We start from the raw sequence: 61,034 nt of genomic DNA on the forward strand, positions 1-61,034 counted from the left end.
TTCCTTTAAAGTAAAAACTACTTAGACCAAAATTGGAACCACCCCAATATTCCTTATGAAGGAATGCAACTTACTATTCAATTTTCTATCGCAACAAAGAAAATTTTTAGCATGGCCAAATCGGTATCGTGAAATGATAAGAAAATCCCAAAGCCCTCCATACATATGGAAATTATAAACATAAAAGATACTATTTATAAAACAACACAACCCTATAAAATTCTAAAGCTACCCACTAAAAGGACTAGCAAACCCAAGTTGGCGTTCAAGAAAATTATAAATTCTCTCCTTTAATTCTACATATATGAAAACTAACTTTGTTATTTTTGATAGAAAAATATCTAAGAGAGAAAAGCTCTCCAAAGATATCATCGCTCAGGAAAACCACTCGCTTGGGCCACCACAATCCTGGAATACATATATAAATGTATGTATGTATGTATGTATGTATGTGTGTGTGTGTGTGTGTGTGTGTGTGTATATATATATATAACAATGCATATATATAGAGAGATATATTGATGGATATGTGAACATATAAATAGATATATATCTATATATATGTACATATATAAAGATATATACTCTACCATACTATACTAGTATATACTATACTATATTAGTATATACTATACTTTAATAGTATGTACAATACTTTACTAAGATATACTATACTATACTATACTAGTATATACTATTGTGGTTCAAATTTGGCCTGAGGGTGACTATGCCAGAAGAGTCGGGGGAGCTGTTGGTTGAGTCGGTGAAGGGACTCCGTCTACTAGATGCCAACGAACCTGCACAAAATTTTACTGGCAATTTCGGTGAGAGCTCTCCGATGCTTAAATTAGCATTGAGTTTTTGTTGGCCAAAAGGGTCCTCAGGCATTATCTGATGAAGCTATTTATAGTCCCCACAGAGGTACCTAAGTGGCGGAGGTATGGCCCATCCTCATCATGAGAGGAGATGGCGCTGACCAGGTGGTGAGCAGCCACGATTTGCTTGAGGCATACAGTTTGAGCTGTCCCTGTGCGCGGTATGGCACTGGTATGTGCTGCAGGGTATGATCCTTGTCAACAGGCATGGCTAGGGCAACAAGGCGCAGTCCTTTGTTGACGTGTCTTGGTGTGGCCATCAATCGAAGCATGGTGTGGTGAGGTTGCCGTAGGGCGAGATTTGCTCGACCTTTGGCAAGGATCGAGGTCAGCTCGGCCTTCGACGGAGGCCGAGGTCGGCCTTGCCCGCTTGGCAGGGCACTGAGGTCGGGCCAACATGGGGCCACGACAAATATTCGGTGAGGTCGGCTTGGCAGATTCTAAGATCGGCCTAGCCTCCTTGACTTTGAGGTCTGCTCAGCAAGGCGCTCTGAGCTCGGGCTGAGGCACATCATCGCATAAGGCGCCCCGAACTTGGCCGGGGCGCGTCATCATATAGAGCGCCCCGAGCTCAGGCCAGGGCGTGTTGTCGTATATCTCTGCAATCGAGGGAGCTCTTTGGTTTGTAGTCGACGCGGCAGGGCACCCCGAGCTTGAGCTCGGGACGTCATTATGAGCACCAAAAGAGGTTGCTGCAGGTCGTAACAGCGAAGAGATCTGGACGAGGTTGGCCGGACCTTTGGCGAGGCTCGAGGTAGGATTGGCTATCAGCGGGACCGAGGTCTGGCCTGGTCGGCGTTGAGGTCTGCTTAGCCGAAGCAGGGTAGTCCCCTGTCCTGAGCAGGACGATCCATTTTGCCTCCTATTATTTGCCCCCCAACTTTCGAGATCGGGTCGCTCTTTGGCTCGGACGAAGAAAGTAGCTGGACTGTTGGTCATCCTGCATCATACCCAAGTGCTTATGAAGACATACGTACCGAGCTAGGTACACCATTATTGGAGGTTGGTGGCTTCAGGCCGAGTTTCGTAAGTCGAGCTTGAGTGGATCAGGCTGCCATGTCATTTCAAGCGGGAACGGCTGCGGGAGCTCTTTAAAGTGTTGCGTAGGTGCTCCATTTCGAGGCGTTGCTGGATGGAACGCGAGGGGCCAATCATTAATACCCCGTTCTCCGAATCGGCTCTCATGACCGCTTTGGTATTTAATGTTATGATCCAAGAAGATCCACTGGGGGAGCTTTTGGACCTGCCACGCGACTGCCCAGGTTAGCCAATCAAAGCTGTTGGGTTAGGCTATATTAAGGTCTTGGAGAGACCCTAGGGCCCTCATTTGATTTCTCTTGCTTCCATCCTTCTTTTTTCTGGCTACCATCTCCGTTATGAGAAGTTGCAGGGATGATTTTCAGCAATAAGACCTTGATGACCCGACACAACAAGGGGGTGGTTGCCTCGGATGGAACTCGGTTTGAGGAGAGGCCGAAGAATATGATCACTGGTGTCACCAAGGGGTTCCACTACAAGATACGCTTCGTCTTGGCCCACCAACGTCGGGGTAAGTGATGTCTAGAGCAAGCGAGCTCGTCGCCGAGGTGACAGTTTGGGATGCTGCAGAGGCTGCCATTGAGATCGGGTCAGAAGCTGCTCAAGCTAACAGTTCTTTTCTACTCGTTTTTCTTTTTTCTTTTGCTCTTGCTAGGTTGGCCACTTAGGCCTTTTTGTATTCAGCCTGACCTCAAGGTCGGTTCCTTTTGTACTTGGCTAATGGCCTTTCAATATTAATGAAGTGCAATTTGTCCAACACTTTGCATTTTGAACTCGTCTTGCTTGGTGCTTTGTGTTGGACCTTTGTATTCGGCTAACAAGGTCTGAACTGCATAGCTTGGGTACTGGCTTAGCCTTCATGTTGCCGGATAACTTTGGCCAAGTCGCTGTGCTCGGCCCTTGCTCCCAACTTATAACTTTGCAACGTTGGCGAAGATCTCGCTGCTCCCAAACTCGTCCGCTGGGGCACTTTAGGCACCCAGGTTGAGTATTAGGTCTGCTTCGGACCTTTTTGCGAGAATTGAGCTCGAGGTACTCTTTTTGCACTGTGGTGTGCTGGGGGACCTTTTAGGTAGGAAGTCGTCATGAACTTTGGTGCCTTCTTGCCTTGTAGATCTCTGGAGTCTTTAACTGGGGCGCTCGATTTAAGCTCGGGTCGCCCTCAGACTTTTTTCTGAGGTCGAGGGAGTCTTATTGACTCACGGTCGTCGCAGCAGGGTGCTCGAGTTTGGGCTTGGAACGTCCTTTTCTACGGTTGATGGGGCCTTTCAGCTCTTACTTGAGACTGCAGGGCGCCCCCACTCAGATCGGGGCGCATGCGGTCGATGGGCCTCTTCGGCTCTTAGTTGACTTTGTCGGGTGCCTCTACTCAGATTAGGGCACCTGCGGTCGATGGGCCTCACTACAAAAAATTAGACTTTTCCCGACTCTTTCCCGCCGACGCTATCAAAAAGCGTCGGCGAATTTCAAGCGGGGTCGAAACTCGACGACGCTTTCTGTTAGCGTCGGATGAAATTTAGAGACGACGCCGCTTTAAAGCGTCGTCAAAGGCCAAAAGATACGACGACGCTTTAAAGCGTCGTCGGAGGCCAAAAGGGGCCCAACTCTTGGCCTTTCCTCCTTCACCCAGCCGCACCCCCGATCTTAGAGACGACGACGCTTTAAAGCGTCGTCGGAGGTCCCTCCTTCTTCACCCAGCCGCTCCCCCGATCCCTCCTTTTTCTGCCGCTCCATCCGCCCACCCCACCATCGTTCTTCTTTTAATCCCACACCGGAGACCCCACCCGTTCTCCCCTAATTTCTTTTAATCCGCCGCCGCCTGGGCTTCGAAGCAGGGGCACTCGAGGGCTCCTCCGGATCGCCGTCTGAACCAGCCCAGCCACCACACGGCTCCATCGAGGTGTCCGTCGGCGTCGACTTGGTGCACAACCCGGCCGTGCTCCTGCTCGACGAGCCGACGTCGGGGCTGGACTCTGCCTCGGCTCTCCACATCGTCGCCTTGCTCAAGTCGATGGCCGTGCTCCAGGGAAAGAAGAGGTCCTCGACCAGGTCGTGCTCATCTCCGACGGAACCGTCCGGCACCAGAGAACGGTCGCCCTTCTGGAGAGCCAGCTAAAGGAGGCCGGCCATTGCATTCCACATTTCCACCCCACGTCATGGATGCCATGGCTACTCTGGTTGTAGAATCCACATTTCCACCCCTCCTGGGGCAAGAACAGGTTCCCCTCTTTCTTTTTTAATTTTTTTTTAAAAAACAGGTTGCTAACGCCGACGCTTATAAGCGTCGGCGTTGAGTATTTTCCCGACGCTTTCATTAGCGTCGGAAAAGTCCTGTTTTTGCCGACGCTTTCCCTTAGCGTCGGCAAAAACCGTACCCACGCCCACCTGCCCGACGTTTGACCCACGCTTTGTGAAGCGTGGGCTGGAAATTCGCCGACGCTTATAAGCGTCGGTAGAGACATAAAAAAGCGTCGCGAGTTCTCCCTTCTTTTGTAGTGCCTCTTCGGCTCTTAGTTGACTCTGCAGGGCGCCTCCACTTAGATCGGGGCGCCTGTAGTCGATGAGCCTCTTCGGCACTTAATTAACTCTGCAAGGCACCTCAACTCAAATCGGAGGCGCCTGCGGTCGATGGGTCTCTTCGGCTCTTAGTTGACTCTGCAAGGCGCCCCCACTCAGATCGGGACACCTGCGATCGACGGGCCTCTTCGGCTCTTAGCGCATGCAGTCGCGGGAGCTCTTTGGCTCGCGATCGACACAACACAGGGCACCCCGAGCTCGGGTCGGGGTGCGTCGTCGAAGAATACTTGGCGCCTCAAGCTCGGGTTGGAGAGCGTCATCGAGAATATTTGGAGCCTCGAGCTCAAGTCGGGGTGCATCGTCGAGAATACTTGGCACCCCGAGCTCGGATCGGGGCGCGTCGTCAAGAATACTTAGCACCTCGAGCTCGGGTCGGGGCGCGTCGTCGTAGAGGGCGCCCCGATATGTAACTCGTGTTGTGGAGAACCGGAGCACGTCAAATTCATTAAGGCATTTCAGAGATGCTTCAAAGAAGTTCCGGAGGGCAATTTTTATTGATAATATATTTTGAGATCCCCGGAGCTTCAGCTTCGAGGGACTGAAGTCCCGTCCAGGAGTGCAGCTTGTGATTCCCGGGCCACTAGACTCAGGTTGGTGGGGATGAGACCTTCGACACTGCCCTCTGAGGTCAAGGAGCCGCCAACATGTAAGATACATGGCTACGATGTTGATGGTGCCCGTGATGGGGCGGTTGTCGTTTTGCCCCTCATACGATTCTAGGCTCTGTTCTTCGGGCTCCCTTCGGTCGACTTGACCACGGACAAATCGATCCAACAGATCTCGGCGGATAAGTGCCTCGATCTCATCATGGAGCTAGTAGCAATCCTCTGTATCATGGTCGTGATCTCTATAAAAGCGGTAGTATTTGCTCGAGCGCTTCCGCGACTCTAACGGTCGCATCCTCGGTGGTGGTCGGAGGTAAGCCTGATCCTCAATCTCTACGAGGATCTTAGCTCGGGTGGAGGTGAGGGGAGTGTATTTTTCAAACTTCTGGAGGGGAGACTTCGGGCGAGTCGGGCTCTTGGGCCGAGGACGATTTCTCTCAAGCCAAAAAGATCTACTCCTTGGTCGATCGTACTTCCTTTCATCAGCCATTGTGTGCCACATGGCAGGGAGTGACATCACGAGCACCGTCCTGAGGACACGCGCCCATGAAGAGGGAGTGTAGGTCGGGCTACTGCCTGCTGGAGGCCTTGAACGGCCGCAGTGAGTATCTGGACTTGCTGAACAAGCAGATTAAACTGTTTTAGCTGGACTTGAGGAATTTGGTCCGCCGGTGCAGGTGCTGTAGGAGGTGGACTTTAAAGCGAGCTGCTGGAAGTTAGTACTCGGTGCCTCGATGCATTCGAAGCTCCATGACCTTTTGACCTCATGATCACGACTCAGTCTCTTCCTCTAGCGTCAGATGTTATAGTTCAAATTTGGCCCGAGGGTGACCATGCTGGAGGAGTCGGAGGAGATACTGGTTGAGTCAGTGAAGGGACTCCGCCTGTTGGACACCGACGAACCTGCACAAAGTCTTACCGATGATTTCGGTGAGGGCCTTCCGATGTTTAAGTTAGCGTCGAATTTTTGTTGGCGAAAAGGATCCTCAGGCGTTACCTGATGGGGCTGTTTATAGTCCCCGCAGAGGTGCCCACGTGGCAGAGGTATGGCCTGTCCTCATCATGGAAGGAGATGGAACTGACCAGGTGGCGCGCAGCCACGGCTTGCTTGAGGCACACGGTTTGAGCTGTCCCTGCGCGCGGTATGGTGCTGGTGTGTGCTGCAGAGTATGGCCCTTATAAGCAAGCATGGCTGGGGCAGCAAGGTGCAGTCCTTTGTTGACGTGTCTTAGCATGGCCATCAAGCAAAACATGGTGCGATGAAGTTGCCGCAGAGCACGGCCGCGGCGTGTACTGGGCGAGATTAGCTCGACCTTTGGCGGAGATCAAGGTCAGCTCAGCCTTCGATGGGTCCGAGGTTGGCCTTACCCGCTTGACAGGGCACTGAGATCGGGCCGACATGGGGGCCACGATAAATATTCGGTGAGGTTGGTTTGGTGGGTTCTGAGATTGGCCTAGCCTCCTTAACTTTGTGGACTGCTCAGCAGGGCACCCCGAGCTTGAGCCAAGGTGCGTCGTCGCATAAGGCGGCCCGAACTTAGCCAGGGCGCGTCTCGTATATTCTTGTGGTCGAGGAAGCTCTTTGGCTTGCAGTCGATGCAGTAGGATGCCTCGAGCTCGAGCTCAGAATGTCATTATGCGCACCAGAAGAAGTTACTGTAGGTCGTAGCAGCGGAGAGATCCGGACGAGGTCGGCCAAACCTTTGGTGAGGTTCGAGGTTGGACTGGCTTTCAGCGGGACCGAGGTCTGGCTTGGTCGGCGCTGAGGTCTGCTTAGCCGGAATAGGGTGGTCTCCTATCCTGAGCAGGATGAGACATGCATGACCATCCTATCCAACCATTTGCTATCGACCATTTGCATGACTATATATTGTTCACTAACTGTTGAGTGGACAGGGCTGAGACATGCATGACCATCCTATCCAACCATTTGCTATCGACCAATACACAAAAGCTGGATGATGGAGAGGATTGAAACTGTGAGAACTGGCCCAAATTGGGCCTGGTTTGGATCAAAGTCGGCAGGGCCAGCCGGCTCTATCCAAAGAATTAAAAAAAAGAGAACAGATTGAAGAAGAGGATGTAATCGCAATCCTCTATTCCCTCCCTCCCCTTCCATTGAGCCTATAAGCCATAGTAATCATGGTTGTTGTGGACTCCATAGGGCTGTTGAACAGCCGCGATAGTTGGGGTCTTGCGCAACCCCTGTCAGGATCCGCAGATGGGAGCAATGATCGTCGAGCTTATCCCTCCCAAAACTGTCTATAAATCCCTCCTCTTCCCTCTACTTGATCCACCAATGGGCTTCCTCTCTTCTTTTTTCTCGTCTTTGGTGGCCAACGTGCCCCTCCGGTCGACCGCCACCGCCCTCCAGTTGCTTGCCTCCCCTATTTCGAGAGCCATCTCTTCTTTTCTCGTTGGGATCCACTAAAAATTGCGACAGCCGACCGAAGTCCTTCGCCTCCATCCTTGCCAATGAGCCTCCTGTCCCTCGTTGATGCTTCCTTGGGCCGATATGGCTGCCACCAAGGTAGCTAGGGGCACTGTCCCTCTTCTTTTTCTCTATTCTCGTAGAGCACGACCATTCCCACAAGCCATTGCCGACCACTCACCATTGTCCACCCCTGCCTCCGATTGTCACCTCACCGGACAACTATGGTTAGCCACCAGTCCAGTCCCTCCCTCCTCTATTTTGCTAAGAAAGAAGAAGAAGAAAGAAGAAGAGGAGGAGGACAGAGAGATCCCATCCCTCTCTTTCTCTCTCTTATTTCTCTCTCATTCACTCTTTCTCTCTTTAAAAGACCTATGGGCCCTAGTGAAGGGTCCCACCTTCCTATCCTATGGACCTAGATTGACGTTACCAAAGAGGCTGTAAACTTTTCTAGTGTTCAGAGAGCCTGTCAAACCGACCACCCCGACTCTGTAGAGTGTTCCTAAAATTTATTGATGATGATCCCTATTGAACGATCTTGACCCTAATCGAGTTCATGCCCCATGATTTATTATTTGGTTCGCCTGGGCCAGACCTACCTGGAATCATCTAGCCGATTGTCTCTGTTTCTTATTATTTTAATTCCATTCAAGTCATTAAATAAAAAATAATTTTGTTTTTAATATTTTAAATAAGTTTAGCATATTTGTCGAGCAAGGTTTGACGATCTAAGATGGTAGAGGTGCGTAGATCTTGTACTTCTTATTATTTCAACTTATCATATTTTTATTCATATATATCTAATAAAGAAGTCATATTTTTCTTAAAATTATGGATCAGCATGTGTGTTATAAAAATCATGCTTGACTATTAAAAATAGCTCCATGAATATTTTTAATAGAAACAGCTTTGTTATAAAATATGAATCTGATCACGCCATGTAGTATTTTTCGACTATTTATGTATGTTTTTCTTAAAAAATATAAGTATTTGAAAGGCTCTTAGATAGCTATAGATAACTTCTAGAATTGAAAAGATTGACACCCAGAGCATCCATACGAACACAGGCTATGCCAGCGGGTATAAATTTGGCATATGAAACATAAATCTATATCGATTATGAACACAGGCCTTATAATGAGTATAGAGTAACCGTAGCATAAATATCAGTGAGCAATATTTTGAACTATGATATGGCTAAATGATAGACAAATAATTTATGAATTTATTTGTAATATAAATTTAGAACCATGTTTATGAAATATTGATGATTTATGCATGCATGCTTGGCTTTATGACTAGATTTAATTGTACCATGAAATGCTTTATTTTTACAATAACTATTATTTTCTTTAAATGATGAACTGATATGAAAAAACTTATGCTTGATGATAGTGTAAGTTTTACTTACTGAGTTGCGTCACTCACATATCTTTATTTTTCTTTGTCTCTCTCTAGACGAATAGATTCAGTAGGGACGAAGGATGGTCCAGGCAGGCTTGGAGACCATGCTAGCAAGCTTCGTGATCTATGTAACATAATTTTAATTCTTTAGTTGGTCATGGATTTGTAGCTTAGTAATTTTCTAAATAATGAGAATTATAGGTTTGGTATTTGTGTATAGATTTAGATGCTATGAATCGATGTTTATTTTGATATTTCATAGATGATGAATTTTGGATTTCTATCTATTATATTTGAGAGGGATTTGGAAGCTAAATGTAATGGTTGACTTCGTGTTATCGTTGGTTGTACCCCTCGGTAGTATGGTCGTATTATGTCTCGGATTTGGAGCGTGACGGGAACTTATTAGAAGAGAACAATATAGAAAATTGGTTTCCAAAAATGTGAGAAATTCCTATGGTAATACATTTTGATTGAGATCTTAAGAATATGTCAGCCCTTTCACGTAATGATCCATGCTATGGTAATACAGAAATCTCATATAAAGGAGTTACATAGCTGATATGTGATTTATCATGGGACTCATCATTGACAGCTAGCATCTAACACACTGTAGGTTATCGGTGAGAGGAGGGATGACAAGTGTGTTGTTTTATGTGGGAGATTTTGGGGTATTTTTGGTGCACAATCATCCTCACCTTCGATTTCCGAGAGCGCAGGTTGGGTTATAGATGCCATGCACACACTTGCGACAGATGGCATGCAATGCCGACCATCTTCCATTGTTGGATCAGGCCCCCAGTTCATATGAAATCAACTCAGAGAGAGAGAGAGAGAGAGAGAAGCGGCCAAAACTATAGCTGAGAGCGAGAGGTCCAGCCTCGGCCTGCCCATGCACCCTTGCCTGCCTCCAGGAGTACTGCGTTGGATCGCCATAAGAAACAGTGCTGATAAGCAGCAATGGAGATACAAATACCAAGGTTTCGTTCCCGGTCAATATAATGTCATCAAAGCCTTTTAGTAGCTTTGCAGGGCTCCAAGAATCCAAAAGTAGCGGCTACCATATCGCTGTTACTCTATAGAACTTCATACTTGGCGAACAGTGATCCAAGAAAAAAATTCGTCGTCTATTATTTTCCGCCACGAAATAAATAACAACCATTCTTTTGAATAATTTTCAGAATGGGACATGCAAACAATAGCTGTTACTTTACTTCTGTCGTAACAGTAAAATAATTGTTTCCGTGCGTTCCTTGGGAAGACCGACGGGTGTTCAACACCTTGTGATACGGAAAGCCAATAACAAACAATGGGGTGGAGACTGAGGACGCATGAGGGGACGTTTCAGATCCCGTGGACTGAGATAAATTTTAAAAAGAAGAGCGCCAGACCTTGCCCATCTCCATTCTCTCCCTGTGTCAGCAGCTGATAAGCTAAAGTTTTTGATGATCTGAAAGCCAGATACCAACAAAAAAAAAACCGACAAATTAAAGCATGACATGATGCTTCGGAGTTCGATCAAGGCAGCTTTCAATGACATGACACAACCGCAGACGTTTTGCCGTGGTACTCGGGCCGCAGTGATTCGTACTGATAATTGAATTCCGCGTATGAACAAATAATTAGCATCAAAATATGATGCTCGTTTGTACGTGGAATGGCCATTTATTTAGGTTTGCTCACGTTGGCTCTGGTTGGGAGATAGTCTGGCCCGTATTAATTAATGTTCTGCTGCCGCCTCTGCACTACCTGCATGATAGTATACTGATACCATCCGCCCCGGTTAGGAGCGAGATGCATGTATGAGCACCGTGCGTTTGTATCTTGTCATTGCCGACTGGTCTGGCTCACTGGAAATTAGCAAGAGCAGTGCATGCATGGAGCACGTGGCAGATGCAGTGGAACCATGTGAGTGGGTGGAAGAAGTGCATATGGTGGGCCAAAGCTGTCCAACCCCACCCCTCACAAACTAGCTAGGTGGAGAGGGTGTCATCATCGAAAAATAAATAGTCATCCAACAGCATGCACCATATGCATGCTTATAGATTGTCGTATTTGATAGTTGTCTATTTTTTTTTTTTTTTTTTTTGTATGATAGCTATTTGTGGCTGCACAACACTCTACCGTGCTGCTCGCGCATTGTAGAGAATCTGTGATAGATTTATTTTTATATTCTGAGTTGAGATTGTCATGAATGATGATGAGGGCGTCAAAATCTCACCGGGTCAAATTACTGTATGATCAAGAGCCTGGAAGAAAACTTAGACCCCATTTTCTCTCGAGTGTTGATAACATAGGTCATGCCCCTCCGTTTCTCTCATTATTGTCAAGAGGAGTCGAGCATCTACCAAAAACAAGAAACATCCCTCCTTTTCTCTCATTGTTGTGAAAGGAGTCGAGCATCCACCAAAAAGAAACTTGATTTACTTTTGTTGTGCTTCTATCTCAAGTGTGAGACTATAATTAGACTCTAGACCCGTTTCAGATCAATACATCGAGGAACGTATGAAGTACCAATATGATCTTTCTTTTGATCTCAACAACTTTTGAAGGAAAGAATTGAGCCTGACCGGAATATGCTCAGAAAATGAACCATGAAAGAGAAAAAAAATCCGATTAATCTTCTATCCCTAGACTCACTCGGAGTATAACGCCAACCCTCTTCCAATCACTCCAATCATGGAACCATCGTCCAAACCAAAACTTATGAGTGGCCTAGAAAAATAAAAATATATCAAAGCAAATATTTTTCTCCATTTGTATTTTACTTTTTTATTTTGGAAGAATGGGAGAGAGAGAGAGAGAGAGAGGGTAAATGAGTGTAGGGTCCGGGGGGAACCAGAGTGAAGGGCGGGTGATTGCGTGCCGCATTCCTCGCAAATTGAAAACCCTTTTGGCATTTCGTTGAAGGGAGGGAAAGAAGCAAGCAAAAGAAAATAGCCTTCTGTTTCGGCCTCTGCGTCGACCTGCCTGCCCGTCCTCACCCTTTTCTGAATCACTGTCCATGGTAATATGCAGCTTAGTACGTAGTCTGTATATATGGTATCCACCTCCCCATTACTGCTCTGCTACGCCCCAAAACATACCTAAATTATTCTCTCTCTCTCTCAGTCTCTCTCTCTCTGGTGGGTCGGTGGGGGTGGGGGTGCGCGCGCGCTCCCTCTCCTCCCACACACACCAAAAGAGGAAAAAAAAGAAGCATATCCTTCCCCAGTATTTATCAAGGCATCTCAGCACATGCCCAAGGAGTAGATGGCCAGATGCTGCTGCCCAGAGCTCTTACTATGTCTGCGCTCGGAGCTCATACAAACACTATTAAAACTGAGCAAGCTGCTGTGTACCAAAAAGAAAAAAAACTGAGCAAGCTCCGTCCCATCGATTTCAGGTCAGCCTTTTCGATCGGTCTGACTTGGTGAAAATTTATTGGTTCCTGGTGACACCACTTCCAATCAATTCTAACTAATCCGGACGCTCCGATCGATTCTTCTCTTCCTCTTTTACACCATATTGGAGCCATCTCTCGCTTCCATTTCCCAGAGCAAACCTCGCTTCCAATCATCTTAAATATTCTCAAACAACTGTTTCCTGGGATGCTGGAGCAGCTCACAGAAATGACTTCAAGTGCATCTTGCTATACCAAGGATTTACTCCTTCTAGCTGGCTTTAATTTCCTTGCGCCATGCCCGTAACCTCTTATTTTCTTCTCCCATATCACCTTGTTTTTTCTGAAAAATGCTCATGATCTCATGAATTCTGTTGCTATTTTCTAACAGTTCAAATGGAGAAATGCAGACTGTGATCTTGACCCCAAAGAGATGCAACAAAGTGGCAACTGCTATCAACATTATAAAATTTGGAGTGGAGTGCGCTCACAACAGGTGAAGACTAGTCCTGAAACTGTAACCAGAATAATATATAGTAAATCAAGACCGCATCCTCCGGAAGGATGATGCGTACGTACCTAGACAGAATTCTTTACGCTTGAGTCTGGAAGTGCCCTATTTGAGCTGTTTATCTGGATGAGCTTTATCGAGCAAGACAGTTGAACAATAGTTCAAATTAGGTCACAAACTGTTCAAGAACAATTGACGGTGCTACACATACAAACACAAAGTCTTGAAAGATTGACGACAAGTCACATAACCCACGATAATAGCTCCTAGATATGGTCATTGCTCATTGTAGGACAAGGACTTCTTACTCTGACGCATACGAAAATAAGATCGATAAGTAACTTAATAGTACATGCATCTGCTCGCCATGTGCTCCGATCTTGACGGGCAATTAATGGCCTCGCCAAGCTATTGTTGTTTATTCCCATCGACGGACAGCCCGAATTGGATATGAGGAAAGTGCGCCCACTGCAAATTAAACAACAAACATGGAGCAGTGTTCACTCAAACAAATGAATAGCAATTCAGTATTCAAAAATATATATATTATCACAATTACTCTTTCAGTCACGACGATAACGATTGCGAGAGAACGATCATGGCAAGACAATCCAATACCATTTTTTGGTCCTTAGTTTCCTCACCTACCACCTTGTGTCTCTGTACTGGATGCGAGCTCTCACCATCCAGTGTGTGCATACAAAAAGATACTGCACTCTCCACTCACCCAGTGTCGCAACCTTATAACCGCATGCAGGGGTTAGGCTTTGTAACAATGACAAGGGTGTCAATGGGTCCTGCGGGGTAGTGGGTGTCTAAAGAATTGCTCTTGTTCATGTACGTGATGATGATCCTGTGCTTGTTTTAAGGTAGTCCAACTGGTAATGTTTCATCTTTCAAAAGCCAAAACCATGCATCAAACTATGTTAAAGTCGAAATTGAAATTTTCCAAACAACCAGCTTAGTTCTAAGGTTTGCAATACCGGAACATATATCAAAGTCAGATAGTGCATTGCAACAGTGCTCTCGTACAATGAAATGAAGCTGCTACATATATATATATATATATATATATATGAGTTTGTTGAAACGGCAGAGTCAATAAAAAGAAGATGGCAGCTCACTATAAATCCCTTTTAAGGGTCTAACTTGTTTGCAAGGAACGGTGCAATAACAAATTTAGGTGGGACCTTTGAGGTAGATAGTGCAGGATATTTAATATAAAGAAACAAAAAGACTTTTTTTTTGATGTAGAAACGGGAAGACTTGCAGTTGTACAGGGAGAGGAAGGAGAAAAGGAAGAAGGAAAACTGTTGGTCCTTGGAAATGTTAGTTTGCAGAGGTAAGGTGAATATATTAAACTAATTATATCTCCTCAATATCAAACTTGCATGCAACTGATAAGTGGTTGCAGCCTGGTAAAAATGCTTGGAACTTATATAGGTCTTCAATCTGGGTGACTTAACATCATCTGCTTTTGACTATTCTCGTTTCTCCTCTGATAGTGAAGTTTATTTGGATGTGAACTCTTCTCAGAAGAATAGCATACTGAAAAATATAGATTTTACTAGAGGATTCTTCATCTCTATAAGAAAGATTGTATGTGAAGTCCTAGCAATGCACATTACTACCCGTTCACACCTTTGAGTAAGGTACGCATTCTTGCATTACTCTTTATTAACTCTTGATCTTATTGTACCATTTCTGTTCTTATTTGCTATTCTGTGCTTCATTTGGGACTCAGCTGCCATGCTAAATTAGGACACTTTCCCTGTAATTATGTGCAAACATGCTTCTTCAATGAATGTACATAACGGGAGAATGTGGTGCAAGTTCCTTATAAACCACAATCTGCTATCTAAGCCTATACAACATAGCTTTAAGTAACCATTCTATTTGTTGCATGATACCTCACTCAACAGATCAAGCAGAGCTATATAAACAAGATAAATTTTCCACTACTGAGCAATTGTTTTCTAATTATAACTTGATTTCAGAAAATGAATTAAGAAAATCTTATATTTATTGTAGGCATTGGCGGTATCTTCATCTCAGCCCCATATCAAGCCACACATGAAGGATCCATGATTCTAGAAATTTCGAATTTCGGATTTTGAATTTTAAATTCTGAATTTTCAATAGCATAAATTTAGGATTGATCCTAGGGATCTATTTGTTATTTTCTTTTATCTTTGTATCATCCTAGTTGTAATTTCTTGTACATTCTCAACTATAAATATACATGATGACTATCTCATGAGATAAGTAGAAAAGGTTCTCCATAATATTCTCTTTCTCGCATATTCTTCTTTTCTATATGGTATCAGAGCCTTCAACCTTTGCTATCTCCATGGCATTCTCCTTCAACTCCATGCGTACACCTACCACTCTACCTTCAGTTGTAGTTCAACTTAACAAGGATAATTTTATTACCTGGAAGGCGGGTATCCAACCCCTCTTAACAGCCAACCGACTATAGAATCTTGGAGATGGCATGACCTTGCCTCTACCTCCAACAATCATCACAACTTCAGATGATAGAAGAATAGGGAAGCCAATCTCTAATCCGGCCTACGAGTCATGGCTTCTTCATGATGAAATCGCTTTGGCATGGCTCCTCAACAACATATCCAATGCGATGATGGTTCATGTCGTCGGATTGTCACATGCACGAGATGTTTGGTTTGTTCTTAAATGGCTTTATGCCATCCAAAGTGAAGCACATTACAGTACTCTTATGATGGATTTTTCTGCTCTTAATAGGGGCTCGCTCTCTATGAAGGATTATTTACAAGAGGCAAAGAGAATATCTGATAACTTGGCTGCCATTAATAGATCGGTATCACCTATCGATTTACGCCATCAAATCTTGCTCGGCCTTGGTCCAAAGTACGAATACCTTGTCTCCACACTCCTTGCCACAGGATTGCTGCTACTTTTGAAAAACTACATAGCATTCTTCTCCAACATGATACCCAACTAAGACTCCAAACTTTTAAAATTTATTTGGCTATGGGTGGGATTCCACCCATTGCAAATTATGTGCAAAAAGGCGGCCAACAAAGTCTGCCACAATGACTCCAACAGCCAACGTATAATTTGTCTAATGATGGAGCATCTATTTTTTTTCTCTATAGGGATCTTACCACCAGAAGGGTCATGGCCAAACTTAAAATAAGGTACGTTGTTAACTCTGCTGCAAATATGGGCACACGATCTTGAAGTGTTACCATCTCTTCAATCAATTTTATCAAGCAGAAGCTGCTTCTCTACAAACAAATGTTACTGCGGTAAATGATTCAATATGGTACACAAACACATGTGCCTCTCATCACATGACATTACATTTATCTAATCTTCACCTTAGCTTCGATTATAGTGCTCCTTACCAGGTTACCATAGGAGATGGTTCAGGTTTGGCTATAAAAACCATTGGTCACTCTTTTTTACACACTTCTACTCGTCCTTTCCAACTTAAGAATATTTTACATGTTCCTTAAATCACCAAAAAATTTTATCTATATCTCAATTTATATGTGATAATTTCTGTTATTTTGAGTTTCACCATGACTATTTTTGTGTGAAGGACCTTATCTCTACTCAAACCATCCTTAAGGGCATGCATAAGAATGGAGTTTAATCTTACCTGGAATTGTCAAGGCTTCTGCTGCATATGTTGCTTCAACTAGTGTTTCTCAATTTTTTTGGCATCAACGTCTTAGCCATGCTTCTATGCCTCTTATTTCTAAATTTTTTAAAAAATTATATTTGAATTTTCATAACAATAATAAAGTTTTAATTTGCTCTACATATCAATAAAGTAAGAGTCACTCTTTACCCTTTTCACACTCTCATTCTAGATCTTTTTCTCCTCTTAAACTTGTGTATACTGATATTTGGGGGGCCTTCTCTTATTATGTCACATTTTGGGTATCAGTACTATATATATATATATATTAGATGCTTATAGTTGCTTCTCCTAGTATTATCTATTAAAAAATAGTTATGATATTTATCATGTCTTCCATAGTTTTTGGTTGCATGTTAAAAATATTATATAATGTAAAATTAAAATTTTTCAAACTGATTGTGCTTGTGAGTTTCAGTCGCAACCGTTTCATCAAAAATTAAATGATCTGAAAATTGGTCATCGCTTCTCATACCCGCACACCTTCCAACAAAATGAGGTTGCATAGCACAAATATTGCCATATTGTAAAAGTAGGCCTTGCTCTTCTTGCCTAATCTAATCTTCTTTCTAAATTTTGGGATACAACTTTTGAAACTGCTAATTTTTTCATTAATCGTTGACCCACACGTGCACTCCATTTTACTTCACCTTGGGAAAATTATTTAATAAAAAGCTAGATTGTAATTTTCTTCATATTTTTGGCTTCTTAATTATGTTTTTCCTATCTTGATTCCTGTAATAAAAATAAATTAAATATCGTTCTCTTTCATGTGTCTTTCTTGGTTATCCTACAAGTTTTTATGGGTTTCGATGTTATCGTCCTTCTTTTGGGCGTATTTTCATATCTCGTGATGTTATCTTTGATGAGATAGTGTTTTATTTATGCATTGTACTCTTTTAGTGACACTCTCAAGTTAACTAGTAGCCCTCCTAATGCCTTTTCTTTACAATGACTGACACTCGAGCCCAATGACCTCTTAAAATCAACCCATATTGATCCACTCGTATCTTCAACCCCAAGTCCTCAAACTCGGCCCAAGTTCTTTAAAAACACATGACAATGATCCAACCACGATATGTGACCAACATTCTATAGCCACTGCTGAAGTTGTTGCTCCTGAATTGGTGACTTCTTCTTCTCATATTGGTGATCATCATATGGTCATGCTCTCCAAGGATGGCATGCTTAAACCATGTTGCTTTAGCACAAAATATTTCTTGGCATTTGTGGCTTCCGCTATCCCTGTCAAGCCCACCTACTTCACTCAAGCTTAATGTGATCTTCAATGGTGTGAAGCGATAGCAGATGAGTATAATACCTTACTCTCTAGTAGTATCTAGCTTTTAGTTCCACCTTCTCTGTCACAACATGTTATTGGCTGCAAATGAGTATTCTAAATCAAAAGACAATCTAGTGGCTCCATCAAGCGCTATAAAATCCACCTGATTGTTAAAGGCTTCAATCAATAAGAAGGTGTTGATTATGATGAGACGTTCAGCCTAATTATCAAGCTTGTCATAATTTGCACTATTCTTTCTCTTGTAATTTTTGAAAGTTGGCCCATTCGACAATTGAATGTCAAAAATGCATTCCTTCATGGACATCTCACCAAGGATGTTTATATGAAACAACCTCTTGATTTCACTGACCCAGACACCATTCCACTTATGTTTGCAAGCTACAACATTCTTTTTATGGTCTTAAATAAGTACCACAATCTTGTTTTCAATGGTTGAGCTCTCACTTACATACTCTTGAATTTTATGGGATCTAAGGCTGATGTCTCACTTTTTATCAATCGCACAAAAAAATATATGGCACTTTTGGTTTATGTTGAGGATATTATTCTTATTGGCACTCTTATTGCTCCATTATTGCTTCTCTACAAATTCAATTCACCGTGAAGTATCTAGGCCCTCTTCACTACGTTTTAGGCATTGAGGCTAAAACTACTACTTCTAGACTTTATCTGACCCAATCAAAATATATTTCTGATTTTTTTGTCAAAACCAGTGGCTCTAAGCCTGTCTCGACATCTATATCTATTGGATTCCAACTTTTTCATTTGATGGTTTGCCACTTTCTGATCTGACTCAATATTGAAGTCTAGTGGGTGTGTTTCAGTACCTGACTTTTACACGTCCTAACATTGCTTTTGCAGTCAACTAAGTATGTCAGTTCATGAATAGACCCACTTCCACACATTGGCTAACAGTCCAGCGTATTCTTCGTTACTTGAAGCATACAATTGACTATGGTATTTACTTAATCAAAGGCCAATCCTCTTCTCTTCATGTCTATTCTAACGCCAATTGGGTTGGTGATCTTGATGACCGATGTTTTGTTAGTGTCTTCAATATATTTTTTGGTTGTAATCTAATATCATGGAGTGTAGAAAAGCAACACACTATGGCATGTTTAAGTACTAAATCTGAATACAAAGAAATTACTAATGCTACTGTTGAATTAATTTGGATTCAATCTTTATTATAGGAATTGAGTATCTTACTTTCTCAAGCCCCTATACTTTGGTGTGATAATTTATCTGCCTTGTATCTTACTGCCAATCTCGTATTTCATACTCAGGCCAAGCATATTGAAATTGATTTTTATTTTGTTCGAAAGCAAGTGACTCGTCATCAGCTTCATGTCTGATTCATCTCTTCTAATGACCAATTCGCTGATATATTCACAAAAAGACTTGCTTCTCAACACTTTCAACAGTTGCGTTCCAAGTTCTCAGTGGTACCCACCTTAGCTTGCATGGAGGGTGGGGTGGGTGGGGGCGGGCATTGGCACTATCTTCATCTCAGCCATATATTGAGCCACATATTAAGGATCCATATTTTTAGAAATTTTGAATTTTGAATTTCAACTAGCATAAATTTAGGATTGATCCTAGGGATCTAATTGTTATTTCTTTCTCTCTTTGCATCATCCTAGTTATAATTTCTTGTACATTCTCAACTATAAATAAATATGATGACTACCTCATGAGGTCGGTAGAAAAAGTTCTCTACAATATTCTCTTTCCCACATTTTCTTCTTTCCTAAACTAGGTATATGAAGTCAGGAAAATTCTGGGTGTTCATGCTTGCATTTCTTGTATAAGTGTTTGTCCTAAATGTACATATTATTATGTGAACAAGATAACATTTACACCGACAAGTGTTAATCTAATTGAAGTTATGAAGTAAATATTATTGATAAGGAACTAATAGTCTCTCAAACTATTGCCTGAATAAAGTTCATATAGTTCAACTTTAGTCTGAAACTTAAGCAACACGAGTGGTGAGAGAGACTCCACAAGTACTTATTGTACAGAATGAAGGCGTCTTGATAGAATGGGATTTCTCAACAATCAAAGGGTCCTTTAGCCATGCAATGTTTGAAAATGCTGAGATGGGTCATTGCATGATTTAGATGAAGGGCCATATTTTTTCTCAAGAAAAGCACCATAAGATGCATAAAAATGGACACTATAATTGGTACTTCTCATGGAGAAGGTGAACAGACGAAAAGTTTTGAAGGGTATGGATAAGCTTGCGTTGACAAATGATGGAGTCCTTTATAGGAAGAAACAATATATAAGGATCCATATATCATTCCCAAAAAGATGATCACAAGCATGTTGATTATGTTGGATCTTTGGGCATTGGTTCTGAATTTCATGGCAGATACCAATATTAAGACATCTTTACAGTTTCTCTTTGATGCAAAGTATTATAGTCTCTTTTAGATCTCTATTTTATTATGAATTCTAGTTTTTTTCAATCCAAAGAAAAAAAGAAGGATGAATTATAATGTTCATGTTATGTTCTCTCCACTCTTTCTCAACAAAATTTTTCTCTCTCTATTCTTTTATCTCTTGGGAAGCAATTCTCCCTCTGTTTATCAGTCAACTTCTAATACCACTACCCACAAAGGGGGGACTACCTATGGATTTTACTACAGTTGATACCACTTTATTACTGCCTTTCCCTGAAGCATATGCTTAATATGATACGCACACATTACTTGCTACATACACACACATATATACATACATACATATATACATGCATGCATGCATACATACGTATAGAGACACCCACACATACATACATATTTGCCGATATGTATACATAGATAACACCACAAGAAAGATGCAAAGCAAAAAAATGCTATGTTATGAAAAGAGGTGATTTTTTCAACATTTGGGCATTAGAATTTAAAATTTTGAAATGTTAGTTCCTTTTTTCTCAACCAAATTCGAAATAGTTCCTTTATCTATAAGTAGATATGTAGCACCTGATTTTGATTGCTGGGATAAATTCAATTGATTACCATCTGTTTAATGATGATTACACCCTCTGTTCTCCATTTTTGAAGTACAATCTCTTCAAAAGAAAAGAAGGAAGAGAGGAGAGTATGTTATTTGTCTATGTAGTTGTCATAATAATAGAAAAATCGAACAATAGATATCATTCAACAAGATGGTAATCCACAATTAAATTAGTTTTTGGTTGACAAATGGAGACTATTTTGTCCCAGTTACAGAAATCAGGTGTCACTTTGTCTTTCTATAAGAAAAGGGACCATTTTGGAATTTGGTTCAAATAAAGGACTAACATGTCAAAATCCCTTTATAGGACCCATCGTGACAATTTATGGTAAAATGTTGTGCTATATACACATCACACTGGGAAACAAGCCTATCAAAGTAGCTACAATCTGTTGGCATTTAATTTTTTTTTATAAAAAAAATCAGAAGTTAGTAAGTTTAGGTCATGGGAAAGTTTAAGGTTCAAATAACTGTCAATGTTTGTTAGTCCTAGTGCCAGTATGTTAGTATCTAAGAGTCATTGCATATAATTGACCTTTTGGAAAGTTGTGATGTACTCACATAAGGGAATGTAAGAGTTATATATGGTTTATACATAAGGATGTCAAGGATTTTAAGCTTGTGAAGAAAGTGTGGAGAAAAAGAGAAAAGTACTCACACACATCCAATTGATCATGGAGTACGCATAGAATAACACACATATATGTATGTCTTTCATGTTCCCTTTTAAGTTCAGTTAGGTTTGCAATTTACAACTAAATCTTCTTTGGCAAAATTTTGCTCTTTCGCTTCCTCTTCCCCAATCAACTCTAGTCATTTTAGTAGTAATAGTCAAAATTGGTCAATCAATGGAAAACTGATCCAGGTCATTTAGTATTGCCTTGGAAGGATGGTTATATCTGATGTTTGTATTGAGGAAGGCTTGTGAAGTCAAGAGAAAGACGAAAAAACCTATGAAAGCCTTCAAAAGAAACATAAAGGCAGGGTATGTGTTATTAGTAATGGTAGACTAGATGTTTAATTAAATAGTTCTCTTAAATCAAACCATTCGAAGAGGATCTCTTGATTGGAATCCAGAATTTTCTACCTACGGTGCCATACCTGTTATGTCATCTCACTCCCACTCTCATTCTGACATGATCAGTTTAAGCTTTTAAAATGAGGAAGATTTGTAGCTTGCTAGCGCCATTTTTATATACAAATTCGAGCCGTGACTTGATAATAGATAAATTAGTCATTGTTGTATCATTTTTCTCATTAGTGTGTTTCTTTAGAATGTAATAAAACGAATATGTAGATCTCAACTTTATATATTGTAAATATCAAATACTATTTATACGTATGCTTCAATATAAATACTCAAGAGTCAAAAGCATCTCCTTCCCAATCTTGCACCTTCTCTTGGTTTCGGAAGAAAAATGTTAGAACTATTCTAAAGTAGTTAGTGAGAATTGATGTTTGAGCATAAAGTTTGTTGACCATTCTATTTCACTCCTTTTATCACTTTGATAACCTAGTTATCGTTCGTAAAAACTTACATTCTTGGCTGCAGCACTGAAAGCTTCTCTGTGGCTAATGTCAGGATTTGTAGCCTTTAGTCTTCGTATTTCCTCTCTGTAGAAGAAAAAAAGAATAGATGGCCAGTTCATAGAAAAGACATGTCATTAGATGCACATAATGTGGACATAGAATTAGTATGGGGTTCTTCAGACCATCTAAAATTATATAATAAAACAATGGTAGGTGGAATGTTTAAAACTCACTTAATAAATCTATTGTAAGCAGAAGGAACACGCTGTCTCTTCTCAGGCACTGCTTCAAAAAAGTAGAAACTGGAAGTCATGATATCTTAGACAAAGTGCTTATCTGCCCCTACTAGCAGAAAACTTTGCAAAATGTGATAATTAAGTCTGGAAACCTTTTTCCCCTTTGCTCTACCGACCACAAATTTGAAACAAAAAGATCGATCATAGAGAAAGGGAAATGCAATTGGTTAAATTAGGTTGCTTCCTGTTAGAGCAAAATCACTACATGCATAGACATGATAATGTAATATTTATTCTTCTCAAACAAAAAGAGTTTGTGCATTAGAAAGTATCTGCCATATTATCTACCTTTGAGCTTTGGAGTTTTCAAAATCCTTTACATGTGTATATACTTGCTTGCTTGCATCCATATAAATGCATGTATATGATTGTAGAACATATCTTGTTTGTGCAACCATAAACTATATATATTTATGAGATTAATGTTGTGATACTTACAGCGAATAGGTAATGTTTGCTGCTGAACATCTTCCATTGAGTTCATCAAGGATACCCTGTCACATTTAGAAGATGACCCACAATCCATATTGAGATCTTGAGACCCTAGGTTATGATTCTGCAATTTCTTTCCCAACAATAAAATAAAAAAACTTTGTCATTAAAGATCTTATAATCTTAGTTTTCCAATGTGCAAGCTTGCGTGTGAAGAGTCACCTCAATTAATAAATGAAGAAAAAAATGTTATCTTTCATTTATCGAAATTCTAATATAAGGACTTGTGTTGGCATGTATTTAGTCTTATATTGGTTGTATGATAGAAATATCTTGGGTACTTATATAAGGCCAATAAATTCAAATAATATCTTTTGGCTACCCTTTTTAAAGCTGGGGTCTTGAGCTGTTATAAATGATATTAGAGTGAATACATCCTATAGCCTATATATGCGGAGTAGGGGATGCAGCGCGTGAGTCCTTCTAAGACTAAGTACGGGTCGATTGTGGCGGTTGTAGTTCAATTTGATTTGATTTGGATCCTTAACTAGAGGAGGGTGTATATGAGATCCATGTGAGTGTTTGTTTAGTCCTATGTTGGTTATATGCTAGAGATAACATGGATACATATACAAGGCTAGAAAATTCAAATAATAACTTGTGGCTTGTCTTGTTGAGTAAAGTTCTGACTATTAGATCTACTCGGCTATTATTTATGAGGAACAAAGCCATGTTATTTTTTGAAGGGGGTTACTTCAAATAGGTACATGTAAAGGATACCTGAGCCTCAAAACGAGTGTCAATAAATTCAATACGTACATCACATAGAGCTCTTTCTCTATTTCCTTTTGAGGAAGTTGTTTTTTTCCTTATGAAAGAAAATAAAGCTTTGTTTTTGCCCTGGAACTAGAAGTGCCTTGAATAAAATATGGTCATATGAAATCTCCACCATCTGCAATAATTGAACATATGTAAAATATATGAAATAATACATATAATATATTAAGTAATACATATAATATACTTAATTGAAAATTTCATTTTCTTGTGCGCTCACTCTAATACATGTGCATGCACACACACTACATATAAGAATTACGAAGACGAGAACATGCAGCACTTTTCCCTGGGAAAGTTGATAACAAGATCCATGACTCTCTATGTGCTAGTATTCTATGTGCATAGATGAACTTGGATGTACAATGATATGGCTTTAAGTAGTGGTGCCCAAGTACGTGCGTTTGTCATAGGTACATAGCATCCACAATACTTCAGGAATTCAGCAATATAAGAATGAAGGCAAAACTAATGGACCCATGTTTGAACCTGAACATCTTGAGGGAGTGTTTGAAGAAGAGCCCCCAAATTCACAGACAGCAAATTAGCACAGTGCCCGCATCTTACCGTCACAACGTTGAGGGAGTTGCTGCCTGGGACGCTAACCTGAAGTAACAAGAGGGCAAAGAAATGGCAGGAGATGTATTTATAAAAGAAAAATCAAGGGATAAATCCTAGCAGTTGAAGAAAACTTGTTGCAGCATAACCTCATATTACACTAGAAATGAATTACATTAAGATTTCTTATCTATTTCGCTGCCTCACCATTGGTGTTTAGCTTCAAGACAGGCAAATTTTACTTTCTGGTTCATAAGATACTGAAGAAACTAATGACTATTTCTTTCTGCTGCCTTGATAGCTAGGGCCTTTTCACCTTGATAACCTTGACAAGTGCTGAGGATTGACACCCCCTTCCTTTCAAAGATACTGAGCAAACTAGCTACACTTGGAAGAATTGACAACAGAAGTAGCATCATCTAGCAAGCAGTCATGGTATACATATTAATTTAGTAGCTGGCAGGAAAGAGAAGAAATGGCTCATGAAGAAACAAGGATAAGAAGAGACAATTGGAAAGAAAGAAGAAGTAGAGGTAAGATGGTTGAAGAAGAGGCAGAGGAGGCATAGTGTTATTTGGAGAGGACAGATGCTCAAGGACTTTTTTAAAAGGAAGGGGATCTCCTCCTCCTCTTCTTCCTTTTCCTCCCTTACTATATCACTTTTTTGTGCTTGCTTTTATGAGTTCCGCAACCTCTCTCTCTCTCTCTCTCTCTCTCTCTCTCACACACACACACACACACACACACACACACTCTCACTCTCCCCAGAGGGTTCTAACTTAAACGAAATAGAAAAAGAAAAAAGCTAGTTCCTTGTGCAGCATTCTTTCGAGTTAAGAGCCCCATGCCATTTTCCCTGAACTTTCTGCACCCTCCAGTACCACTGGCCTCTCTCAGCTTGAAAACAAATTAAAGCAAGAGAAGGTAGAACGAGAATCAAGAAGGGCAGTGGAAAATGATGTGACAACAGAACCATCATCCCACCTCTCACCTAGAGAGGGAGAGAGATTAGGTTTTCGCAAGCCAATGTATGTGCTTGATGATATGACAATTATGATCGCCAAAGAACGAAACTAGACGGTGTGCAATCACAATACTAGTTGGCGAGGTGGGCTACCCAACGTTGCTCAAAAATAATGGAGTTAGGAAGGGAGTGGGGGAAAAGCACGCAAGTGCAGCAGCATTCCCATTGTATTTGAAGAAGAGTTGCTAAGAAACCATGTGTACATATACTATAATTAATGTTACACTAAAAGGAAGTTCAAAAATGTTAGTGGAGATGTGAAACAACAAAAGAATAAGCACTAGCGAGTCCCATGATATTCTCTTCCCTCCAAATAAGCATAATCTGTGATCTTCAGATAAGCAATATTTAGTGTATCTCTCAAATATGAGAAAGAGAGAGAAAGAGAGATTGGACCGACAGATTTACTTGAGTTTTGGTCATTGATATTGGATTGCCTAATTATTCTTTAATTTGTTCATTAGAAAAACTTTAGAAGATGAATTTTGTTTAAAAGTTATATATTAATAATAATGTTTCTTCAAGAAACTAAAAATTATTTATGAAATTTGGAATATGCTGATAATGCATCACATTGTGGGATATCCAACTATTTTTGTTTTCTCGTTCGTAGTTACAAGACGACCAGTTATTCTATCATTTCTTAGTTCAAACTTTGAGTTTAGCAATAATAATATTTCTTCAGGACTGTGTGATGCTTTGGTAGTATGCAGCATGTAAAAGAAATTTTGTTTGTCCAATTACTAGCCTTAAATTGACCTCAACAATTCCTAAAATGTATGAGCTATCGGTCTCCATACATCAACATAACACGGAGTCATCTCATGCTCATCAATGCATATAACACCACATAAGTCAATTACCGCAAATTGCTCGAATCAATGATTTAAATCGTTTATTTTCCTTGACCTCTCAGTTTTTTTAAAAAAAATAAAAAAGCTTTTAGTCTAGTTTCTAAGAAGCAGGTGTTAGAAATCAATTAGCTACAAGAATAGCCAAGGTATAAAAATAAGGAGATCGATATCCTGACCTCTTCTTTGGAAATGATCTTATAGCTGAGTGCAACCTTATCATCTCCGTGAACTCACTCGATTGAAATTTTAATGGCCTTTCTTTTTTCAGTTCTCTCAATCAATTTGCATCTCTACTTAATTACTATGGGAGACAATAAAACAGCTATGACCGAAAGGGAGGAGAGAGAGAGAGAGAGGTGCGATTTATACCACGAGGATGGTGTTGCAGAAGTTGCAGTGGACATAGCATACTTGCTCAGGTGCGACAGGGGCCGACATTTCGAATCGCCGAGTCCGAGGCCTGGGAGAGAGACTTCGTGCATATGCTAAGCAAGAACCTGGAGCAGAAGAGGATTTAAGGGAGTGAGGAGCCTAGATTTGGATGAGATATGGAATGGAAGAGGAAAGGAGTTGCATTTTTTTTTGTTCTTTTTTCCCGGTTGCTTCTAATCTCCTACCAAAAGGAAGGTGCAGGTTAGCAAATTGGGAGCGGTACGGAGTGGTTGAGACTCGAGAGAACGGAAAGATGGATGAGATGGCTTTTTGGGAGTGCGGGGAAGAAGGTAGAAGGCTTATGATTGACTGAATGAGTGGATTGGGGTGTACTGTTGCCCCTCTCTCTCACTCCGCTTTCCCCTCTGTAGCTCAAGAACATGTGGGGTAGGAAGAGACATTAATATGAGAGAGAGAAAGAGACGGATGTAAGCGTGGCCCGTGGTAACGGGTAACGTACGCATGGAAATTATGATAAGCCGTGGTAAAGAAATAATTAATCTACCGTTGCATGCTTTGCTCCAAGTCGTAGCAAAATTAACGGTGCACGGTCCGCCAAGGGCGTAGTCAAAAGCTGCTGATATAGCTCTTCCCCCATTCGAAGGGACGTACCGAGATTTCGATTTCCTTGAGAGTAACATTAATTAAGAGTGCTACCAACAGCAAGAGATGTTAAATCCCCAGCTGAAAAGAATTTTATGTATCAAGATGCTTCTACTGCCATTGCCCATAACTCATGCCACTGAAGGCAGCTAAATCATATTAATTCATGTTTTTATTTTGTTCTCTTATATTTCCTCCAAAAGGCTGGTTTTTTGCTTGTGTCACTTTGTATTATAAAATAGTTGCGCTACTCGACTGCATGCATAGATTGAATCCTCATTAAATTTATGTTTTCTTTGATTTCTATGGAATCAAATTGTGAGTAGATTGTGCGTCTTCTCCCCTAAAAGCATTTACATATTTCTATCATTTAAGCATTAAAGTTTTCGGTCTATTTTTCAGCATATACTTGTTTAATATGGGTGTTCATTACCTTAACTATTGATGATGATCATGAAAAGGATGCACACATGTATATTATAATATTTGTGGGGGAGGAGAGAATGGGCGCATGCTTGTTAAATCAAGGGAATATCTCCGATTGCTAGCTAAAGTGAACATTTTCACCACCCATGCATGTCCTTTATTTACTCTAACTATGTTTGCTTCTAACACCTTATATTTTATTTCTTTACCTATATGTGCAAACAAGTGCAAGCACAACACTTGCATTGTTGAAGTTAGCAAACTTCAACCCATGTGGTCACACTTCGATTGGATAGTTCGGAACTTTGGACAGTAAAAAGGTGCAATAATTGAGAGAATAGATGTTGCTTGTTTTCATTCGTAAACAGAAAAATACACATCTTGTCGGCTGGTATAAAGAGCAAAAGAGTAATAAATATTAACACTTACAGAGGTGGCAATCGGATCGGATCAGATCAGATATATAGGTCAGCTCGGATAGAGGTTTAAGTTAAAAATCTGCAATCCAAACTCGACTTGCTATTAAACGTATTAAAACTTCATATCCATATCTGATCATTTTATTAAACAGATAGCCTAACCCAACCCATAATGGGTTGAATTAAGCTAAACAAGTTAAGAATTGTGATCCCTAAATACCTTATAAATTAACTCAAACTACGAATTGCAATTCTATACAACTGGATGTCCAACAAGTCTGCATCCTCTCCAATTCAATTGGAGAGGCTCTTGATTGCATGAGACCCCCACAAGATACACTGCCTCATGTATTACTTGGGCCCATATTATCATAGTTGTCTTGCTATGCACTAATAGTCATGATTGAACACTTCATCTGCACCAGTTGAATACCGCACTAGTGAGGACCTGTACTCATGTTCAAAAACTGTTGTTACAGTTCCATCTGACTGCTCAAGAGTGCACACTTGGATGGACGAAAATGTTCTTATGCTAATTGTGTCAGGTTATGTATAAAATAGCAGTCAAACAAAAGATTAGGTGTTAAGCTTCCTCTTCTATTCAAATTAAAATTCCCATGAAAACCTATTCCCATGAGGCGATCTTGGTTCATGATGATCAGAGGCTAGAGCTTATTTTCAAATTATTTTATGTATTATAATATCGTATGCATGATTCCAACCAGCCACTAGTTAGAACACTTACATTGTTTCAGTGAATTTGGAATAAAGCAACACATCATTCTATATGTATATGACTTACAGCTGCTTCCATATTCTTGACTAATAACACAAAATAGATACCATAATGCAAAGTGGGTCATAAAATTCATGATTATCCTTTGATGACGTATGAGCTACATAAGTCACCGGTAGACTAATATTTTGTTTGTTCCAAGACTTGTAAATGCTAGTTTGACTATAATAACATAAGACCAGTATAAGTATCTAAGATCTTTCTAGTGCATAATCAATGTAAAACTAAGTACGCATCGGTATGGGTCCTCACACAAAAAAAGTATCTTATTTCATTCTTAAAATAGTAATTAAAATGATTGATGCTTTAATCTTTTAGCAGGCCTTACATATTTCATAGGATTGTGCTCTGTGGAATGTGCACCATGTCACATGCCTAGTTTGGATTTTGAGTTAGGGGCATGGCATTGACCAACCATTTGTTGCATCAAAGAGGGATGAGAAAAAGCTCGTTCATCTTGTATATTATGGATGTACAAATAACGTTCTCTTCAACATATGAATGTGAAAATAATTGGTTTTGGTATCCAAAAAACATAATATTCATTGTCAGACATAGTTGAATATCTTTAGATATTATAAATCCAACTCCTGAATTAATGGATGCTTAGTTGACTATGACGTTCAATTGTCCAACCATTTTGAGGACATTTTTTAAGAGATATTGTTGTTTCCTAAGGAAATTAGAGTGATTAAACTTTCTCTCCCTGCGCGCGCGTAGTGCATATGGCCGGTTAGGAGAGATTGTTATGATATATATATCAACAGATAGAACAGTAAGAAAAGATATTTTTTTTTTAATTCAAATGCATGGCGAGATCACAGGTACTCATGCTTCTTGTGGTGGACATGGCACGTGCCAGAACTACTCATAGGTAATATGTTGCACTGTAGTCATCTATCTCTCATAGGTAATATGTTGCGTTACAGTCATCTCCATCTCATGATACGATCAAGCATTGGGAAAGAATCCAGTATGTCATGATTGTAGCTTCCTCGCGACTTCATCTTCATGCAGCATAATAATTTTTCGTAAAAGACATGTGATATACTTGTAGATTTACTCACGATCACAGTCTGTACGTACCACTGTCTCCGTACTTCTAGCTTGGCAGGGGTGGGTATAACGAAGCAGGACTCCCCGGCCTGAGATACCTACATACATATAGCTGCATGGATCGATGGATGGATGCTTCCAACTTTGAAATCGTGTTGCGTTGTGCACGCTGGATTACTCGACGGCGACGTGAGCTCAAAGATGGCGGACGAGGAGGACTGGGGAGCGAAGCCTTGTCCCTTTCCTCGAGATAAAAGCCATCCATATATCCATCATGGTTAAAAGACCACGGAAGACCACATCCATCTCCTCCTCTCCATTTTCTTGATTGTCCTGTGCTCCCGATCGGCCCCAGCCTCACGTTCGCTCATTTCCTTGCTTGGGGTGGGTCCCCCACGAACTTTTTTTTTCTTTTTTCTTTTTTCTGTTGCACAGGACAGGACAATGCGTCGGTTCAACTTTTTTTTTTCTGAAAAAAAAAGAGTTGAAGGCGTGGATCAGATGTTTGATGCGTTATTTTGGACGTGGCGCATTGTGATGTGCTCTCCTTGATGTTTTTCTTGAACGTGACGGATAACCAAAGCCTGTGGGTGGGCTTTCAAAACTTAAACCAGGCGTAATCCCCTGCCTAAATAGACGTCGTAACATCAACGATAATGGAGAACCTCTAAAGATAATTTCTCATGCAACCACCTAGATATTTATGTCTAGTTTGCAATTTTCTTATATGTATTAATATTGTTTTTCTTTCATTATAAATCATGACCATGCAGAGTAATAATTTCTTTCTTTCTTTTTATGCGATGTCATATTTTGAATGCAGTTCCATGCTGTTTTCATTCTGCGTTATTTTGCAGTAAAAATATATAGAGAATGGCGGTCGGATTTGGCTTTCTTCATCTTGATTGATCACACATATAATATATGTATTTTGTTCATGGAATATCTTTTGCCACTGTGCCTTTTGGAGTTGTGGTTGGGTCGTCGACTCGTGACCGACTGATAAATAATCTATCTAACCATCGCATCTGAGCCTAACAATCTTTCATAAAGAGGTAAGAGCTGAAAAAAAGAAAAAGTGAGCCACCGAATCCTAATTTAGCTAGTTGTACCTACATTAGAGTGATATGAAATGTCATTTTTATCAAAAAAAAATTCTAGATTAATAATGAGGGAGCATAAATTAGGCCAAACAGGAACAATAGTTGAAGATGGTAAAACCTATTAAGATTCAGTCCTGCATACATGAATCTCAATAATTAGCACTCTAGCATTTTGTTATGAGGCTTGAAATGGATGTCCTGGGCCTCCCATCCATTGCAAGATCGAAGCATGACATGATACATGTTGCTCATGATGGGAAAATGGATGGCAACTTGCATGCAGGATGTTTCGGGTTGAATGCTGCCTGTCCATGAATAACTCCAATCCGTCCTCGCATCAGTCTCAGTGCTCGACATCATGAGATGTGTCCCGCATAACTCAGGAGAGAGATTAACAACTACATTTATTTTTTTGGGAAATGCACATCGACGGTGAGCATCGATCGAAACAAAATCATTATATATAATGGTGAGAAAAAAAAAAAAAAAAAAAAAGGAGAAGATGGTGGCGGTGGTGGACCACATTAAAAATTGGAACAAGCCATTGTCGTACTCTAAATATTAGCAGGCGAACGAATGGAGCCGGGCACGCTGTCGCACGCGTAAATCGAAGTGCGAGGTGAATCCCAACAAGAGTACTCGCCTGACGGCTAGTCCTTGTTGTCGGAAGAAAAGATTGTCCGCTTTATCTGGTTCCACCTTGGATCACCGCACAAACCATAGTTAATGGTTGTGATACGTATACCTTACAGGGGACTTGATCGCTACATCGGTGTAGTCGGGTGCGGTCGGTGGACGGAAGGCACAGGGAAGGACACACTTATGTATCCCTGCCGGGGAGGGGAGGGTAACAGGTCGTCCTCCATGAACGAATGGTCGCGATCGCCGCTGCTGTCGCTGTGGTCGTACTCGGGTCGTGGACCACCGGGGTAGATGGGGGTTCCGGGTTCATGATGGAGGTGTTTCAGGCAACTGTGACGGCTTTAGATCGGGAGCAGTTGCATGTGGCTGCCGATGATCTCGTGCAGTTCCATTGCTTCTTCAGAATGATTAAGCCTTAAAAGCTCCAATACGAACATCTTCAAATGCTTGGTCTCAGCCTCGTCGCTGCACGCTATGTAATGAATCCATTCTCCCATAAGTACATCACAGCAAGATATGGTTTCACACCTGTTCTCCTTTCTTTATTATTATTATTTTTTAACTATGTGCGCCCAGTGCCCATTAATTAGTTCACTTATGTCCGGTCACGTCCGTGGGCTGGACGGGCCTGCGAATCCAACTGTGATAGAGAAAGGAACAAAAAAAAGAGAAAAGGACACTGGAAGAATTGCCGCTCTTCAATCGCTGCACTGAGGTTCCAGTTGAATCATTTCTTTTTCCGTGACAGATCAAGATCAAAGTGAGGGCCTGATGAGGTCTTTCAACAGTAAAACGATAGCCTAGCATTCAAATGATCAACTTCCCACCGGGGCAAAGTTGATCATACCACAACTCAAACTAAGCTAATATCTGCACCCCTCCATCAACTTTCCCACGACTGACAAATTCCGCCAGACAGCATTCACTGTTGATGTAAACAGAATAACAATCCAGAACAGAAGCAAACAAAAAAAAAATCTCATGAAGAGAGATCAAATACCATGTGCGATTGGCTTTTGTTAAACCAGCCGGACAAATGACATCTAATATGTAATCCAAAAAAGAAAAAAGAAAAACAATGAAGCTTCCCAATCATATGGAGGGAAGAAAGAATTAGGAGGTAGCCCTCTAGCCTCTGAAAACTCTGTTGGACACACCAATTTTGTGTAAATGGGCGTACGAATAAAATAATATTGGTTTTACGAGCTGCTTCAAGAGGATTACTTCTAAGTGTGCTATGTTCCATACCTACCGAACTTAATTCCAGCCCATTCCTCAATGCTGATGTGCTTCACTTCTGTTAATCTGCTCATCCCCCGTGAAAACCAAGGTTGCCTTGTGAAGATACACGTGAGCAGGTATTCCTACGAAAATCTTGTAGGACTAAATGCATCTGTTCTGGCATCAGAATATACAAGCAACTCTACCTTGATGCTCTATCATGGTTAGAACTACACTAATGGTGGAACCTAGGGATCTGAGTTGTTGGATTGAATTCTCCTGTAAAAAAGAACATATGCAGCCGATGACTTTACATTGTCCTCAGATACAGGAAGGACATGGCGGTCATCAAAATCATACCACATCTCCTCTCCTTCATGCTGCAAGGAAAACTTAGGTGTCAGCATAATCAGAGGAAGAAAAAAAATTCTGCATTTTCACATTCACATCAAATGGAGAATCTAATAAATTCATTGAGGATGAAAAGAACGAACGTTAAATACAATTCGGATGACACAAGTATTATAGAAATAAACATCTTGCCAAAGGCATTTAACCAATTGTGACTTGCAAAAATGAAATCTCAAGCAAGTTAAAATGCTACTTACATAAACATATGCAGTGTAGTGACCACCTCCCATGTTCCCGTAGTGGTTGCTGACAGCATACAATGCATAATGATCGGATGGCCGTGTGGACTTGTTAGCAATATACCGCGACAAGTCCAAGTCATGGACAGGGAAGTCTACGAAAGTTTCCAGCTTATTTTTTGTGAACTGTGTATAAGAAAATCTTTTTAGATGAATAACAAGAATTTCTGGTAGCCTCCAAAGGTCTAGCTTCTTACTAGCTTGCTGATGCTTCTCGCAGCTTGGGCAGTACCTGCAACAGAAAGGTTAACAGCTTTCATTGCTGAAAGAATGAAAACGAATCTGATCAACCATCATAAAATCTAAGGACATTTTAAGTATTTTGCGTGTCTCTTAACATTAGAATTACATTTCGTATGCCAGTAATCGATCAGAAATTGCTTTTCTGAGTCAGGAAATGCCAAAAGGTAACAGTTGAATTGACAAGATATTACAATGATCATTTTACTAATCTGTCCTGGATGAGTTGAGGAAGCCATACTTCCAAATAACTCACGGAAAAACATATTAGAGGCTTCCATGAGAACAATGTAGCTATATAATGGAAAGGATAAAACAACCATGGTTGTTCGACTTCAAGTTTAGCAATCATCACCATCTGGCCTAGAAAATTATGACCACTAAAAGTAACAGGTGGTCAGCAGATAGAGACAGGTATATGCTATATAATAGGATATTAATGCATGCCAGTTTCGCTAGACAGCTTATACAAACATGCTGGCCCCAAGATTAACACTTTCTAGAGTTTCATTTCATAATGATGAGAATTTACTTATGAGCATAGAAAAGGAACCAACCTTAGTTTTTATATTAGCTCATCCTTCTATGTGATAGAAGTAGTGCTGTCAGGCTTATCAATACCAATACTTGTGTGATTCTTCTAGACTCTGTGTGATTCTTCTAGATTCTGTGTGATTCTTCTAGATTCTTCGAGATGAAAAATTATACTATTATTGGAAAAGATTAAATCTGCAAATCTTAAACTTGCGCAATCATGAACCTGCTACATTATCAGAACATAGATAAGAGGCATACGATGTTCAAAGAACACTAAGACGCAATTAAAGAGTTAGATAACCTTGACATAGTGGCCATACAGAGGCATACGATGTTCAAAGAACACTAAGACGCAATTAAAGAGTTAGATAACCTTGACATAGTGGCCATACAGTTTATATACCGAGACATGCTGGTTGCATGGAAGATGTTAGACTTATTTATGAATGCATATTTTTCTTGAATATTATTGTTATCTAGCAACATAACATCAGCGCTGAACTTAATTTTTGATGTGCATATAAACTCAAAAAAAATGCTTATTTGTGCAGACAACACTTCTGAGGATCCAAGACACTCTCCCAGTATCTATAACAGATGCAAACAACACACGATATCTCATCTATCTTCAAGAATCCTTTACTCATAAACCCTAACAATAGAATTAAATTATCATGATCGCCTCCCTTAATTATCATTCTCCTTAAAGGTCTACTTTTGCTGTATAGGTTTCTTTCTGAAATTAAAATTCTAAAGTAAAAGATATTCGAAGTATACAAACCACATGTCTTCTGGTCCTAGTGGTTCCTCCTTCAAAAATGCTTCAAGGCATGCATATAGAGAAACTGATTCTTGAGGCCTTTCTGCGAAGAGTTCAGACTTGTATATCTCAGGTAAGAAATTGAGAAGGGATATATTATACCGTCCCATTGCTTTGTCTTTCCAAGAGACAAGCACATGCAATTGCTTCTGCAACCCTGTTAGTGAAATTGGTTCACTCATTGTCTTGGAATGCATCATTTGGCACTTTTCATCATTGAGGTAAAACTGAAATTCATACATGAAATCTTTTTCCTCTGCAGCATCAGCTGTGGCTTCAAGATATGCCACGTGGGAGCCCATGTCCATCTCAGTAACTTCACTAGATGAACTATTTTTGCCATTATCTTGATCGACATCTAAGGCAGCAACTTTTGATTCAAGAAAAGGTTTGAGCAACTTGAAGTACAGGTCGCGAACTGTTGATCCACTAATAACGCTTGATGTGCTTGCTATAAGAGGGACGCCAAATGCTTTCCAACGTGGACTTGTTATACTATGAAGGTACTGCCTGGACATACATAGTCTGATCAGAAAACATCAATTAACAAATATATATGATGCACTAGCAAAGGAATCAAATTCAGACAAAAGAAGTCAGAAAAAATGATACCTAATGTTTATATAGCAGAGAATTAAACTAAGACAAAAAAATGATATCACAAGGCTACTTTGCAAAGCATAATCTGCATATATTCAGCAAAATATGTACTATTTTATATTAGCGATGTAAATGGCACCTAATTACATGATAATCTGACATGATCGCTTGAAAAAAAATTTTGGGTTTGATCCCAATATTAGACTAGATAAGTTTAGTGAATCAGATGGGAATACGACCAAGTCCAGACCAATAACCCAATAGCCAATCCAATAATGATTTACCTAGATCTGTATATAAAAATTCATTTTGACAAAAATTTGATTTGTTAACATGCTCTTTAGATTCACATACTAAATTGGGACGTGCTAAAAGCTATATCTAAAATTTACATGAGAACCATCACATTCAATAAATTACCTATCCATATCTATCCAGAAGATCATGATTATTAGTCTACCTAATTGAGGAAAAGAATAATAATATGTACCTCAGAAGTTCAAGACTAAGCTGGACATTGACCCCGCCCAGAGGCCAGATCACCAGTTTGCTAGTCCAACCACTAGGTCAACCAGTCAGACAAAAAGATAAATAAAAATTTAAAATATTTATAGATATACTATAATAAGTAATTAAGTATTTTTTTTATCAGGTTAGTACTACAAGTTCAGTGATGGATCTCATTGATTAAAAGAACTAGCCTGCCTATCACAGGTCAGCAATTCAATCCACCATTTCATCCTGTTTTACCCACTTAATTTGGTAGGAATTCTTTAACGGAAATGGATCACAAGGGTTTCACCTGGTTCATTGAAAGTCACCAGGTTGAGCATAACCAGATAGGTTTCAGCAGGTTGAATCCAGGATGATTGAACCAAACCAGAGCTATGCCCAGGTCACCAGGTTTCCAGTCCAGCTAGCTGGTCCGGTCCACCTCTGATAACTACAAAATGAACATTCCAGTAATGGAACTGATAGGTCCACTGCAGTAATGATGCTCTATGATGATAGCAACATTCAACTTAAAAATTGAAGATGTTGGTGGAGACTATTAGAACACAAAATAATCTTAAGAAAATATACTGTGAAGCTATTTAAGATCAGATAACTCTACAACTATGATAAGAAACAAAAACAAAAGAATTCCACGTAAAAATATGATTAACTTGAAAATTTGGATTTGGCTTATCATAGATCCTATCATCCAACTATTTTGCAACCCTGTAATGCCTAGCTATATAAATATGACCTATCAGTTAAGTGATATTGTTATATTATGAATAGACCCGTCAGTCCTATCCAACAATAAAGTGAGACTTATGTTGGGGGGTGGGGGGTTGTTAATTTTGTGCTGATACCTACTCTTGTAGTTGCATAACATAAAACAATGTTTTCTCCTGACCATAATCTTCAAAAACTTCTTGTATGTCCAAGAAAAACTGCAATGAAAGAATCATGAGATTTTCTCACTTCTCGGTACTCTTCTTTCATATTGCAGTGTGCCTAAAACTCATTCAAGTCACCAGTCTCTGTCAACAAAAATGTCTCAAATAAAGATCTTACCAAGATGATAATCCAGGAGAACACATACATCTTTATCAACAATGTTTGGAAGAGGGAAACCTAGCTAAGCAGAATGAAACAAAGGCTTCAAGCCTAAGCTCCTAAGATTTACCCTATGTAAAATTTAGCACGATATTCTTAAAAATACATGAAAAATTTTTGTGCCTAGACTAGGATACTGTACCATGCTTCCTGTAGATAGGTTCTAGCATGGCATACTTTACTAAGTTATATACTTTAATGTGATTAAAGTCTTAAATCAAAATTTGGCCTGATTTCATCTGATGTTGATGTATGTTAGAATCCTTAAAGCTTTAAGCAGATAATAGATACTTGAATACCAAAATGTGTATTAAAATCCAGAGTCCACATACTACAACATCAGACAAAACTAATTAGGAAAACCATCTATTCTGTCTTCTAATTTTGGTGGTATATAAGAGGTCATGGCTAATTTCCACATAAAAGATGCAAGAAGAGACGAACTTTCTGTAAGTTGTCCTTAAGGGCATGAGGCAATTGCTTAAAATAAAAAGGAGATGGTTTTATTCTTAGTATCTTCCAAAGCTGGCTAGCCAATCAGCTACTTTGTTGAATTCTCTTGATAAGAAGTTACGACTCCGAACTTGTAACCATGTCACCATATTTCTGATGTAGTTGAGAATAATATGTAACTACCAAGGTTTCTTCCCTTTTTGGACTAAACATGCTAGATCTTGATGGCCGGTCGACATTTTCATTTGATGCACTTGTACCTACTGAGCCATTAGCAGTTTTTGTTGGAAAGCTTTGGCCTCTGCTTCTAATAGATTTCTTGCCTCTAAATAAGATGTAAATGATACCAACAACTAATGTTGGCAAGATCTTAGTATTCGTCCTAGTCTAGCTGTAACATTCATATATATTCATGATGCATCTGACGCACTTATGTAATACCAAACAGATATATACTTGGTGCTTAGAAGCACCAAATCTGCACTATTTGCCATTGTAGAAGCAACTAGGCTTCCATCCATCTTGCAATTAAAAGTTAGCGCTCCATGAGTATTTAGACATTTAAATTCAAGGATGAGAGATCAATGAACTAAAATATAACTGGAGCATTTTTCTTTTCTCTCCATGAACCTCTCTACATATATTTCCATAGAAGCAAGAAAAGTTTACACTAGCAACCTTTAAAAATCTATAAGTTTACAAAATTAAGTAGGTTTTCTTTTAAAATAGAATTAAGCCATTAACCCATCAAATGAGTAAAGCTTGACGAGGTGTGGGAGAATAGCAATCGAACACTTCTCCTGTTTTTCCTACACAATAAGAGTTCATTGGATAAGAAAGTAGGGTCATCTTGTTAGAGTAGGGTCTAACCTAAAAGCCACTTGTATGTATTTTTGAATGTCAACTGGAATAGTACATGGATTTTTCCTTATTATGATCACTTAAATTGTATAGGATATGCATCACATATCGGCCTTAAAACTAGAAAAGAGTCCACGAGTTCTCGCTGGAAGCATCCAAGTATCAAAGTGTTTAACATAGGGAGGATTGAATGACTTTATGTGTTCGAAATATGTTTGTAGCTATGGATGAGGTTGGGCATCGCATCTACAGGATTGCCTATATATACGGTGACTGCATACAGTTCCTTATCCATTGACATGTGACCTTGCACTGATACTAAGGTATGCTATACTGAAATTGGTCAACACTAGCAATCCATGTTGGAAATCACTGTCAAGGGATGAAGTGTGAACCAAGTTGCATAGCTTGCAACTAGTCCTTTCACCTAAAAGACAGGACACCATTGCTATATTCTAAATATCAATAAATTTGGAGAAAAGCCTATGTCTCAACAATGATGTATTGGATCATGTCCTTCATAGAGAGCATAGTGGTTTACTGGATTCGATGCAAATGAGTGTCTAGTTGTCCAGCATGAAATCAATCATATTTTAGAGTATTCATATTAGAGCATAGATGTGATCAGATACAGAAAACATGGGGTCTACGTAGTTACTTGAGTCATGGAAATAATAAACTATTTTAAAAAATTACTACAATAATAATTAATTATTTCCAAATGGTTCCATATGGAAATTCTAGAGGGATATAAATTTCTTGATATCCCTTCTTTACAATTATTCCAATAGTCAGGACATTAAAATAATTTGAAGTTTAAACCCTCTCTAATATGATACTTCAAAATCCTCTCACATTAATGCACGACTTTTTTGAGTCCATAGCAATAGCAAGAAAATTTTGATGTGCTTCTTCAGGGACAATAATCCCAAAAGTCCTATGTTGTTTTCACCCTTTTATCCTTACCAACTAACATCTCATTCATTGTAAACTTGAGCAACTCCCAACCATGCAAAATGGATTTCATAGAATGAGGTAGTTAGTAGATGTATGTAACTATATGTCTTTCATGTGTTCACATTTTATATGCTAGTAAATTTGGTCCTTTTGGTCTTTAGTTCTTATTTCTTAATAAAAATCTAGAAATGTAGTAACTAGAATATAAATTATTCTCTACATGATACAACTTCTAATCATGATTTTAGCAATAGAAAAAAAATCAAGACTCATTAAATTGCATGTGTTAATTAAACCAAAATGAGAGCCCTTTAACAATTGCTCCTCAAGGCATTATCAATAACTTGAGAATCATGATTCATGATCTTTGTTGAATTCTTCTAAAATGCAAGACCATTTTTTGCGCAGGATAAAGATTAGTCTCTAAATGCTGTCCTAAAAGGATGGACGCACAAACACTTAATAAAGATAGAAAAACTTGCAAACAAACTATACAATAATTGATTACATCTAACACCTAACCAATCGAAGGTTCCAAAATGCAAGACACTCTAGTGCTTTTTGACCCACTATGATGTTTTAAAATAGTAAGCCTGAGATCACAGCTAGACTATTTAAGCAAATAAGTTGCTAGAACCAGACCTATTGTTAGCTGAAACTTCTATACAGGTATCGATTTTCAATAAGAATTTGTTTGGTTCGCGGCAAGAACTTTTCCTCACTGGAATATTTTTTTTGGAAAGCTGATGCCTGAAAAAGTGGTTTTTGCATGTTTGGTTGACCATTCCAAAGTGGCACATTGCAAAGTGGCTTATGTTTGGTTAAGCATCTACTTTTCTAGGAAAGTTGTGTAAAATACTTGTTATGCCCTTAATAAAGGAGAAGACCTTATACCATTTTATCTAAAAGCTTAAGGGCACTTTTCGAAAAAAAATTGCCCCAATTTTCAGCTAATGGGAAAGTGATTTTTCCATATCCCACATGGATTTTTCTTTCCTATAAAATATGAAAATCTTAATCTCATGGGAAAGCTACTTTTTCGTTTCTCTCTTTTGAAAACTCCAACCAAACATAAGGCATTTCTCCATTTCCCCGTTGACCAAACTTTACCCACCCCTCTTCCCGCGAACCAAATGAGTCCTAAAGGTGAACTATATGAGAAGTTTCCTAATGGGAAAGTACGCAAGAAAAAACTAAGGCTTTGACCAGTAATGTATGGATCTACAGTTAGACCAAAAACATAAGAAAAGCGCAAAGAAAATTATAAAAAAGATGGAGGGGAAAGGAAGATGGAAAGATCCAAACTCGCTCCAGGAGTTAGATAAAAAACATAAGAAAAATTGCAGAAAAAATTATAAAAAATATAGAAGGGAAAGGAAGATGGAAAGATCCAAATTCACTCTAGGGTATTCTTGTTCCATGATTGGACCTCATACCTGAGAAAAAAGAGATAGAGGATGAAGAGATATGGTGACTGGATCTAGCTAAGCCTCACATCCATCTTTGTACACCTGAGGGATAACTCAAATGAAAAGAAAGGTGCCTCCATTCATGAATACTACATTATCCTCGTAGTAGAGGAGGCGCCAATATTTACAAATGACCTAAAAGTGACTTGTGACCAAGACGTCTCTCCACTTGTAAACTAATTACAGCTAGTATTACTTCCTGCCCAAGTAATTTGTTTACCACATAAAAAATAAAAGAAATTAGCCAAAATTTTATGCCCAAGTAACATGTGGTGATTCAAAATAAAAGATATTGATTAAAAATTACATGAATTCAACTGAACACTCAAACAGTAAAACAAAGGACCAATAAGACAAATGGTTCAATCAACTAAGACAACTGACTCAACTAAAGTCCTTGATCATCACTAGATGATCAAGCTTGAACTCTAGCAGCCGCATCAATTATATATGCATATGAATTATCTAGCACTAAGCTAAATTTCAGTTCAAGAAAAATCTGTTTGCATGTTCAGAGGGCGCTGCATCCTAGGCTTCATACACCAAGATTGCATTATCACTAGAATGAGTTAAGTTTACCTAACAGTTTGAGGTTACAAGTAGGTTGGAAAATCGCATGACAATTTCAAAGTGATGAATTGGCAAAACATGACCAGTAATAAAAACTAAATAAATAACTGTAATAAGCATACTCTTTCAAGCACTGGTGTGTAAACACCACCAAGGGAAGATTTTCAAAATCTTTGACTAGCCTATATGCTGCAAGCCGATCTCCATCTCTAATCAACGAGAGTGAATCTGAAGGATCCTCAAGGTAATGAATAATGCGGTTAGAATATACCTGCAGAAGGCTTTTCTTGTAAATTAATTAATCAGAAAACAAGAAAGAACATGCATTGGCAGTCACTATGGCTGCCTGAAGCAGAACCTGTTAAGCATCACAAAATGTACCTCAGCAACCAATAGGCTCTCATCATCCCTCAATGAACAGGCAATACTTAAAGCATGAATAAGATCCTTGCTTTTTCCATACTTGGGCACATTCACAGTATATGAAGATGGCACTGAACTACCATCAGTGCTGAAGACTGTAACAGTCATTGCCCGCATTGTTGTTGATGGAAGGGGGAGAGATAAATGCATAAATGGGTCAAATGTAACGGACACCTTGTTGCAGACAGGACATACTAACCTTGACCTGTATTGACCCTGTGATTAACTCAAATAATTCAAAAAAAGAAAAATCAGATGGACAAGGAAAAAAAAAAAAGAAAGAAACTCTGAAGACTGAACACAAAGTTCAAAATAATCCTAGAACAAGAAGCATAAAATGCAAGGCCATTCAACATGAAGGATCTTGAAACTATACCCAGAAAAAACTTTAATTAGCTCACTCTGCAATAGATTGCCATCAGAACAGCATTAAAAGTAATGACTAGAAGACTTTAGGAGCAAAAAGGTAATATCCATTTGACATCTAAACGAAAAGGCATGATACATGCAGGTTTTAAGAACACTGAAACAAAAGACACTCACTTGGCAAATATCCACTATAATGGAGTCATTTCGAGCCAAATGATTTTTCCAGTACTCGTCTGCTATTTCTTCATCTGGACGGCCACATGCATCCTTAGCTTCTTTGTATGGCTTGCATTTGACACGATTCAGATCTTCATGAAGCCCATCTAACAGAAAAGCAAGAAGTTCCTACAAGCAACCAAAAATCAACTAGCCCACCTCCTAATTTTGATTTCAGCATTTAAAGTGAAAAATTGTTATTTATAGCATAAATCTTAATAGTATTCTGAGAACAGGAAACTTCACCTACTTGAGAATCATGTTGGCTGAACCCACTAAATTGGGGAGCAAAACAAGCAAGCTTTCCTTTAAAAACATGTGGGGTCACTGGTGTTTTTTCTGGAGCCCATAATTTCCTTAAAAGTTCTCCAAATGCTAAAGCAATCTCACCCTGGCAAGAAACATCTTCCTTATAACTCTGGAAAGACAGCTTTTCTAACCATAAATATGAAAATTCTAACAACCCCAAGACCAATTACTTAATCAGAAAAGAAAAGCAACTATCATGCAATTGCAAGAATACATAGTTGCATAAGATGAAGCTACCAGAAAGGGCCAACCTACGTTCATTCCCAGTGGGTTGTGACGATTTATTTCTCTAGTGTAGTCCCCAAGAAAATATTTAATGAGCTTTGGTGTGTGAGCCAAGCACTGGATTGCACTGTTCATAAAGCATGTATTCCCGAGATTCTCCAGTCCTGTTAATCCTAGAGAACCAACTCCTGTACATTTTCCACTAAAACGAAAATCAGAGTCCTTATGTTCTAAGCTGCCATTGTTCACAGGTGAAGCACTATATGAGGACCTTGTTGTCCTAGATTGTTGCAGTGCCAAGTCATCTTTTTTGCCTTCATTTTCACAAGTCCCAGATTCTGCTAAGTCATACACTTGAATCTCCAGAAAAATCTGAAAAGTTAGAAGCATTAAAAGAATTAAGTTAAAACAAGTGACCGACATGAAACAATCTCATAGTCGACAGACAGGAGAGAAACAATCAACGAAAAAGAGTTCCACTTCCACACATACTTTTTTTTTTGCTTTTTACTATAAATCATTTTTAAAAATTCTCTAAAGGACTACATTATGCAGCATTAAGTAGCCAATCTGTTGTCCGGAAAGGACACATGTGCCACTTTTGTGAACTGGCAAAAATGTCCCAGAAGAAAGCCAAATGAAATGAGACAGCTCTAGTCTACTAGTGCCCCTAGCTAATGCTTTCAAGAGTAGTGAGAAAGGCTAGCCTAAAGCATGAGGACCTCCCTAAAGTAGCCACTGTGGTACCTAGAACATATCAAAGAATCCTAATTAATCTGCTTACACCAGGTTCTTTATGTAACTACTCAAAATCTTTAAGATAGTACCACACATTTTCTGAATATTTGTATGTGAGTGTGGATCCTCCATAGCTAATGCCATTTGGCCTCCCCTATGGCTGTGTGTCAATTGGCTTGCATGGTGGGGGAGATGCAGTTCAGGCAGAGTATCCCGCTTGGCCTGCCTAGAGTCCTGCATGCGCCAACTGCCATGCAACCACAAAGGAAGTCAAACAACTTAAGCCCCAAAGCATCCAGACTGTGTATAGAGATATGCATATCTGCTGACATAGACAGCTAAATTGTACACACGGAGATTGATGGGCGCACACAAAAACTCCTGTGCATGATTGAAATGAAAGGGTGAAGTAAAGGAAGACTTCTATAGTTCAGATGTGCTCAAACAACTCAATATGTTGCTAGCTAGGTATGCCATACCAGCCCGAACGGATGGTACGGGGCAATACCGTACCGGTTCGGTATCGATATCTGGTATGGGTGGCGTATCGATACTCGGTATGCCAAAAAAATTCCGTACTGTACCATACCGATACTATGCTAGTATAGCACCGGTACGGGGTCCGGTACCGAGACAGTGAACCTCGATTGCTAGTACAGCATTGTATATTAAAGTTTAGATAAAATTCTTGATAAAAGGGCTTATCCTTGAGGAACGGATAATTCATGCAAAATCAACATCGGTGATCTATTAAATTTACATGTCATAGATTTTTTTTCTTCTCCAATGACCTTAATATTTTATCTTATTTACAGAACTGGTACTCAAAAAGGAGGCTATAGTAATATACTTCCGAATGAGGAATGGAAAAGACAACGCAAAGATAGAGCCGGGGTACTAGATAGAGATATCCTTATTATTTTAAACATATGGTATGCTTTGACCTTTGTCAAACATGCATATCTCAAATCTAAAGAACCTAAAAGTAAAGATTAGCAGCATCAAACATGAATATCATTCAAAAATCTACATTCCTGATGCTCAAGTAATCATCCAGCAAATGATGCCAAACTGCAGGATAATTATATGCAACACCAAAGTAGATCTCCATAAGCCTAGCATGCACCTGTTCTCTTGTCTGTTTCAAACCAGCTGAAGGCTAAAATGCTATAGTTCTAAAAGGATGATCCCAAAGCCAATAAAGTTTCCTTGTAATTTCTTGAAAAAATGTGACTACCAGATAGATCTGAAAAGCCATGAATACTTTAAGAAAACCACAGTTATGGCTTGCACATAAGTAAAAAAAACTAGTAGATCAAGACAGCATACAAATGAAAATAGATCTCTAATACTATCCTTTAATTCTAACATAGGTTGCTTGCATCTTCAGTGTCATTCAATATGTTAAAGAAGTGAGAACGTGAGGGAGAAAATGGGGAAATTTTGTATTATTTCTAATGTTATTTTAATTTTGTAAATTTCTAGGTACATGGACAATCATAAGGAATATCCAACCAAAGAACAATACTCTTGCATATCTACTTTCACCAATTTTATCCATCAAGATCTCTGGCAAAAGCAACTATCAATGAATTCCCGAGCAATTCTAAACCAGCATATGCAATTCATTCTCGTAATGATTATAACAAACAGAAGACTCCTTACCTTAAGAGTGGGATGAGCGATACATCCGGCGAGCACTGTGAAGAACCCATACTACTGTTGTTGTTGTAAATTTTTCGTATCAGATGCATCCCTAGATAATGAAGATCATGACAACTCAATTGTGAAAGAGTCAAGATTCTCTCCAATCCATGATCGGACTGGAGGGACTGTTTGCCAATCACGGTTGTCCGTGCATGGCATGACGGCCATGATTGAGTAGGCCTACAGCAATAGATTGATTGCAAACCATGAGGGCCTGCTCAATCACATACTTCACGCCAACGTGGATGACCGTAATTAGCAAATAAGCCCTCTCCAGTCCAAACGTGGATTGGAGAGGATCCAAACTCATTGTGAAAATTTGTCTTCAGTTATCTATTCCTTCTTCCACATAATTCTCTAATTGATCCAATCAAGTGAAAGTAACAATTTTCTTTAATAAGTAGAATTCTTCAATCACATAGCTTCATATGTAATACAATTTTAAAGCCTCTCACTCAATTTTCTAAAATTAGCACTCTCAATTGAGGAAAAGGGTATCTAGTCATGATTTGCTTTGATTTTTTTTCCCTTTTTTCTAATTATTTTGAAGTGGCCTTCGTATAATGCTCCTAAGTCCTAGGCATCTAGAATCCATTAGCGGAAAGCTGCAGGCAGTAAGATTGATTGCTCAACAGTTAAGACCTCCCAAGCACATGGTTTAAGGTGTAGTAAAGCCTAAATCAGATCATTCAACAACTGAGAATAAGATAAATGGATTCTAAACCACCAAAAGTTAAAATTCTGGTTTTGCTTCTTACATATTCGCACCAATTCCATGCCCAGAAAGCCATTTGTTGGATCAGAACCTCATTGATGCCCTTCACGCAATCCCAATTTAAAAAAGAAAACAATTTCATCTCCTATATAATCAGCTATCCAAGACAACACAACCATTGCAATCAACAATCCCACAAGCCTCCCTATTAAGGATGTTAACAGGAAGGGTTTGAATTGAAATTTGAAAATATCCATATCATTGTTAAAGGTCAGACTCAATGACTAGCCAGAATGGATGTATAACCAGGCCCAAGGTGATTTCAACCTAACATGCTGACTTCTTGTTAGAAAACCTCCATCCTTATCTCATCCAAATATAAAAATTATAATTTAATAGAACACCTATTTTTTGGACAACTTACTTTCTGATATAATATCATCTCCATTCCAAAAAGAAAGATCTTATAGTTTACATTTTTGACCTGTGTTATCACTCTGCCAATGACCCTCAGTAAAAGATATCATGATGTCTACCAAGGCATCTTATATTCATGGAGACTTTTCTGCAATAAAATAACCACTTCAGAATAAATCATGCAACAAGCTTTTAAGATGACCCTTGATGTAATGATGCCAGTTCAAATCACATACTTAATATGAACTTGTTGCATAAGTGCACCCCACTCATCATATAAAGAACTCAACAGCTGTTGAAATTCAGTACATTAGGCATCATCAGTCCGACGCATTAGCAATGCAACTGATTCTTCTTGAATAAGATTGTAGAGTTATAGTACTATTGAATTGAAACAAACAAGTTGACCAACAAATAAATTGAGTAAATTGTTTCCTTTGCATGAAAGCGGCATCTAAAATTCTCCAAAGATACAGTCTCAAGAGCAAAATGTCAGAAGGAAAATAATAATGCATGAAATTCAAGTTGTAAAAAAGTTTTCCTATGAGAACATTTTTTTGATGAAAACTGCCAACTGAAAAATGCAAAAAAGACAACTGCATGCAAATAATTGTATTTAAGTCCATATTGAGGGCATATCATAAAATAAGCCATACCTCATTATCTGCCTGACGTTGACCATCTTGAGACATTCTATTCCATTCATTCATAATTATAAGATTTGTTTGCCCAGAGAAGTCCCAGATACAGATCTAGTCCCGATAAAAAAGATGCAAAAAGACAAGCAAACAACTTTGTCATGCTGCAAAAAAATTCGGAGAATGCTAAAAATGCTTAGTTCGTACGGCAACATACCATTTCGGAATCAACAGTGAAGATCTTGCATGCTCTTTTGTAATTTTCATTGGCATTGTCCTGAGACAGCAATATATATATTTCAGTGGACTAGAGCAAAGAAAATCTTTTTTTTTATGGGACTATGTCACTACTAACAAGTGGATATAGTTTGTGTGACTCTCATCTCAATGTATCTCATTACCAAAATTCATTAATTTTAATTGTAGCAAGCTCCTACGAAGCATTAAACAAAATTAGATACTCCATCAGTCCATCTGCTGCTGCTGCTGCATTGCAGTGTTGCTAACAGCAACAATAATAATGGATAACTAAATCATGTAAATTGACATTAAAGTTTCAGGACCTTTCCAACAGAAAAGGAGGTAACTATGAATGCATAAGGCACAATTACATATTAACTTCAAAAGATACAATTGGTTTGTATGCCATGACACATTCCATACTCAGGTTATTAACGTAAACTTTTCCACCAATGACAAGCGCATATAAAAATATCCTTTTTTATATATTGTGATCATAGCTAGTGGGCAGTCCAGGATGAGCATGGTTAAGTATGAAACTATCTGTAAGGGGTAGCGGGCACTGAGAAATCGGAGCAGACCTTTTTGGTGATCTTTACAGTCATTATACACGTGTCCCGAATAACAGAGATCCTGAGCTTCAAAGGATAAACATGAACTGTGGCATCTTCTTCGAAGGATGAGTTCCCATCACTCTCCTTTCTCAGACCAGCACCATCATTGTGCCTAGAGATGGAAAATTTCAGAAAGGAGAAAAAAGAAGCAACAACAATTAAAAGGAAAAAAAAAAAGAGGGGAGGGGAGGGAGGGTACTTGTGATCACAAATATCATCTAATTCCAGACCTAAAAAGAGAGAACGTATAAGCAATTCGAGCAGCTCCCCCAAAGAGGGTTAAGAGAAACTCGAGGAGACACCAAACTCAAGCAACCACAAGTAACGTGCATTGCCATTTAGACAAGCAGCTGCAGCAGTTAAAAGATTAGAGAAACCAAAGACAAGCATTGGGCGTTGTCTTACCGTCGGAGCGCGTGGTGCCACATATCGGCGGGGAGGAGAGCGTAGCTGCTCCGGGCGGAGCAGCAGCCTTGCTCGGCATCGTCATGCTGCTGCTGCCGCTGCCGCCTGGAATTATTTTGGTGGTCGTCGGGGTTCGTGCAGCTGAAAGTGGTGGTGGAGCGCCGGAGGGTGAAGACGAGATCGGAGCTGAAGATGGTGTTGATGATCTTCATGGGGCCGCCGTATGAGGAGGGGGCGGGGGATGCCGTGTACGGGATCCCACCTCCCGCCTCACGCTCCTGCCCCTGCGCCTCCCTCCACCACCTGATCGATCGGTCCAAAACATGGAGAGATGAGATCCAGCCTTCGATCTATCCCAATGCTGATTGGGGTTATTCGGGTGGAGGCGAATTACTCACCAGTAGGGGACGAGGTAGACGCGCTCACCCTGCTGCTCCTCGGGATTCGGGGCCTCCTCAACGTCCATGGCGGCTGCAGCGGCTCCTGCTGCGATGCGCGACGGCGAAACCAGAGGAGGGTCAGGTGGGAAAGAAATGGATTAAAGATATGCCTTTTTTGTTAAAACCAAACAGGAAAAAAAAATGGTTAGTATTATTATATAATTCTGAGAAGATGGAGGAGGCTTGGACGTGGGAGGGTGAGTGTGAGGGCGAAGGGAATCAAATCAGACCCCTCTTCCTCGTTCCGTTTCTTTTCTCTGTCTCCATACTCTCTCCGTTGTTTAAAAGAGCGACAAAGAGGTAGGTTCTCTGAATCCGAGCGAACCGAGAGAGCCCGAAGGGATCCAACGGCTTTTCCAGAATGTCTGTCTACCTGGCGAAAAAGATGGCCTTTTTCTTAGGACACAAGATGTATGCCGCATCTCACTTCCAAGATTGAAAAGGAAATCAGAGCCACTGAGATGGTAGCACCATGAAAATGGAGTTTTGATTCTACTAAAATAGTCTAGATTCTACCGAATACCCCCGTCTATCTCACTCGGTGGACTTGCTATCTGATCTGCCGATATCAAGGTGGCGCTGGGTTGACATACTCACACATGAGTATTAAACCCAGTAAGAAAAGCCCATGAGTCGGAAAGGGTATACGGAAACTTGTGGCCTGCATCGAACATTCTCTGGTAGAAGAGGAACCCATTGGGGGCTGCTACGTGAGTGAAGTTCGCCTCTCCCCCCTCCTATTTTATACCCCAAAAAAAAAAGAAAGGGAAATCGGATGGAGGAGAAACAAGGCATTTCTTTTGTTTAGTAATTTTACTAAATTTGACCAAAACAAATTCGAATATAAACCCAGGTCATGAATTGATGAATCGCCCTTGCAACTTTTTGCATACAACTACTGCGCTCAAAAAGAGTTGCCACGACCATTGGCTGAAAGTTTTTCTCCTGAAAATACGAAAGAGAGGGGCTTCTCTCCAAAATGAAAAATAATAATAATAGTAATGCATATGAAGGCATTCCTTGGCATATTATTTCACTTCGTTATTTTATCATGACTTATTTGATTTGGATTTCTTTGAGCAATACAATTGGCAGGCTCATCAACCAGATGCTATCATATCATCATTCCCGAACTTGCTTGCTTGACACAACCAAGGATTCTTTCACCTCTAAAACACCACTAAATGTATTCAAACAACCCATCACTTGAGGGTAATATAGGTCTCCTTGACTCCTTGCCACCGATCTACAGGTGGCTCATCAACACCTGTTAAGATATGAACCTTTTACTTGATTTAACTGAAAAGATTTTCGATACTCATAGAAGTAGTTGATATTCAATTTAAAGAGTCCACACATGTGCTTGGGTATTATGACAACCATTGCTGCTAGGATCCGAATTGAAAGTATTGAGGTTGGTAGGTGATCGAGGTGCAAAGATGAGGTTTGTTCCACTCCAAGCTGGAGAGTTAGGGCTGATGAGTGGAGCACTAGTAATGACTTTGACTGAACTTCAGAGATCTTGGACCGACCTAAAAAAGGAAGTCAAGTCGGTTAAATTCTAGGAAAACAACGGAAGAGAGAAAGACAGAGTTTCTATAGGGAGTATAAAATTAAGAATGACCTACCTGAGAATTCCCCGGTTCCTCCTTTATATAAGATAGGGTCGGCATCCATTACCGAGTCTCACGAAACATGTGATAACAGCAGAATAATGGTTCCCACATTTACGCATGTGGTGACAATCGCTCTAATTGTGCAATAATAGCCGAGTTGGCGTAACCGCTGCCGAGATCGTAGCCACGTTCTTAATAGGCATTATCTGCTCTCAAACAGTCTTCAATGAGACACGTGGCTTTTCCTCATTACTTGATCAAACTAGAATGGCACATCAGCTATCACTCAGATAAAATATTTCGGACAATACCGAGGTTAGACACTTTGGTTTATGCCGAGGTATGATATCACTTTCCTCTCACTTCCGAGCCCGAGGTTATTTTCTGCTCGGGCGAAAGAAGTAATACCATTAACCTAACCAAGGTCATATTTGGATGCTTCTAGAGCCATGCAGAAGGTTCCAAAAGCGATATTTATTGTGGAGTGGCGTCAATTTAGTTCTCCGAAGCAACATCTTTTTGGCTTGATTTTCTAGACAGTGATGGGATATTTCGAAAGAATTTAAAATGGTGATCCAAGTGAGTTGATAACAACATGTCCCGAGCTGACACCTGGCACTATCAACTCAGGTAGCTATAAGGTTGCACTAATCAAGGCCGTTCACATGCATATAAAAGGCATTTATCTCTCCCTCTTGTTTCATTTTTATTTTGCCTAAGATTTGCTACGATGCTACTCTGTCCTCATCCACGGCAAGTCTTCATCTCCTCCGGTGTTTTCAACAAGTCTTGGTCCGGCATAGTGCTCCATTTTCAGTTGCACCAGTATTTTCCTGCAACTCTGATAAGCCCCGCTTTTGGTAGTGCCATGACTGCTTGAAGTACCCATCTTTTCTGTCTTCTTCAAATTCCATTGATTAGGTATTCTCTTTCTTCTTCTTATTTCTTCTTTCTTCTCCTTCTTTATTTTTCCTTCTCTTCCTTCATTTTCCTTTTCTTTCCTCTTTCTTTTTTCACCAAGAGTGAGGTTGAAGCTTTTGGTGACAGTTGGTCGATGAATGGAGCATTGGTGGCAACTCTGACTGTGAACTTCCATAATCCTAGACCGAATTGAAAATGAAGTCCTCTTGCTGAAGTTTTTCCAATGAGAGATCCTTCGATGCCCGGGTCTATCAAATTCTAGAAAAATAGTATAAGCAAGAGAGAGTTTTTGGAGAGAGTGATAGTTGAGCGAAGAATGACCAACCTGAGAGTCCTTCAATCCTCTCTTTTTAAAGGATAGGGCCGCGTTTATTACTGAGTCTAAAAGAATGTGCAATAACTGCAAAATAATTTCTCATATATAGGCACATAGCGACAACCGCTTTAATTGTACAATAATGGCCGAGCTGGTGTAAACCGTTGTCGAGACCGTAACTACATTCTTAATAGGCATTAACTGTTCTTGGACAGTCTTCAACAAGACGTGGCTTTTTCTGTCGGACTAGGATGGTACTTCAGCTATCACTGAAGTAAACACTTCGAATAATACCAAGTTCAGACACTTTGATTTATGTTAAAGTCAAACTGACAAATATACACCACATCAATAACAAAATATCATAGCTGAAAATATAAATCATAATAACCCGGATTACTATATAAACGAGAGGAAATTTTTTTATTACCAGAAAGGAGATACTATATTTTTATAATAAAAGTACACATTGTAGACAGGTTTTATAAATTCATTGCAATGTTGATGATGTCAAAAGTAAGCCAGTCAGGAAAAAGATAAGGCTGGCAAAATGTAAATGTAGAAATTCCGTCTGCTTGTTGAAGAGACGGTGTGCTATATTTATTCATTTATTATTGAATATTTTTATGGTCTTTGCCATCCATCTCTTTTCAAACAGCTATGGCATTAGTTCATTTTACTCCAGCTTGCTGTGAAGAGAAAATAATAATAAATCATTCCAGAGACGGTTGAGGACAAATTTACATAAAATCAGACCGAGCGCTGGTATATGGTAAATGGAGTTGGAACTCTGAAGTGCATGCCTCCAAACCTGCATAACAAATGCTGGCAATTAATCCCCAGGAAGCCGCGTTCAGTTGGCCACAAACCAACTTCCAGGCCTAATAAAACCTAAGTCCAAACTCTAGTATTCTGTCGAGCCTGGAATCAAAATCCTTTGGTCACTATGAAACCAGAGCTAGATTTTCAACAATCCTACGTCAGTTTGCTCCAAACAAAATCATCTCAAATCAGTTCCAAAAAAATTATGATAAGCTTCATTCTTATCCACATTAAGTTTCCTTCTTTCTTGTCCTAAGGCAATCGGTGCTGACAGAAGACGTGGATCTTTTGCAGCCACACAATTTTGCAGCAGGAATACGATCCTATATAAATGCAATCTATGAACACGAAATATCATGAGCCATTAGAAGCATATAAAATGCCCAGATAACAAATGAGATATGTAAGTACCAATGAACGAAACAAATAATTCTCAACGCTGAAGAAAGAGTATGCAAGTTCTTTCTAATGCTTGTGCAGAGACAAATGTATCGAACAGCAAAACCAGGCAAAGGTAGCAGGCAAATTGAAACTCCATCTCTCGAAATATATAAGGATTCTTTTCTTATCTATAATTAGCATCTATATCTAAATTAAAACCTGAAACAAACTGCCCATTAGGCTAATCAAATGAAGATAATGCAATTACGGGTTGGAAGTCTAACACAATTCATCAGCGAACAAACCATGAGAAATGAGGTCCCAAAGACTCCTTAGTAAGCTGCACCACAGCCCATCTCACATGGACACAAGCATGGTATCAATGACACCTGGTAGCTTAGTACAGGGACTTTTAATGGGTAAACAACACTAGTGGAATAGAAAAAGGACACAGCATTAATATACCAGTGAACTAAAAACAAAGGCTCAAAAGATAGCTCTAATTCCTGCAACTTTTCCTCAAAAATGGCGACCACCCATATTGTAAGCACGGCCACCAGGATACTGACCACGAGGTTCAAAACCATGACCCCTAGCACTTTCCATAAATTCAGACCGCTCCCCATAGGGGTCAAAGTGACTTGCAGCATAGGCTCGATGTGCATCTCCATATGCACTGGCAGCTGCAGCAGCTGAACCATAGCCGTAACCCTCGCTGGGTCCAGCGCTGTTCTGATAGCTCTTCATATTAGCCTGTTGGTATTGCTGATGGCGAGCCTGTGATTCCTTGCGAAGGAACTCCTCTCGGTGGGTAGCTTGACGAGCTCGGACAGCCAGTAGTTTCTCCTGATACTGTGCATTGATCTCGCTCAGCCTCTGGTAAGACACAGGAATAATAACCATTAGCATCTTCCATGCAAAAAATTAAGGGGGGAAACCAAGAAACTAATAAAAATAGCAACTAAAAGAAAAAATTCACATAATTAATAAACCCTAGCAAGAAGACAGCTGATGGAAATGGAACACAGAGTCATAAGCCCACAGAAATGTAATACATGCACAAACAGAAATGAAAGTCTTCAACCATTTCCTTCAATTCCTCCCGGAAAAGAAGCACACGATTGATTAAAGATAAACTAGGGACCATAGAATAAAAAGAGCACCAAATTTGTCTTCTCAGCTACTGGTGAGGCAGCTTCTGAGACCAACGTACCAACACAATTTATTCAAACGATTGATTTTGTAAAGTTCATTGCTCAACTTTCAAGACATGCTCGACAACATCCACACAGCTTTAATGAACCTAACCAGCAATTTGATTTTGATGTTAAAAAAATACTTAGAAAGAAGTATCTACCAGGAGTGTTTTAGCATTACTTAATCCTAAAAATACATTGATATACACAATACCCCTCCACCACTTACGTACATTCAACCAAGTTTCTGAAGTAAACTATGTGTTAGACAATAACCACCATGCTCAAGTTCCAAATCCATGCAATTAAAATTACAGTATTTAGTCGAAGGACCATGCTGCTAAGATAGCATATACTAAGAAATAAAAGCTTGTGCCTTTCATACAAAAAGATCTGTTTCCAACATACAGATTTTGCCTTTTCCATTTTTATATAACTTGGAAAAAATAACTGTGGACCATATTCAGTCAATTAAGACAATTTATTTAAATGAAACTATACTTCAACTTACCTCCCTGTGCCTAGCATTTTCTGCATCTTCTGCGTCCTGATGTTCCTTGGTTAATTTCATTATATCATGAAGAAATTTCTGCTCTAGACCTTCAAATGTCTGTGGAAGAGTGTTATCCTCATATACAGTTTCCATCTCTTCTTGACGAGCTTGAGCTCTCAGGTCTCTATTGGCTTGTTTTTCCAGTCCTATTTTTGAATCAGACCTTTGACCCTCATATAAAGATCGTGAAGCATCACTTCCTTGACCTATATTCAGACAATTCATGTCTCTAAGTACAAAGGCAATAAACAAGCAAAAATAAGAGATAACACCGCAATTGGATGGGCAGACACATGAACAATATCTGCATACATGTAAAAATTTAACAATGAGATGGACTTGCAGAACACTTGCATGATACATATATACATTTGGAATTCGTGGTTTATAGCTTATGAAGCATTACTGAGACAACATTTGAACTACACTTTAAAAGGAAAATATTACAGTTGATATTTACACAAAGTGGAAAGACAAGTTGTTTTGTGGTATTAGTATAAGGGCTAATGGTATGGGAAAATCCTTTAGATAAAACAACTGCACTTGCAAAGGATTATATTACAGTTGATATTTATAGAAAGCGGAAAGTCAAGTTTTCTGGCATTAGTATAAGAAAGGCTAGTGGTATGATGGAAAATCCTATACGTAAAACAACTAAAAGAGATTCAGGAAAGAAGAAAAGTTAATTCGAAATTGCATGCTGCAATGATAGGGTCCAACTCACCTTTCTAAGAATAAGGTTTTCTTCGTGGATATGATCATAAACATAACCAACTAGCTCTATTCCATCATTTTCATGTTGGCTTCACGGGATCCTTCATTGCAGTTCATTTTTATCATGGGCTACATATTTTATCAAAGCAAAATTCTCCAAAGTCTTTCTTACAACCACTATGTGGGTTTCCCAATGGGATCCTTAATTGCAGTTCATTCTTATCATGTGCTACATATTTTATCAAAGCAAAATTCTGCAAAGCCTTTCTTACAAATGCCATGCACGTTTCTTAAGGCACCTAATTCTTCTGACACAAATTGAAGATACAATATGAATAAATTGTCACTTATACAAGTCCGCTCATACAAATGAAGTACATTGTCTCAAAGCAGATGTCCTTTAGTCATGAATGCCACTCTTCCCAGAACTTATCAAATATTACAATATAGTTTGTAAACAAGAGTTATATTTGATCCTTTCCACTATGCTTACAGCATACAACTATTTTAAGGTACATTATTCTCCATATCAAGACTTTATGAAGCTTCAGTCATAACAAGGAAATACAAAATAGAATAAAACAAAGAAAAAGGCACATTGGAAAAAATATTTGCAGGTGCAACTTGATACATTTTGTCCAGACCTCCCACCAAGTGGCAGACAGCTTTAAGTTCCACTGGCAATGGACCCTACATGGTGTAATATATCCTCATTTGAAGATAGATATTTGATTTGATTTGGACATCATCATGATCACACTGTGGGTACCCGACCTACCATTCCAAAACCTGGGCTGTTCAACAGATGGATCAAATTCTAGAATAACCATGGACCAGAAATCGATCTGAACAAATAATCCTCACCCATCAACTACTGAACTATTTTGCAGAATGACACTTAACATTTTCAGATACTTAGAAATGTTCATAAATCAACCACACGGAATAACTGCTAATCCAGAAGACGAATTTGATTTTGGAAACAGACGGATCAAGTTCTAGAATGACCATGGCCCAAAATCAATCTGAACAAATGATCCAAACCAACCAACTACTCAACTATTTTGCAGAATGACACTTTAACATTCTGAGATACTAGAAATGTTCATAAAATGATAGTCAACCACATGAAGCAACTGCTAATTCAGAAAAGGAATTTGATTTGACTGACTCATAACCTTATATGGTGCAATCAGCAGATCAGTTATTACTTTAAAGACACTAATGACTAAAACTTAACTCCAAAAAAAATCTAGTAGCTCAGAAAGGACCAAAAAATATATAAAACTGGCACTGCTCATTAGATCGAACTTGACTGCTGATGGAAGTAAAATAATCAATGAAGTAAATTGTGTAATTAATTGAATTACCACAACAAAGCTAACTTGCCTTCTTTGTACATATGAGATGAGGGTTGATTTGAACCCTTAGGCCCATCTCCATCCCACTGCCACTGTCTCTCTGCTTTTGAAGACATATACTGTGGTTCTTCCTCAGTCCGCAAAGAATCTGCCGTTCCTGGAAAATGGTTCATCCCTGAGCTCTGCTGCAATCTCTGAACTGATAATTGCTGCATCTGAGCAGCCACCATAGGATTAATGCCAGGATCAGCATACTGTCCCTGTCGCCTCATTTTGTAACTGCAGAAAGAAGACTATCTATTTAACATTTAAAAGCCGGAAGAAAAGAAACCTCAATTTACTTCAAGAAATTTTCAGATAGGGAAAAGGATCATCTAGAAGAAATATCTACTACAATCATTCAAGTTCCACAAGAAAGAAAAATAAATGAACAGGGGAAAGGATGTGGTTTAGAGATTATTAACAATGAATAAAGGAACTCTTTAGTAACAATACATAAATTTCAGCCTCGTCAGAAACCTCTCACACAACAATGACCTAGAGCCATTGCAGCCTTGAGATTCTGAGACTGGCTCTGATTGGATTGTTAGAAAAATAAAAGGAAAGAGATGAATGATAATAAGTAACATTCGCATATTAAATGCCAGCAAGTGAGATCTTACAAAAGAATAACCATTAACCATAAATAGCAGATTGTATACATATGCTTCAGAACCATGAAATAGTATACCTCCCTATGTCTTTAACAATTCTATGTCCGATACAAATGCACATATACAGTACTTAAAGAACACTATGATGCAACTCTATGTTTATTAGACATGAGCACCCTTATGCCAAGAGAATAGCGTCATGCAATCCTAAAGCATACACCGAACAAGCCACTAATTTGGCACTACTTGTTAAACTAAATACATGCTCAATGAGATCATTGTACCTGTTAAAACATTCATCTACACCTCACATATTCAAGATTCACTTGGACTGCCAAATAGAATCTTTAATAAGGCCCCATTCAATATAGCTTTTTGATGGCCGAAAAGCACTTCAAGAAGGGAAAGACAGAAGTAAAGGGTATGATCTCTTCAAATGGACTCAAGAGGAGGGAAAGATGAGAAGACAATGAGTTTTATCTCCATAATAACTGTGATCTGAAATTACAGCAATAGGACTCCCTTCCAAATCCTAGATAATATCCAGAACAAATCAATGGTCGCTAGACATTTTATGACATTGAACAGCTATGTTTACATGCTGTAAAGGAAAAGAAGTAAGGTTGGATATAAAAGAAGTTAAAGACACACCAAACCTTCTGTATTGTGTACTTTCTTTAGTTTTTCCTTTCTGAACTTTTCTTATTTATTTTCTTTATTTTCCTTCTACCTCTACTAAGATTCCTCCACCCCTTCTCATATCTACTAGCCATGGGATAGAGTTGACTTGTGTGCACCCATGGAGTTCTTCATAGACCAAAAGATGCCATATAAGCAGCAGCCTGTCCAGTAGTGATGCGGATATGAAGCTTGCAATTGTGGAGTAAAAAGAACAAATAAATCAAATAAAGGACAAATATCTAATTTCAGCCATACATCAGCTGATTTCTTAAAACCGACTAGGACACTTTTAGAGCTATGCTTGGTTATTTGGATATCGAATTTGGCCTTGTCCTGATTGCATACTCCTCAGCATTAACTGCCTTACAAGTAGGCATTTTAAGGTCCAAAAGATGACTTGATTAGACCCTATCATCTAAAAGTTTTCAAACTGGATCTTACATGCTTTTCAGTTTTCGATTGGTTGACCCCTTTTTGTGTTTGCTTATGTGTGAGTAGGTAAAGGTCAACTTGCTCTTAAATTATCTGTATTAAACTTGCCAATTTTGACAAGAGACCAGACAACTAATGACTTGTAACTTCAGGTCAGATAATTGATGAGGCACATATAGATGCATTGAATTTTATGAGACCTGTTTGCGCACTTGACGCAAATTTTGCATCACTAAAAACCTGAATTGCTTGAGATACAATATGTTTCTTTTGTTTCCGCAATGTCATATTTTGTATTTTCCCTTTTAAAATAAGAAAACTTGGAGACAAACTATTATAAAGATGCCCAGGTGAAACAATATTTTCTTTTTGACCAAAAGTTGAACATGTAAAGGAGAGAGCAAAAGGATGACAAAGACGGCAATCTCCAAACTTCTTATATTATAACTAAATACCTAGATCTTATGGTTATGATGCTCACTGATCAACGAAGCTTTCCTTTGGATGTTAACTGCAACAAGAATACAGCGAATCACTATACCACATAAGGAACTTATTCAAGTCTGCTAAATGGTCGCTAGACATTTTATGACATTGAACAGCTATGTTTACATGCTGTAAAGGAAAACAAGTAAGGTTGGATATAAAAGAAGTTAAAGACACACCAAACCTTCTGCTAAATACTGATAATTTTACTATTGCAGATTTTCAGTAAGATAAAACTAGGATCGCATCATTACAACAGATAATTTTCATGTCAACTCAATGGATTCGCAATTATCCTAATAGGAGAGCAAAGGCATTAAAACAGAAATCAAAATATATAATACAAGACCGAAAAAGAAGATTTTTGCTAGAGCTTAACAAGAGTGCATTCATAAAGTTCATAACAAGAGTGCATTCATAAAGTTCATATTAGATAAAAGCTCTGATAGGTAATATTAATCTGTATACAATGTCAACCCAGATGGCTTCAGCTACAGTAATGTTATTCAGATACACACACACATAGATAAAGAACACAAGTTAAATATAACTCAGTACTCTCCCATTCATCTAAAATCAATACAACACTCCTGAGAACCTGAACACATATCCAAACCAACTACTTGGGGCAAAAAAAAAAAAAATCTAACCTGTAACCATTAAAGATTAAACATGACAAGAAGTACCTTAGAAGTGAACCCTGCTTGTATGCAACAGGTGAATCAACGAGATCAAAATCTGCCTTAGAGTTTGCACCAACATTCTGATGTCATGGACAAAAATACCAACATGGTACTATAAACGTCATGGTTCCACCATGAATTATCTTCCCAATGCATAATTGACGTCAGTAATTTCCCAATCATCAGCTCGCTCATATTCGATCGCGATCGAAACTATATATGATTGCCTACCAACCGGATGATTCCACCCAGGGGATCACCCGACGGCACTTGCTCGGGAGAGAATTCGACCCAAGGAACCCTAGCTCGCGCTGCGATACCAGGGAGATCCGAGGAGGCTCCAGATCGATTCCCCGACCGCAGATTATGGAGTCGAGAGAGAGAGAGAGATAGAGAGGCGAGCGAAACCCTAACCCTAGAGTCGGAGAGAATCATCGAGAGAGAGATAGAGCTCACCTCGCTTTCCTTCGCCCTGCCTGGGCTGGCCTCGGAGTTGATCCCTTCTGAGCGGGCCTTTTTCCCTCTCGTTCCCTAATCTTTTTCTTTTTTTTCTTTTAAAATCTTCCGTGGGCGAAAAAAAAAGAAAAAAAAGAAAGAGAGAGAAAGAACAAACGAAACCTTCTTCTGGAGTCGCGAGCGAAAAACAGACAAATGGGCAAACTTGATTGGGGATGGCCATGGGTCCCGCGGGACGCATTCGAACCGGGTCTGAAAGAGAACATTATTCTATACAGACCCGTTTTTAGATCGCATATCAACTGAAGCTTTTGCTTGTGCTAATCATGAGGTGTAGTAGAAACATGTTAAATCCCAACTACTATGCGGGCAGCTGTGATAGATATTTCAGCTAAATTATCAGTTTTATTTTATTTTTTTATTTTTATGGATGTATTTATTTTAGACTAGTTTAGTAAATTTTATTTATCGAAAAGAA

At 39.4% G+C, this 61,034-nt stretch overlaps 3 protein-coding genes and 1 long non-coding RNA gene across 9 annotated transcripts; 1 reads left to right on the forward strand and 3 right to left on the reverse strand.

The window, feature by feature from the left end:
- The first annotated feature begins 11,725 nt into the window (after positions 1–11,725).
- Positions 11,726–13,026, forward strand: LOC120111698. The gene is made up of 2 exons (XR_005513155.1): positions 11,726–12,315; positions 12,704–13,026. It is a non-coding gene; the product is annotated as an uncharacterized LOC120111698 (long non-coding RNA).
- Positions 12,915–27,160, reverse strand: LOC103707588 (protein YABBY 2-like). 2 transcript variants are annotated; one of them, XM_017842843.3, is made up of 7 exons: positions 26,987–27,160; positions 26,739–26,866; positions 24,423–24,539; positions 23,103–23,220; positions 22,602–22,650; positions 22,377–22,452; positions 12,915–13,291 (listed from the first exon to the last, which is right to left on the reverse strand). In XM_017842843.3, exons 2-7 carry the CDS (start codon positions 26,805–26,807, stop codon positions 13,232–13,234), a joined length of 489 nt encoding a protein of 162 aa, XP_017698332.1. In that variant the 5' UTR covers positions 26,808–26,866; positions 26,987–27,160; the 3' UTR covers positions 12,915–13,231. The 2 variants fall into 2 exon arrangements, with proteins under 2 accessions (XP_017698332.1, XP_008790360.1); XM_008792138.3 differs by having other exon boundaries at positions 23,103–23,229; positions 26,987–27,159.
- A 5,653-nt stretch (positions 27,161–32,813) lies between these two features.
- Positions 32,814–49,630, reverse strand: LOC103707607 (ubiquitin carboxyl-terminal hydrolase 8). 4 transcript variants are annotated; one of them, XM_039129541.1, is made up of 14 exons: positions 49,516–49,629; positions 49,244–49,328; positions 48,846–49,148; positions 48,408–48,552; positions 47,804–47,863; positions 47,605–47,700; positions 43,402–43,743; positions 43,088–43,228; positions 42,796–42,966; positions 42,211–42,468; positions 41,952–42,100; positions 35,276–35,824; positions 33,676–33,949; positions 32,814–33,447 (listed from the first exon to the last, which is right to left on the reverse strand). In XM_039129541.1, the coding sequence occupies exons 1-14, from the start codon at positions 49,550–49,552 to the stop codon at positions 33,316–33,318; spliced, it is 2,742 nt and encodes a 913-aa protein (XP_038985469.1). In that variant the 5' UTR covers positions 49,553–49,629; the 3' UTR covers positions 32,814–33,315. The 4 variants fall into 4 exon arrangements, with proteins under 4 accessions (XP_038985469.1, XP_008790385.2, XP_026660836.2 ...); XM_008792163.4 differs by having other exon boundaries at positions 49,244–49,630; XM_026805035.2 differs by lacking the exons at positions 49,244–49,328; positions 49,516–49,629 and having other exon boundaries at positions 48,671–49,148.
- Positions 49,631–53,577: 3,947 nt separating this feature from the next.
- On the reverse strand, positions 53,578–60,708 carry LOC103707629. 2 transcript variants are annotated; one of them, XM_008792202.4, is made up of 5 exons: positions 60,557–60,698; positions 59,387–59,442; positions 57,194–57,444; positions 55,049–55,296; positions 53,578–54,217 (listed from the first exon to the last, which is right to left on the reverse strand). In XM_008792202.4, exons 3-5 carry the CDS (start codon positions 57,435–57,437, stop codon positions 53,861–53,863), a joined length of 849 nt encoding a protein of 282 aa, XP_008790424.1. In that variant the 5' UTR covers positions 57,438–57,444; positions 59,387–59,442; positions 60,557–60,698; the 3' UTR covers positions 53,578–53,860. The 2 variants fall into 2 exon arrangements, with proteins under 2 accessions (XP_008790424.1, XP_008790415.1); XM_008792193.4 differs by lacking the exon at positions 59,387–59,442 and having other exon boundaries at positions 60,557–60,708.
- Positions 60,709–61,034: the final 326 nt, after the last annotated feature.

Source organism: Phoenix dactylifera, chromosome 8 (assembly GCF_009389715.1).
Source record: "Phoenix dactylifera cultivar Barhee BC4 chromosome 8, palm_55x_up_171113_PBpolish2nd_filt_p, whole genome shotgun sequence".
Classification (NCBI taxonomy): domain Eukaryota; kingdom Viridiplantae; phylum Streptophyta; class Magnoliopsida; order Arecales; family Arecaceae; genus Phoenix; species Phoenix dactylifera.

What these genes read in the sequence shown, in the direction of transcription:
- LOC103707607 (XM_039129541.1), bottom strand. Translation starts at nt 49,552, where the DNA reads ATGGAGACAGAGAAAAGAAACGGAACGAGGAAGAGGG. An exon ending in CTGTAAAGATCACCAAAAAG is followed by an intron (nt 47,864 to 48,407) that starts GTCTGCTCCGAT and finishes TTGCTGTCTCAG; the next exon opens with GACAATGCCAATGAAAATTA. An exon ending in AACGTCAGGCAGATAATGAG is followed by an intron (nt 43,744 to 47,604) that starts GTATGGCTTATT and finishes CTAACTTTTCAG; the next exon opens with ATTTTTCTGGAGATTCAAGT.
- LOC103707588 (XM_008792138.3), bottom strand. Translation starts at nt 26,807, where the DNA reads ATGTCGGCCCCTGTCGCACCTGAGCAAGTATGCTATGTCCACTGCAAC. An exon ending in GCAAACATTACCTATTCGCT is followed by an intron (nt 22,651 to 23,102) that starts GTAAGTATCACA and finishes TTTTTGAAGCAG; the next exon opens with TGCCTGAGAAGAGACAGCGT. An exon ending in GCTTACAATAGATTTATTAA is followed by an intron (nt 22,453 to 22,601) that starts GTGAGTTTTAAA and finishes TTTCTTCTACAG; the next exon opens with AGAGGAAATACGAAGACTAA.
- LOC103707629 (XM_008792193.4), bottom strand. Translation starts at nt 57,437, where the DNA reads ATGAGGCGACAGGGACAGTATGCTGATCCTGGCATTAATCCTATGGTG. An exon ending in ATCTCATATGTACAAAGAAG is followed by an intron (nt 55,297 to 57,193) that starts GCAAGTTAGCTT and finishes GTCTGAATATAG; the next exon opens with GTCAAGGAAGTGATGCTTCA. An exon ending in AAAATGCTAGGCACAGGGAG is followed by an intron (nt 54,218 to 55,048) that starts GTAAGTTGAAGT and finishes GTGTCTTACCAG; the next exon opens with AGGCTGAGCGAGATCAATGC.